We start from the raw sequence: 72,089 nt of genomic DNA, 5'->3' as shown, positions 1-72,089 counted from the left end.
GCCTGCAGGCCCTGGATTTTCCCCAGTTCGCCCTTGAAGATGGTGGTGTACTTTCTAAGTAGCTCTGGTAGCCCACTTGCTCTCAACTGGAAAATTCCAGCCAATTCTAACCTCATCACCATTAACGACTTATGCCCCAGGATGCTGGGCCCTTCACCTGCTACCACCATCAAGGGTAGCTTTGCCGACTGGCTTCCATAATGGGCAGTTACTCTGCTTTTACCTTTTAGTTGAATGCCTTCACCTGTATATGTTTTTAGTTTGGCAGCTGTTTCTTCTAAACTTAATTGATGTTCACCATTTTGCTGAGGATAGTTTGTAGACCAGCAAGTAACAGTCAGAGGAGTTAAAGCACCAGGCAAAATGGTCTGCTATATCGAAAATTTAGCTGGTTTTCAGGCCAAACTGAAAGAGGCTGGAGACAAATTAGTTGCGATTGACTTCTTCGTGGACTGGTTTGGGCCTTGTAAAGTGATCGCACCAAAATTTGAAGCATGTTCAAATCAGTATACTAATGTTAAAAAATGAACATGGATGAGGCTGAGGATGTAGCTGTAGAATGTAAAGTCGAGGCCATGCCAACATTCCAGTTCTATAAGAATGGAAAGAAGGTAACTGAAATTATTGGAGTAAGTGAGAACAAGCTGAAGGAAAATATCGAAGCATTGCAGCGATCCTTTAATGTCCCAGCTTAAATGTCGCCAATCTTTTTCTGGAACACTGAACAGGAGTAAAATGCAAATTAAGTGATAATTCAATATTCGTCAAACCAAAAAAAAATATTCAAATACCTGAAGGTATGTTCCCCAATTACTATAGTGGAAGCTCCCATGTCCACTTCCATTCTAACAGGTTTGCCATTTACTTTCACTGTGATAAATATTGGTTCTGTCTTTCCAACTTTCAGATTAAACAACGAGTAAATGTCTGAATTTGTTGTTTCAGGCTCTTCTACATTGTAGATTTCATTGGGCTTCTTCTTTAGTTTACAAGTCTGCTTGAATCTTTCTTTGCACTGCCTCATTACATGTCCATTTCTGTGACAATAATAGCCTTCGATTTTTAAAAACTGCCAATTGCTAAAAGATTGATTGTTTCACCTCGATTAAAATTATTCTTCGATTTCGCTGCTAAGTTATTTTTCTTTCTTCCTGCTTCTTGGCAGAGTCTTGCATTTTTGGCTGGGGTTTCCCTCCTGATGTGGAGGACGGTGCCATTTTGTGCACCCTGTATTGCTTTTGAAGCTCTTACTGTGCTTTCCATGGCCAGCGCTATCTCTAGCACCTTCTTGAAATCCAGATTCACTTTGGATAATAATCTTTTCTGAAGTGTCCTCACTGACACCACACACTAAATGGGCATGTTGTTTAGAGTCGTACCAAACTCACAACGTTCCATTAGCTGCTTCAAATTTGCCACGTAGCGTGCAATTGTCTCACCCTGGGCTATATTACGCGAATTAAACCTGAACCTCCGCATCATGGCTGAGGGCTTTGGTTGAAAATGACCCTTCACGAGGTCCACCAATTCATTGAAAATTTTCAAATCTGGGGCATTGAGTGCTGTCAAACTTCGAATCAGACTGTACATTTTGCTCTCACAAGTACACAAGAAGACTGCTCGCCTCTTCCCTTCCCCTGTAGTCTCGCTCACTTGAAAAAAGAACATGAGGCATTCTATGTAATGAGGCCAATTGTCTGTGGCTAGTTCAAAAGGATCAATTCTCCCAAGTTGTGGCATTTTGAGAGGGGATAACTTCTTAGATTCTAATGCAGCTTGCTACTTACAATCACTGGGCGAGGTACAGGGGAGATTTCTTTCTAACTTGATTTCTTCTGTTCAATCCTGTTTTATCCTTGTTGCCAGTTTGTTATAAGGGTGGCCGAGTTATTACTATTGTTGACAGAGTTGATCTGCAGACACTTCTTGGGTGAAAACATTAAGTTTATTTACAATGTACTCAGCAGCAACTACACGTGTGCTTTCAACTCAAACTCTAACTCTATACTGACTGATGAGGTAGCTTGCACTACTCTCCTATTGGTTACTACAGATCACGTGATATTCCTTAACAACTATTATTCTTAAAGGTACATTACCCTAAATAAAGCCGCAATTGCTACAGCCCTCTTTTATGACAAGAATGGCACGCAACCTCTTTAAAATAGCAAGTTTCAGGAGCATGATTGCTTCCGTATCGGTAACAACTCATTTTCAGATTTGCTGCTGCATTGTTTACTGTATTTATTTTAAATTTTTGGGTAGCAGGGACTGTCTCCCGCTTTATGGTGGAGTCCCGGCTTTTCGCGCCACACCCACCTGTCCGTTCCCGTCCCAACTGACATCTTGTGCACCTTGTATAGACTGCACATTCCCTTCGGCGCTTTCCATCATGAACGCTAATTCCAATGCTTTTTTTAAAATCGAGGTTTACTTCAGCTAATAATCGTCATTGAATGGCATCATCTTGCACACCACAGACCCAACAATCACTGAGCATATCGCTTCGGGTCTCCCCGAAATCACAGTGTTCGGCCAGTTGTTTCAATTCTGCCATGTATGTAGCAATGGTCTCCCCCAGGGCTCTAGCCCTCAAATTAAACCTGAACTTATGTGTGGTGACTGAGGGTTTGGGTTGAAAGTATCCCTTAATGAAATCTACCAATCCACTGAAGGTCTCTGAATCAGGGTCCCTCAGGGCCGTCAAATGTCATATTAAATTATAGGTTTTACTCACGCAAATGCTTAAGAGAATTGCTCCCCTCTGCCCCCCACCACCCCCCCTCCCCGCCCCCCCATTATTTTGTTTACCTGGAAGTAGAACCCAGGGTGTTCCACAGATTGACACCAATCCTTCGTGGATGGTTTGAAGGGGTCAATCCTGCCAAAATTTGGCATATCTGGTGAGTATATCTTCCTTGTCCTCTATTTAGACAAGATACTCACAGCCGCCGTGAGATGGACAACGCCGGACCCGATTTATCCTCGTCACCAGTTTGTTATGGACTTGATTTTCCAGACAGGTTTCTCATTAGAAATATCAAACTTTATTTACAGGCTGCAGCAGCAGTTACATGCTTCCATCAAGCTCTGCAACTCCCACTCTCAGGTTCCCTGCACTTAGAGCTGATTCGTTCGCACTGTCATCTGATGCTATACAACACAATAGGTCTTAAAGCTACAGTCACTACATTCCTTAAAGCTACAATTACTGCAGTGGTCAACAGTGAATGAGCATCACTAGCTGTTCATTACACTTACAATTTTCCCATAGACTTCCTGTGGGCTTTCATACTGTAATTTGAAGTAATTGGGATAATGCATTATATGGGTTCCTCTGTAGAAATTGCACTTGACAGGCGGTCTGAAATCTGTATGAACAGAACAGGCAACAATGTGTCTCCTGAACTAATCAGATTGAGGAGCCCTTACTGGCACAAGCAGAGCTTAAATAAGTTGTGTTGGTTACAATATTTAACTCAATATCAAATCATGTACAGAGAGCAAAATAAAAGAAGTAAAGAAAGCTAGTATTAGTAAAGAGAACCAAGAGTGATAGAAGATAAAGATAATGGCTGGAATTTTCCATCCCCATTGGCATCGGGTGTAGGTGGACAATATGGCGGGAAGGCCAAAAATCAGTTTCACCACATTCTAAAACCAGTTTGTGATTGTCTGCTCTGCCCGTCAATGGTGGGCCGCTTATCCCACTGTCAGACATCGGGAACTTCATTTTAATTCATCTGCGTATCATTATAAGACCTGCTCTCTAGAATCATCCCCCTATGCTGGATCATCTGGGCACGTTGGCATGATTGCATGGCGATGCGTTTTACAACAGCATTTAAAAGGCATGCAGCTGGTGAGCTGAACTTCAAGGGGAGCTCCTGAGTGCACACTAACGTGGCGCAGCGATTATGAGGGTTGTCAGTTGGACTTCAAGGTTGAGGCGCCGCGCATTCAGGTGAGGGCACAGGCAAGTCGCTTTTTCCCAGCTGACTGAGAGTGTGGTGCCGGGACAAGGGCTACACATTAAGTACAAGTGATTAACACCCAGGCTGTGCAATTACATCTTCTTAACCTTCCTAACCCTGTTGCTACATCTTGGTGATCCTCCGACATCCACAGTGGAGATGGAGGCAGCCTGCTGACTGCTACACCCTGTGTCTGATGGACGTTCTCTGGAGGGCCGAGATCTGGAAGACCCTGGCCTGTTTTTGCAGCTCTGCTATGTTGCAGTGGCACTCTCCTCGGCCTGTGGATCTGGAGCTGTTGAGGTCATAGGAAGAGCGGATTCGGATGGGTCGGACACTCCTGGAGTCAGCTGGGTGGATGGCCATGGGGTGTGCACCTGCTGATCCTCCTCCCTATGGGCGACCAAGGGCTCCTGGCTGACTTCTTGAGGAGAAGGGGAAGCTGGAGTGAGATCGAGCTGCCCCGCACCTATCTCCCTTACACACTGTTGGAGGTCAACTATAGCATCAGCAATGGAGTTAAGGCCGTGCAGCAGTGTAGGACAAATGTCCTGGTCCAAGGACTCCATGGCAGCCACCAGTTGACCTCGGTGCGTTGGCATGCCGGCACTATCACCTCAGACTGAAGGCGGACAGACTCCTCCATTGTTCCTTGCAGTCTGAGGAGTGCAGTGGACATCCCTTCCTGATATTCCCGAGCTTGCCTTTGCAGCTCCAGCACCTGAGATATGACCGAGTCCAGAGGCTCATCATCTGACTTGTACTCAATAGATTTCTGGTCTTCAGCAGTCCTCTGGTGCAAATCTGGGGACGATTCCTCCCAATATTTTAACTTTAAGATTTTCAGTAACAACTAAAATCTGAAGGATTGAGACTCTGCACTTGTTAAGTTAATTTCCAGTGCCAGGTCGATTATTTGGAAGAAATTAGGACTCAATTGTGTTTAAAAATTAACATACAGTTGACAGGATAAGTTCTACTGGCATGTTTACTGGGTAGTAAATTGTTAAATACCTGAACTTCACTCCATTGCATGAATGTGAATGCAAGTTTTTCATTAAGATGCTGGTGTCTCGAAGCCCATGGGGGAGCAGGGCAAATCAGACAGCAACTTCCTGATTTCCACGTTTAATTGTACATGTGTGGTTGCTAGATGTTGCTGTCCAATTTACTCCTTTATATTCTTGAGTGTTGATAGATTTACTATTATTCTTAATGCAAATTTCAGGCCATATTTACAAGATGGGTTTCATCTCAGTCTGCTGATGCCCAAAGGAAAACATATTGCTGCGTTTGGGAGAGGATCATAGATTGAAATAGCATAGAAGAAGACCATTTGATGTTGTGTGTACCTGTGCTGGCTTTTTGGTAGAGATTTCTGATTGGTTCTAGATCAGAACAACTTGCTGCATAATTTTGGCTCTCCTCATGTAGTCTCTGATTCTTTTGCCAATCAGCTTAAATCTGTGTCCTCTGGTTAGTGACCGTTCTGCCACAGGAATGAGTTTCTCCTATTTACTCTATGCCATGAAGCTATTAATGTCTGTAATATTTTGGAAAATATTTTTCTATAAAATAGATGTTTAGTCTGTGGGTGTGTCATAATTGGATTAAAGCCAGTGAGTCTGTATACTTTGATATGTACTAGTTTTGATATGTGAGAGAGATAGCATTTGCATTTTTTGAATAGACCATTCAAGAAGTAGGGTGAAAACAGACACCTATCTAACAGATACCAAGCAATATGTTCATATTACTATTAAAATTGGTACTATGAAAGAGGTTTTATTGTTAGAGAGGTTTAGTTCAGAGGTTGTTGATACAATGGGCAGAATCTTCTGGCTGGCGTGTGGGTGGCGGAGCCTGCACGCCAGCGCTTAAAATGTTGCGCGCTGACGTCACACGAGCGTCCCGACGTCAGCGCGCGGCATCGCGATATTTCGGTCGGCGGGTGCGCTATGCAGTGGGACGCACGCCTGCCATTAATTAATTGTTAAGGCCATTAACTCTCCAATCAACCAGGGTTTTGAGGGGCCCGTGTGAACTTCGGGTCAGCGCACGGGCCCAACAGGCAGGCGGGTAGGTGATTTTTTTACAAACCTCATCCAGTGGCGGGATGAGGTTTGATATCGGAATTAAAAAATTGTTATATTTTGTTTATTTCATTATCATGTCCCATCTTGTGTGACATTTTCACATGAGGGGGACATGTTAATGGTTTTTTCATTTTTCTGTTTTTAAAGTTTCACTGGTTTTCAGCGATCTCCCTGAGGCAGCACTTAGCCTCAGGGAAATGTGCGCTCTATCATGCGCATGCGGGAAAGAGCGCACTCTCGCAGTTGGGGAATTCCCCCCACCCGCCCGCACAGGAAGTGCATAGCGCTTCCTGTCGGGCGACACGCTGGGTGGGCCTTAATTGGCCCGCCCACTTAAAATGGCGGTGGGGCCCGTTTCGGTGGCAGAGATTGGCTGCCCGCCCACCGCCGAGTTGGTCAGCCCCTCCCGCCCGTCAAGGGCAAAATTCTACCCAATGAGAATGAACACTCAGTGGGCAGTGGTATAACAAGACAACCATTTTGGGTGTGCAGAGCAGAGGCAATGTGAGATCAAAAGGCAGCTGTAAGCTCCCAACTCTGCCTAGGAACCAAAGTGAAAAGAATCTCATTTTCAATGCGTAAGCTGAAAATGCTTTGCCTGGTGTCTGGTTAAGTCTATGAATTGCTGTTGCCTTAATGGAGATTAGTTTGGGAATTTGTTAAAAGTTATGATAGTAGCAATTTGTAGCCAACCTGTGTAAATTAATAAAATGTTTCACTTAGTTTAATGTAAAACCTTGAGAATTGGAGATCTGATTCCTGAGTTTAGAGTCACATCTCAAGCATAACACTTAAAATTATAGGTTATGACAGTTGTTTAAAGTTTCCCTCTTGGATTTTTAAATAACTCCACTTTACCAATTGCATCAGTCATAACATCTATTAAAATCCTTCAAGATTTTGAATACCTCTATTAACTCTCCACTTAACTTTATTTACTCTAAGGAGAACAACTCTAGCTTCTCCAATTTTTCCACATAACTGAAGTCCCTCACCCCAGGTACCATTCTAGTAAATCTTTCTGCACCCCAACTAAAGCCTTGATAGCCTTCCAAAAGTCTGATGACCAGAATTGAATACAATACTACATCTGAGGCCTCAGCTGTGTTTTATAAAGGTTCGGTTTGCTTGCTTTTGTAGTCTGTGCCTCTGTTTATAAAGCCAAGGATCTTTATGTGTTTTTTTTAACAGCCTTCTCAACTTATCCCCCCACCTTCAAAAATATGTGTACATACACCCTTGGGTGTCCCTGTACCCCTTTAAAATTCCAACATTTAGTTTATATTGAGAATAATTTTAAAATGAAGATGAACAATTGTGACAAATCATGCTTTGTTGCATGACAGAACATTTTGCAAAGCACTTATGTTGAAAGAAGTGTAGTCGAATCGATAAAACAGTGGTCTTTTGTGTGTGGCATCTTCCCACGTGCTTTTGGACAATTGTAGAGAGGTAATGGGAAGCACTTGGCTTTTGTGCCCTTTCGCTCATACTGACATGTGGATAGGGTTAGGGTTAGGGTTAGGGTTAGGGTTAGGGTTATTACCTCCTGGTGCCCAACACACTCTCTGGAACTCTGCATTTGTGGTTTTAATACCATCCTCAGTCACACCAGTTAAACAACATCTCCTCCGCTTCATCCTTAAAGGTCACAATGGCTTACTGTATTTCTGAGCCTGATATCAAAAGAGAAGAACCATCCAGGGAATGCACAAATTATGCTTGATTCTTGTTGTAAGTACCATGTAAACCAAATAATTATATTATGATAAGATCTTGCAGTCAGTTACAAAAGAATAGTTTTGTGTTGATCATATTTAAAAGTCACTGATCAGAGGCCAGAACTTGCTTTGAAAAACTTACACATGCCATATTGTAGAGTATAATGTGTGCAGCCCAGTGCATATTTATGCTGACATATTTTGAAAAATATGAAGCATAATTGCCGAATGTGCTTTATTTTAAATCTCTGCTTTGCCCTGGATTTTAATTTCTCTTCCATGCCAGTCTTGCAATTGAATACACATGATGAATGCCCATGGTGAGGTGAGAGTGACTGCCATTGACACTATTTGACCGAGTGTGGCATCAAGGGGCCCTAGCAAAATTGGAGTTAACGAGAATCAGGGGGAAAACTCTCCGCTAGTCTGAGTCATGCCTTGCACAAAGGCAGATGGTTGTGGTTGTTGGAGGTCAGTCATTTCAGCTCCAGGACATCACTGCAGGAGTTCCTCAGGGTAGTGTCCTAAGCCCAACCATCTTCAGCTGCTTCATCAATGACCTTCCTTCCATCATAAGGTCAGAAGTGGGGATGTTGGCTGATGATTGTACAGTGTTCAGCACCATTCGCAACTCAGATACTGCAGCACCCCATGTCCAAATGCAGCAAGACCCGGACAAAATCTAGGCTTGGGCTGACGAGTGGCAAGTAACATTCAAATCACACAAGTGCCAGGCAATGACTATCTTCAATGAGAGAGAATCTAACCATCGCCCCTTGACATTCTATGGCATTACCATCACTGAATCCCCACTATCAATATCCTGTGGGAGTTACCATTGACCAGAAACTGAGCTGACTAGCTATATAAATACTGTGGTTACAAAAGCAGGTCAGAGACTAGGAATTCTATAGCAAGTAACTCACCTCCTGACTCCCCAAAGCCTGTCCACAATCTACAAGGCACAAGTCAGCAGTGTGATGGAATATTCCCCACTTGCCTGGATGGGTGCAGCTCCAAAAACAACCAAGAAGCTTGACACCATCCAGGACAAAGCATCTCCATTGATTGGCACCACATCCACAAATATTCATTCTCTCCACCATCGACGCACAGTAGCAGCAGTATTTACCATCTACAAGATGCACTGCAGGAATTCACCAAGCCTCCTTTGACAGCACCTTCCAAACACAGAACCACTACCATCTAAAAGGACAAGGGCAGCAGATAGATGGGAACACCACCACCTGGAAGTTCCCCCCAAGTCACTCACCATCCTGACTTGGAAATATATCACCGTTCCTTCACTGTCGCTGGGTCAAAATCCTGAAACTCCCTCCCTAACAGCACTGTGGGTGTACTTACACCACATGTACTTCAGCGGTTCAAGAAGGCAGCTCACCACCACCTTCTCAAGGGCAATTAGGTTTGGGCAATAAATAGCCAGCGACGCTCGAATCCCATGAATTAATATTTAAAAATGATAACTCACTTCATTGAGCTTACTTCAAGGGTGCGTCTTCCTTTACCAAGATGCCTGGCTCACAGCTTTTGGAGAATTGAACAGAACTGGATGTGTTTTCATCCAGTGAATCCTCCTGGGGCCCTGGTTTCATAAATGTATTTATGTAGACCATGGGTGGAATCTTCCGGTCCCACCAGCAGTGGGAAGCTTGGCGGGCGGGGAAACTTAATTTGGTGTGAGGCCAAAAATCAGCTCCCCGATGGCCGAATGAACTTTAGTAATTCTGTTCTCAGGGCTTTAAAGGTGGAGTAAAGGCAGGCCGAGCTTTCCGATGAACAATGTCGGGAAGCCCTCTTACATGTATTAGCATGTCATGCATGCTCATTAAAAGACCGCTTCACCGAAATTAAGCTCCCCCTCCAAATTAAGATGCTGCTTTGGCCTCCTTGAGCACCACTTACAAATCTTGACTCTGCTAGGACAAGCTGCATGAAGCAAGGGTGGAAGGTGGGGTAGGGTGGAAGGGCAGGATGGAGTCTGGACATGGGAGGCAGGCTAAGGGTGGAGGGGGACACGGGGGCGGTGGATGCTGTCTGGGGAAGGAACACAGACTGTCTGGAGTGGGGAGGGAGGCAGCATGAGAATGTGAGTGTGCAGTGAAATGGGAAGGAGGGTAGGGCTTTTCTCGTTGGGTTTGGGGGGCCTGTGGTTGGGTGGGGAGGGGCTTTATGAGCAGGGTTGGTGGTAGAGAGATGGTCTTAGAGGGCAGGGTCAATGTGGTCCTGGGGATGAACTGAGGGTACTAGGCAACTGAAGGAACAGCCACAGTGAGAGTTGGGAGTGGGTGGCAAGTCTAGGGTGATAGTTGAGTAGGTGGAGGTTTCATGGCTGGGGGGGAGGGGGGCTGGGGCTGGTCATGGAAATAGAAAAAACAGGTGGTTTGGAGAATGGAAGGGGTTAGGATCAGGGTGGGCATGGGGACAATAACAAGTGTAGGGTCAGTGGGAGGAAAGGCATGCGGAGGGTGATGGTAATACATGCAAGGATAATGGGGAGAAATTCAAGGGTGACAGATGGGAGAGGAATGGTTTCTTGGGTGGGCCAAGGGTAATGGGGGAAGTTGGTGGGTGACGGGGGAGGGTGGAAGGCAGTGGAGCGAGTCTCAAATGTAATGCGCACCATTTTGGGAGTCTCACCTATGCAACGCAGTCGCTGTAAAATTGTGATACCTCAAAGTGGGAGGGGGGTCATTTCGGGTGGGTGGAGTTCAAGGTGGGCACAGTTGGCTGACTAAAGGGATACCTGAATAATCATGAGGAAACTTATTAACAACCATGCTCAGTTGTGTTCTCCTCTTGATGGTGAAGCATACATGGCAGCAGATGTGTTCCCAATTCATGGGTTTCATAACATCAAGGTCCTAGCAATATGTGGAGCTGCCGTTCATTCTCTGCCATTTGCCATCGGCTGCTGTCAGAGGCAGGGATGAAGGGACGGAGGTGGATGCTTCCAAGGGGCACAGTTGGCAGCAAACTCCCAATTCCAAATCTCAATTCTCCCTGCTGGATGGTCATGGCCGACAAGGGCTCAAGTGGTTAATCTTTCTATGCTGCCAAGGCAATGGTCTCTCTATAGAGCCTCGAGGATAGTGGAGGCAAGCTGAATAGTGTCAGAGGGGGGGTTCTCGCATATGACTCTCAAAGAGCAATGTCTCTATGTGCAGTCATGTACAAATGGGAGGAACACCCATCTCTGGTCCTCCAGGACGTCCTTTAACTGGAAGGGGTTGGGGTGGGGATGCCATGTCTAGATAGAAGCCAGGCACAGGGCTTAGCACTGGCTTGGTAGCTCTGAGATGAAGGCAAACTTATAAAGAATATGCTAGATGATGCAGTCTCCAGGAAACCTGCCTTTCTACTGGCTCTCATCCAGATGAGAAGGAGGAGGGTCTGGCGCAAGTTAGCACAGAGTGAGGAAGAGCCTCAGCCTGAGCAGCAAGAGGCAGCGGGGCCTCAAGAAGGTCAGGATGCTGGTGGGCAAGGTCCACTGCAACGGTGAGCATTGGCCCAACCACAGGTATATCACAGGTGGTACAGCTATCTACAAATGAGCAAAAGGAAATGCCGGAGGAGCCTTTGAATGTCCTGGGATGTGGTTGCACACATCTGTCAGCTTCTCCACGATGACCTGCAGCTACATGGACTTGAAGGCAATCCCATGCTGGTGACATTATAAGTCACTGTAGCCTTAAACTTCTTTGCCAGTGGCTCCTTCCAGGGCTCTTTGAACATGCAGCTAACATGTGATCACAGAAGGCAAACCCTGCATTTTGTGCTCATTTCCCAGGGAGATCTCACGACGCCTACATTCTGATCCACTCCCAGGTGCCACAGGTTTTTGAAGGACGTTGACGATTGCAGGGCTGGCTCCTTGGCAACAAGGGATACCCCTGGAAGACCTGGCTGATGACACCAGTTTGCCATGCGCAGAGTGCAGGTGAGGAGAGCTACAGTGTCACACCTGCCTCCACCAGGCCCACGATTGAGATTGAACCTAAAGATGAGGTTCGGATGCTTGGACCATTAATGCAGGGCTCTCCAATACTCCCCACTGAGTGTGTCCCTGATCATTGTTATCTGCTGCACCCGACACAACCTCGCACTACAAAGTGGGGAATGTCTTGGCTGGGGGAGACATGGAGGACCAAGATGTCTCCTCCAGCGATGAGGATGGTGAAGGGGATGGAGCTGACATGGGCCAAGGTGTCCCCGAGCCACATGCAGAGGCCATAGCAGGGTACGAAGCAACAGACAGGCCCGTGCAAATCTGAGAGCTAACAGATTCCAGGCAGAATAAGCTGTTGAGACATTTCTTAAACCTTTTGGTTTTCCTTCCTCTGCTGGCTGGTTACAGACATTGTACTTTGCTCTGATTTATGATACCTGAATTAAATTGCACTAATTAATGTCTGCCCTGCTGGTGGTTTGATCCTTTGCATGTACCAATTTGTGCTAACAATGGCACTAAATGCACATATTAGAAACTACACAGCACTCCCCACACCCAAGGTCTTGGGCACCTGTAAGTAGAATTGAGATTTTACTCATGCCCTCACAAAGTCCGCGTGCATGGCAATTTGGAAGCAGTATCAAAGCTAATCTGGGCAGGGGTGCACTCGTGTCACCCTCACATCCGCTCCCAAAGGGGAGAGACCCTGACAGAGAGCTCTTTCAGGCAGAATCAGATAGATGGGTCCACAGGAAGGAGCAGCATGAGAACACCATTTGGTCCCTCAAGATCGGCCCTCCACGCAGATTGATCAAGGAAGATCATGTCGCAGCCCCCAATCGCCACTCACCCATAGTAAACCCATATTCCTTGACATCTTTAACATGCCAAAAAGTTTTGAGGTTACTTTGGAGTCCACTCACTGACAGTGCCTTGCCTGCACTATGGGTTGCTGCATAGCAACCAATCTGGGTCCTCTTAATGGAATTCAACCTAACCTAATTGATCTAAAAATGCAAATTTTCCTTACACCTCACATTCTAAAACTTCAGCCATGTTTAAGTATTTAGCATTTCAAACCCAGCTTCTTTGTTGATAACTCAAAGCCTCCAGACCAGCTGTCTCTAATTCAATTAAATCCCACACACACAAACTATCCATACTCCACTATTAACCCACTTTTACAATAAATCACAATAATATTATGAGAATTATTATATTTTCATGACATATTCAACAATATGTCTGTGCAATTTTTGCATCAATGTCCAATAAAAACACTGTATATGAATGGGATAGACTGGAAATATGTTTGCTATAAATTTTGAATGGATTAGCAGTGTTGCTATGCCTCATTGGTAGCTTCATTTTAAACTATAATTCATGAGCACAGTTTACAGTTTTGCATAGAAAGTTCTTATACCTACACAAAAAGACCCGTGTTGAGTTAAGCTTAGTCAGCTCAGTTTAAGCCTTGGCCCGCTGCAATGTTCCAGTGAAGCTCAACGCAAACTGGAGGAACAGCACCTCATCTTCCGACTAGGCACTTTACAGCCTTCTGGACTGAATATTGAGCTCAACAACTTTAGATCATGAACTCTCTCCACCATCCCCACCCCCTTTCCGATTCCCCTTTTTTCCAATAATTTATTTTGATTTTTCTTTTCCCACCTATTTCCATTATTTTTAAATATATTCCCATCCATTGTTTTATCTCTACCTTTTAGCCTATTTCGATCCCTTCACCCCACCCCACCCCCACTAGGGCTATCTGTACCTTGCTCATCCTGCTTTCTACTCTTAATGTCACCTATTAGCACATTCCTTAGATAATATCACCACCATCGACACCTCTTTGTCCTTTTGTCTATGGCATCTTTTGGTTATCTCAACCTATCACTGGCCCTCTATCCAGCTCTACTTGTCCCACCCCCCCTTAAACCAGCTTATATTTCACCTCTCTTCTATTTTTTCTTAGTTCTGTCGAAGAGTCATTCGGACTCGAAACATTAACCGTGTTCCTCTCCGCAGATGCTGCCAGACCTGCTGAGTTTTTCCAGGTATTTTTATTTTTGTTTTTGTTTTGGATTTCCGGCATCCGCAGTTTTTTGCTTTTATATTATTTGAACCCAGTCAGGTGTAATTTATAGAGCTAATGGCTAATGGGCTCAGTTACAATAAAAACAATGGGGTCTATTGGTACACTCAGGGCCATCGGCAACCAGTGGGCACTGCAGGGAGTGGGGTGCAGCATCACCCCTGGTAGTGATGGTAATTTGGTTTAATTAGTCAAGTTTCCTTTAACATTTGGGTTTATTTACAGTGCCCCACCAGAGGCTGTCACACCCTCTCATTTACTGATTTTTATTTTACTTAAAAAATATATAAATAAGAGATCCCCACCAGGGGCTGTCATCTCTGTTTATTAGTTGAGCTTATTGACTTTTGGGTTCTTCAAAAGAGAATATAAAAAAATGGGGTCCACTGGTACATTTGATGTCTTCTGCAAACAGTGGCTGCCACAGGGGCTGGGGTGCATCATCACCCCTGGGAATGATATTTTCGTTCAATTAGTTAAGTTTCCTTTCATGGTTTTGTTCTAGTTACAGGGGCTGTCCCCCATCTCATTTATTGTTTTGAGTTTAATTTATTGATTTTTTTTTTGTTTTACTTAAAGAAAGTATAAAAAAGGGGGTCCCCAGTGGAGGGCTCTCTATATGGAAGTTCTCCCTTTTTCCATTGGGGACCTGACATGGAGGGTGTTGCATGCAGCAATGCCATGCAATCCTAGGTGAAGGTAGCTCATGTACTCACAGGCTGCATGTGTTTTCTGCAGCCAAGGGGAGTACGTATTCCACATGTACTGAGATTGCCAGAGGTTGCAGCCCCATTTTCATTATTTGACGGGGCTGCTCCTCAATTTTTGGCTGCACTTCAGCCCCACGCTCCTGATCTTTGGTCACCCAGTGCGGGAGGCGGGCAGGGAAGGGAGGAAGACCTCCTTGTAAGCCTGCTCCTGGGCCTGGCCAAGATGGCCATCAACGGGTCCAGGCAGCGGGCGTCGCCCGACCTGACTGCCAGCCCCTGTACCGTGGCTATGTTCACCACAGAGTGGCCCGGGAGAGGGAGCACGCAATGCCCATCAGTATGCCCCGAGACCTTCCGTGACCGGTGGGCACTGTGGGGGTTGGGGTGCATCGTCACCCCCAGGAACGATATTTTGATTTGATTTTGTAAGTTCCCTTTTGAAATGTTGATTTTTTTTGTTCCAATGCCCCACAAGGGTTTGCCACCCCCTCTTGTTATTTTAGTTTTGATTATTGGTTTTGTTTAAAAGACTATAAAAGAATGGGCGGAAATATTTGCTCGGCGGACGGGCACACAGCCGACCTGCTCGAGTGTGAAATGCCGTGCATTGGTTCAGTCAGGCGGGCGTTGCACCGGAGTTGGCAGCACCCCTGCTGGTAGTTAAAAGGCCTGTTAAGGCCATTAAATAATCAATTAAATTAAACTCTTCGCCGCCCGTCCAACCTAATGGTTGTCGGGCAGGCAAAAAGGGCAAGCGGCCTTTGCACTTCTTTGGAAACCTCATCCACGGGCTGAATGAGTTTTCCAAAAAACAAACAATAATAAAATAAAAGCTTTAACGTTTATATAATATGTCCCTGCTCATGTGACATGTTTTATGACATTTTTATTTACTTCATTTTCTTTTTACAGAACGCCTCCTCTCCCTGGGGCATCTCCGTGCCTCAGGGAGGTTATGAAGCGCCCACTCGCGTGCTAGCGTGAAGTTCGTGTTCAGCCCGCTTTCCGTCCTCCCCCTTGCCCGCACAGGTAGCGCTTAGCGCTGCCACTCGCATTTTGCGCTGGGCAGGCCTTAACTGGCCCGCCAGTGTGAAATCGCGGTGCGGTGCTGATCATGGGCGGGCGGTTGGCTTCCCGAATGCCCCTGCCCACCCCTGCCAAGCCTGCCCGCCAAGGACAAAATTCTGCCCAAAGGATGGTCAGTTTAACTGGATTCATCCTTTGATAGTTGTTCTCTTTTCAGACTATCCCCATAAGCACTTACCAGCAAGTAAAACTCATTTTGTACAATTGACTGGATCTTAACAGAACTTTTAAAAAAAACTAGTTTATGATTGACAGTAAGACACAATTAACATCCTTGACACTTAGAATGGGGCCATTTGAATCAAATTGTCACAGAGTGACAATATCCACGGTGTTAAGGTGATTATATTTTGCCACATTTCAAAGTCTAGCACTGACAGCTCTTGCCAGGGTTTCAATTAAAACTAAGTGACATTAGCATTCAGGGTTGGGAACACAAAAGGTTTTGTTCCTAAATGCAGCCTCCTGTATGGATACAAAATTCATCCGTCAGGTGTAATTTGTGGGGATTAATTAAAACCAAAATACAGAATATTCAACCAGATCTGATTGCTGTTTATTTTGTAAGTTGTATTTTTTTCCTCTTGGAAAGGTTGTTGAAGACTGATTACAGGGCATCCCTCAACTACTGAGCAATGCGATCAAAAAAACAGAGCCCTTGCTTCTGCATGTTGCATGAATTGAAATTGGAGACGTTTCTTCCATTTCCCAGGGAATGGGGACCAACTGGGACTTCATATGAGAAAGCTGTTGATTGGATGTCAAAAAATCCACTCATTCATTTAGAACTGTATGCCCAAAACATAAACACTTAGCTTTTCATTATTCCCTACACATAAGAAATTAGTTTAACCGCACAGCCCCACGACTATTGTTTATTTTATATGCATAATTCCATCATGTGTTGGAACATAGATTATTTAATGCATTCTTTGTTATTAATAGATCACTGATTTGCATGACTTGACTGTGGACACTGAGGTAACCCTTCAATATTCCTTTCTTTCCTTTTCACCTATTTCTCTCTCATTGTATACTTCTCTCTTTGAATGCCTCTCGGACATTTTTTGTTATTATCTCACTCTTTTTCTCCGTTCTTTTCCTCATTGTCTTCCTCAGTCTAGAACATTGGGTCACTAAGTGAGAGCCAGCACAGATTTTTTAATGACAATTCCTGGTTTACTACCTTGTGAGTTTTTTTGACAAAATAATGGAGAAGGTTGATGAAGATAGTATGCTTGACGTTGCATATAAGGACTTACAAAAGATGTTTGATAAAGTACTGCACACTAGACTTTTAGCAAAATCGAAGCCCTTGGAATTAAAGGGACAGTGGCAGATGAGAGACAAAATTAGCTAAGGAACAGAATGCAAAGAGTAGTGACAAATGATTGTTTTTCAGACTGGAGGGTAGTATACAATGGTGTTCCCAGGGGTTGGCGTTAGGATCACTCCTGTTTTTGGAATTAACTAGACTTGGGTATTCAGAACATAAATTCGACATTTCCAGATGACAAAAAAAATCTTGGAACTATGGAGGATAGTAACAAACTTCAGGAGGACTGGATTATTGTAATGTGTCTCTAAGGGATATCAGCATGACATCGCTAGAAGGAAAATGTGTCATGTGATCCAGTCTTAGTTTCACTTTTGCTTTAAGCATAGCGCACACACACGGCTCTGATGCACTTAAGTTTTACAGCTATGTATAACTGTTCTCATGTGCCTAGTTTTTATAAATGAACCCATAACATATTTACCCAATCCCTTATAAGTGATTGGTGCCTTGTATTTATAACAGTAAATAGGTTCAAGGCGTTATATCATTCTAATAACACAACGTGGTGATCAGTGGTGGTAAGACAGGTGGCAGCAAGATTGACTACAGGTACTTCATGGCGAACAGTCTTAGGTCATGCTGCATGGCATGAGAAGACTATTGGTATACTGGTCAGATCCCAATGAAATCGCATAGCGGAGACTGCTGAAAACACAGTGCAGTGACTGGGAAGAAAATCTTTGGAGACATGTGAATCCCTCGTGGTGAAATTGCAGCACATAGCCTGTCATTTCCGTGAGTGGGACAGTGCATCGTAAGGACCAACACCGGGTGAGCTCAGCTGGCAAAGGCGAGTGGCCAGGGAGTGGGCTGGATCAATAGCGAGCAAAGGAGAGTCAAACAAAAAGAAAACTAAGCAAAAAAAATCACAAAATCGGGCCAGAGAAGGTTGTGATTATGATGGGCTGCTTCTGGAGTTGCTGAACAATAAATTGCATAGAAAGTAAAGACAGCATTACTCCATAGCTCGTTCCCACCACACCTCGTCTTCGGTGCTTTGGAGCTTCAGAAAAGTACGCAAAAGCGGCTATTGCAGCATTCATTCCAGGTATGACAGAAGAAGGAGGGTCGAAGAGGTATTGTCAGAAAGTCCACAGAGTTCCCCCGTTTGAATTGGGATGGATCTGACCTATGACCTGAATTCAAAATCTTTAAACAATGTACAGAGCTATGGGGCTGAATTTTCTGGCTGACGTGCGGATGGCGGAGACCACACATCAGTGCTTAAAATGTCGCGCGCTGACATCGCGCGAGTGTCCCGATGTTGGCGCGCAGCATCGCGATATTTAGGTGGGCGGGTGCGCTATGCAGCGTGATGCATGCCCGCCATTAATTAAAGGCCTTGTTAAGGCCCTTAACTTGCCAATTGACGAGGATCTTGAGGGATCCATGCGAACTTCGGCTCAGTGCACGGGCCCAACGGGCAGGCGGGTAGGTGATTTTTTATTAAAACTCATGCACTGGCAGGATATGTGGGCTCAGAGGGGTTGTTCATGTTTTTCATGAAGTATTTAATGCAGAAGGTGTTTTAACCTTGCCTGTGTGATTTGCAGCAGTTCAGATCGATTTCCAGTAGCTTTCACTGTACTTTGAACCTTCAGGTCAGCACTCTGCAGACAGGAATCTTTATCGGGCCTGCAGCTTTCCAGAGGCCTCCCTTTAGCCTGGGTATGGATTCTGACATCTCCACTGGAGGCAGCTCCTCTGAGGAGGAAGGGAGGGATAGAATAGGGAGAAGGACAGGAGTGGACAATCAGCCTCCAGGGGAGCCACCTTTGGGAGGACAGGCGCAGGCACAAGGGGCGCAGGGCCAAGGGGTTGTCCAAGGTGGAATGGGCCGCAGAAGACGCCACTATCCTGCTGCCAGGGTTTACAGGCGGCGAAGCAGCTACCTCAATATTTCTGAGGGGCAGTGCCAAAGGAGGCTCTGTCTGTCAAGGGAGACAGTCAACTATATCTGTCAGATGATTGGCCCTGAGATCTCCCCTAACTGTGTGGGTGGACACCACATGCCAGCGGCTCTGAAGGTCACAGCTGCCCTCCACTTCTATGCCTCTGGCTCCTTCCAGGGCTCGGTGGGTGATCTTTGCGGTGTCTCCCAATCAGCTGTCCACACTTGTGTCAAGCAGGTTACAGACGCTCTGTTCAGATGGGCATAGACCTTTATCCACTTCCGCTGGGACCAGGCAAGTCAGACACAGTGAGCCAGAGGCTTCGAGGCCATTGCTGACTTCCCCCGTGTCCAGGGTGCTATAGACTGTACACATGTGGCCATCAAGGCACCAGCAGGTGAGCCCGGTGCCTTCGTCAACAGGAAGGGCTTCCACGTGCAGATAGTGTGTGATCACAGGATGCTGATTCTACAAGTCTGTGCAAGGTACCCAGGCAGCTCCCATGATGCCTACATCCTCAGACACTCCTAGGTGCCGGGGCTCTTCAGTGCTCCAGCCCGGCTGGATGGATGGCTGCTGGCTGACAAGGGCTATCCCCTCAGAAGGTGGCCCATGACGTCTCTCCACCATCCAAGAACAGAAGCTGAGCAGCGGTACAATAGGAGCCACAGCACCACAAGGGCTGTGGTGGAGAGAGCCATCGGTCTTCTCAAGACGCGCTTCCGTTGCCTGGACCACTCAGGGGGCGCACTCCAGTACCCCTCAGATTGTGTGTCTGTGATAGTGGTAGCATGCTGCACTCTCCACAATCTTGCACTGGAAAGGGGGGGATGCAGTGGACGATGAAGATCTTGACGCAGTGGATGAGGCTGCAGATGATAAATCCAGCAGTGGCTCAGAGGATGAGGAAGCACAGGGCGATGATGTGGGGCAGCACGCCGACCCGATACTACACCAAGGAGGCAGGGACACCCGGGACAATTTAATCCAAAGAACCTTCAGCGAGCTCCACACACATGGATCAGCAGGACCAGCATTGCCTGGAGCTTCCACACGTGGCATTTAGGTGACACATCTTCCACCTCATCAGCTGTAACTAAGGGCTTAGTACAGAAACATCAATGTCCACTCAAACACTCATGAGATGTCTGTGAAACATACAAATGCAGCACAAAGGAAACACCCTCAGCCATGGTCAGAAATGTGGACTTTATTCCGTCCAAAATAAAACACAAACATCGCTCAGACGTACATAACTATTTTCCCCCTAATCTCGGGCCAACACAAAATCACCAGTGACATACCCGTGGAGTGCCTAACGTGCCTTATGCTTACGTTGTCGGGTGCTACGTCTAGGTGCCGCCCCATCGCTCGGAGTGGTTTGTGAGCCAGCCTGCTGACTCTGCTGTCCTGTTGGCCTCGATGACCTTGGCGGGCGTCCTCTGGCCCGTGGAGCCTGTGATGGCCCCGCCTGGGAGGGAGTGGCCAGTTCCTGAACTGGCACCTCCCCAGTTGTCGCAGCCTCAACGGAGGCAACAGTCACTGACAGAGGGGCGGAGGAGCTGCTGCCCTCATCCGGAGCGCCCTGAGAGGTGCCCGCAGCGACGACAGGCAGCTGCTGCGCCGACGTGAGGTCACATTGGACCTCCCTGCTCACCGCAGATGGATGGGCACTGAACGGCGACGCTTGGTGCCCAGAACATCTCCCACATTGGGATTGACCACCTGTGGCCATTAGCGCTGTGAGTGCTTGCAGGTCAGAGCGTAACCCCATCAGAAGATTCTCCATCCAATCGAAGCCCCTCTCTATGAGAGTCGCCAATCTCTCAATGGAGGAAGCCTGAAGCTCTGCCCTGAGGTTCATGCCATCACTGACACTCTGCCTGGATTCCTCCACCACAGAGACTAACTGAAGCACACCCTCATGCAACCCTGCCAGATGTTCCCACGCACCCGGCTGCTTGTCCTGCAGCTGCTGCATTGGTGACATCTCCAGAGGCACATCATCACTGCTGGACTCAGCATGTGCCTGGTCCCCTGCAGTCCTCCGGCTGCTGGCACCATCGGCACTCTCTGTCCGTGCCATCTCCTCCAGCGATTGTGAAGTGCCCTCTCCACTGTGCCCCGGGACACTAGCCGACGTTAAATTCCCGACCGAAGTGTTTGTGTCTGCACTGGTGCCTGGCTGGCTGAAATGATGTGATGCAAGTTGCACGTCTTGGACCTCAGGTGTGGAGGGGGCGCTCTGGACTTGTTGGGGGCGGCCATGCGGTGGTGATGCTGAAATTAACAAGGACAGTGCTTCAGTTAGCGTTCAGTCAGTAACACCTTTCATCCCTTCCCCCCCCCAGCATCATAAGTCGCTCAACCTTCAAGACCCTAAGGAGATGAACATTGGTGGGGTGGTAAATAGTCAAGAGGAGGCCCAAACATTACACGCACATACAGACAGGCTGGTCAGATGGCCCAAGGAATGTCACATGGAATGTTATGTGGCATTGAAGTGGGGAGAGTGCAGAGGTCCCTGACCTGGATGCATGCTGGCCTGGAGAGTTGGAGTGATGAGGAAACATTGCAAACACTTGTGACATTTGCCGTGGATCACAGGAGATCGACAGGTCACATTATTGACCTTCATACCATTATGAGGGGCATAGAACGGGTGGACAGAAGGCAACATTTCCCCTTGGCTTAGGGATGACTAACGTTGTGGCATTTATTTCAGTTGAGTGCCATGAAGTTGACAGGTGAGGTGCTGAGGACCTTTTGGACAGAGTAATGTGGGACGCTCTGGCTGAAAGGGTGGTGGAGGTACAAACCCTCCTAAGATGCAATAAGTCTTTGGCTGTGCAGCAGCGATGCCATGGCATGTTAGGCCATGGGGATAGTGGTCACAAATGGGATAAGGTGGCTTTGGAAGGTGCTGGAGATGCGCATCCTCAAGGGGCTGAGGGACCTTTGTGTATGACCCACACGTCTGACTGTATCAGTCTGTGAATGAGCAGTGTTGCTGCATTAACAATTGTAGCAACCATCAGTGCTTTGGATGGTGGGGAGACAGAGTGGATGGGACTGTGGCCCTCAAATACCTGGCCGCTGCACCCCAGCCTGACCGACACCTGCCTCCCTGGCCACTTGCCTCCTCCCCAGCTCCATGGGCTGCTCCTCGTAGGTGGTGAGGTGCTGGAGCACGGCGTGCCCACCACCAGTCCGCTGGCGCTCCCTCATATTGTGCTCTGTTTTTGCCTGCAGAACAGAGAAGAGGATTTATTGGGGCTGATCGCTCATGTACTCTGCACGCGCACGCCGCACCCCAACCACAGTGGCCCATCTGAGGCCTCCAGCGGCTCCTGTCCACACTACTAGTGATCAGTCCCCAGAAGATAGTACGGCTGCTCCCAACCCCCTCCCCCAATGGACACCTTGGACACATTCGGCGTCCATCACTTTGAATAACACACGGGTCTTAGCGCCCATGGCAAGGAGGTGCAACTAGGTGCGGCGCTGAGGCCAGCAGATGGCTCTTGGCCATGACACCTTGAGGCTCCCCTTCCACCATCTCATCACCATCAATAAGACATGTGTTGGAGTTCTGAGTATGTGTCTAGCTGCCTCCCCTGCAGGTTACCCCCAGACTACTCAAATGCGACCAACACCAACATATGCTGCAGGGAGAATCCATCTTCTCATCAGCCACTAAGGCTGATGTAAGCATGGTCACTATCTGTCTGCCCACCCAGCGTGCGCCAAATACCCAATGCAGTAACATGGTGCTCACCCTTCCAGAGCACAGCAAATCATTGAAGCGCTTGCAGAACTGTGTGCCTGTGCGCCGCACATTGTCATGGGTGCTTACAGCATCATCCACCTCCTCCCACACCTGCCTGGTGACAAGGGGGGCCCTCTTCCTCCCATCCTCCGGATAGAAAATATCCCGATGGTTGGATACCTCTTGGAGGAGGATAGCAAGACAGGCATCAGAGAACCCAGGGGCACAGTGGCCCAGCCGCTGGCCTCTCCTGCAGCCTGCCCCCCTCCTCCTGCTCAGGCTCCTGTCCTGTGAGAGCTGCCTCTCTCTCTCTCTTCGAGTGCCCACGGTGAACTGCCGTAAGGAGGCTGCCTGGCCGCTCTTTATACAGACTGCTGGCTCCCCATTGGAACCGGCGGTGTGAGCACTCCCGCCCCCGCGACAATTTTCCTGTTCTACACGGGAGTCACTCACCCACTGGGTGGTCCTTAATTGGCCCGCCCGCGCAAAATAGTGGTGGGGCCCGTTTTGGCGGCAGCAATCGGCTGCCTGCCCGCCGCTGAGTCAGTCGGGCCCACCCGCCCATCAAGGGCAAAATTCTGCCCATAGTTTCTTCATTCAGGTGTGTCTGACCCCGACAAAAAAGCCATAAAAATTTGCTTAGCAATTGGGAATAAAGGTCTTTACAGGCTGAACATGTCAGAATTAACAGAAGAAGGGGTAAAGGATCCCAAAAGATATCGACAACATTGAGAAACCAGTTCAGAATCAGGTTAAACTTCTATATCCATCGACTAGGGTTTATGTCATTAAACAACAGTTAATAGAATGCATAGACCACTTCATCAGCAGATGCAGAGAAAAGGGTGGTACGTCCTGTGACTTTTTAAATGCAGAACTAGCAGACAGAATTGTTGAGTGCATGATCACATCCACTCCCATGGAAGCATTCCAGGAAGATCTGCCCAAAACGTGTATCTTCAAAGAGCTAGTCAAGGATGAACATAAGTACAAAGTGATACTCGCGGGTCAACAAAACTTACAGGTCCAAAGTACAACCCCAATTGTGTATGCACTTACTAGAACACCCAAACCTAGCAAGACATGTGGAAGCTGCAGACTTCTTCATGCACCAAGGAAATGCCCAACTTTTCATCAATTCTGTAAGGCATATGGCAGAAAGGGCTATTCGCAGCTGCAGTGCACTAAAGAAAAGGCTGATGCAGTTACAAGCAGCCGTGTACTGATCCAAACAGACCATATACAACAGGTACCAATAAGAATGACCATCCAGTGTCCTGTCAGAAACATATACATGAGGTGATTGACAAATCAGAAAATGACAATGAGGTGAATGATAAGACGAAGAGCGGTGAGCATGTTTCACACTGTCAGTCTCATGGAGAACATAGATATCATCACACCACCCGAAATGTTTGCCAAGATTCAAATTATCTGCCTGAAGAAAGTTGATAACTATTTGTCGTTGGCCAAGATTGACACAGGGAAAAGTGCTAACATACTATCTCTGTTTCTAAAAGACAAAAATCCACATACATGGAAAGGCATGGCAAAACCTACTATCATGAAACTTTCAGCAAACAATGGTTCAATAACTCCATGTGCAGGATCCACAGTCTTGGAGTTCAAGTACGATCAATCCTCCTGGGTGTAAAAATGCTTTATGTTGAGGAAGCTAAAGGCTTCACAGATCACAGGCTTACCGGCATGTTGTGATATCACACTAGTAACAATTCATGGAATCAGTGAGACATTACAAGGCAAATCAACCTCAGAAAGTACTTCTGTCACCTCAGTTCAAGACCTAACATTGAAATATTCAGAATGTTTCAACGAAATTGGCAATTTCAAAGGAGCTGCAGCATTACACTTGCAGGAGAATGCATATCAGTCAGTTGATCCACCACTTAAGTGCAGCATCTTACAAGGCAAATTGAAGTTCGAACTAGACAAAACAGAGAAAGACGGAATCATTAGAAAAATACAAGAGCACAGAGAATGGTGCAGCCCAATCACAAGTGTCATAAAGAAGGACAGAACATTGAGAGTATGTCGCGATTCAAGGTGTTTAAACTCAGCTTTTAAACGTTGTCCTCACAAAATACCCACATTAGAGCTAAATTCGAGATTTGCAGGTGCAAAACTTTTCTCAAAGCTTGACGCCAATTATGGTTACTGGTCAGTACATCTTACAGAGAAGTCGTTTCATACCCTATTCAGATGATATTGTTTTCAATGACTTCCTTTCAGGTTATCTGTTAGCCAGGATTTCTTTAAAGCTCACATGAATAGTATTACATGCACTGTGCCAGGATGCATCTGTATCGCAGATGAGATGGCTGTTGTGGGAAGAACAAAGCAAGACCATGACCATAATCTGCACTTACTGTAATGCAGGATTGGTGTTCAACAGCCTGAAACGTGCCATCAACATCTAGAAGATCAATTTCTTTGGTTCTATTTATTCCAGTGCTGGCTTATGACCTGATCCAAGTAAAATAGGGGACATTAAGATCATGCCAACTCCTCAAGATAAGGGCAATTTTCGAAGATGTCTAGGACTCATTCATTTCTTGCCTCCATACATCCCTAATTTCATTCAAAAATCTTCATCGCTAAGGAAATTGTTGAGAAAGGATGTGCCTTTCCAGCAGTACAAAGACGTCCAATTCCTCTTTGAAACCCTGAAGCAGTCATTATCAGAAGCATCGACATTGCAATTTTATGATCCTAGGGAGGCACTTATCCTGGCGATAGATGCCTTACAGAAAGGTCTAGGAGCATGCATACCACAAAATGGCAAACTGATTGCACTTGCTTCAAAATCTCTGTCCGTAACCCAATTCAACTTCTGCAACATTGAACGGGAAACATTAGCTTAGTAGGCATTTTCTTACCAATCTATTTGGCAAAAGATTTGTGGTAGAGACCGACCACAAGCTACTGGAGATGATTTGGTCAGTGCGCTGCAAAGATTGCAACATCTCTTGATAAAAGTTCAAGGTTATGACTGTGAGATTATATACAAGCCAGGTAACTTGATGGTCACATTGGATACACTGAGCAGATCGCCTAACCCAGTGAAAACAGAAGCTATATCCTTAGATCTACAAGTTAAGTTCATTGACATTGAACTTGAAGCTGTTCTCCAAATTGACCTGGTACACTTTGTGCAATGCAAATGCCGACAGCTACAAGCTACAAGAAGAAATGGCAAAAGATTCAATGCTGCAGAAACTGTGGAAAACCATCAGTGAAGGATGGCCTGATTTAAATCAGTACAAACACATGAGACCATTTTGTCTTATCGGGATCTCCTGGGGAGTCATTTTTAAAGGCAGGCAAGTCATTATACCAGAATCCTTGAGACCTGATATTGTCCAACAGCTTCATCGCTCACACATGGGCACAGGTCAGACAAGAAGACTTGCAAGAGAGATAGTCTTTTGACCAGGTATAAACAATGACATTGAAGTCATTGTCAAGACTCGCGAGGCATGTCAAGAGCGTATGCCAAGGCAGCACAAGGCACCAATGATTCCACATGAAGTTCCTACCCATCCTTGGTCCAAAATTGCATCTGACTTCTTTCATATCCATGGCACTGACTTCATCATTGACTACTTTACCAAGTACTCTGTTATTCGACAATTGCGCAATACACATCAAGCACATCTGTCCCGCACACTTTAAGTGCCATTTTCAGTTTATCTGGTGTGCCTACAGAGATCATTACGGATAATGGTCCACGATTTATTGGCATGCCATTTCAGGATATTTGTGAGAAGTGGAATATCACACTATTTCTTCTCCTCATTAACCTAGATCTAACAGCCTAGCTGAACAAATGATTTGCACAATGAAATCCCTAATTCTCAGATGTGGACAGACCAAGCAAGATCTACACATTGCAATGTTACATCTGAGAGTGACACCTTTAAGTGCAACTATTCCATCAACAGCAAAGCACACATTTCGCAGACCAGTGCATACCAATTTACCTAATCTCTCAGAAACTAGAAAGCAACTTTTAAAACTACAAGAGAAGATGACCAACGTGCACAATAAAAATGCAGGTACAGAATTGCCAAGTTTACAGTTGGAACAACAAGTTCATATCCAGGATCCCACAGAAGTTACGTGGCAAACAGCCGAGGTGGCAAGGATTTGTTCAGTACCAAGGTCCTATGAAGTCATTACATGAAAAGGCACAAAGGTGAGGAGTAACCAAGGACAAATCAGATCCATTCCAGCTCCTCAACCACCATACAGTCCTATTGCATCTAGGACAAGATTTTGTTTTTAATTCATTCATGGGATGTGGGCTTCGCTGGCTGGGCCAGCATTTATTGCCCATCGCTAGTTGCCCTTGAGAAGGTGGTGGGGAGCTGCCATCTTGAACCGCTGCAGTCCATGTGGTGTAGGTACAGCCACAGTGCTGTTAGGAAGGCAGTTCCAGGATTTTGACCTAGCAACAGTGAAGGAATGGCGATATATTTCCAAGTCAGGGTGGTGAGTGACTTGGAGGGGAACTTCCAGGTGGTGGTGTTCCCATCTATCTGCTGCCCCTGTCCTTCTAGGTGGTAGTGGTCGTGGGTTTGGATGGTGCAGTCTAAGGAGCCTTGGTGAATTCCTGCAATGCATCTTGTGGATGGTACACACTGCTGCTACTGTGGAAGGAGTGAATGTTTGTGGATGTCGTGCCAGTCAAGCGGGGCTGCTTTTTCCTGGACGGTGTCCAGCTTCGTCAGTGTTGTGGGAGCTACACTCATCCAGGCAAGTGGGGAGTATTCCAGCACACTCCTGACTTGTGCTTTGTAGATGGTGGACAGGCTTTGGGGAGTCAGGAGGCAAGTTACTCGTTGCACAATTCTTAGCCTCTGACCTGCTCTTGTAGCCACAGTATTTATATGGCTAGTCCAGTTCAGTTTCTGATTAATGGTAACCCGCAGGATGTTGATAATGGGGGATTCAGTGATGGTAATGCCATTGAATATCAAGAGGCGATAGTTGGATTCTCTCTTGTTGGAGATGGTCATTGCCTGGCACTTGTGTGGCGCGAATGTTACTTGCCACTTGTCAGCCCAAGCCTGGATATTGTCCAGGTCTTGCTGCATTTGGACATGGACTGCTCCAGTATCTGAGGAGCCGCAAATGGTGCTGAATATTGTGCAATCATCAGCGAACATCCCCACTTCTGACCTTATGATGGAAGGAAGGTCATTGATGAAGCAGCTGAAGATGGTTGGGCCTAGGACACGAACCTGAGAAAATCCTGCAGTGATGTCCTTGAGCTGAGATTACTGACCCCCAACGACCACAACCATCTTCCTTTGTGCTAGGTATGACTCTAACCAGCGGAGGGTTTTCCTCTGATTCCCATTGACTCCAGTTTTGCTCAGGTTCCTTGATGCCACACTCAGTCAAATGCTGCCTTGGCAGTCACTCTCACCTCACCTTGGGTGTTCAGCTCTTTTGTTCATGTTTGAACCAAGGCCATAATGAGGTCAGGAGCTGAGTGGCCCTGGCGGAACCCAAACTGGATATCAGTGAGCAGGTTATTGCTAAGCAAGTGACGCTTGATAGCACTGTTGATGACCCCTTCCATTACTTTACTGATGATTGAGAGTAGACTGATGGGGAGGTAATTGGCTGGGTTGGATTTGTGTACAAGACATACCTGGGCAATTTTCCACATAGCTGGGTAGATGCCAGTGTTGTAGCTGTACTGGAACAGCTTGGCTAGGGCCGCAGCAAGTTCTGGAACACAAGTCTTCAGTAATATTGCCAGAATTTTGTCAGCCTTTGCAGTATCCAGTGCCTTCAGCCGTTTCTTGATATTACGTGGAGTGAATCCAATTTACATATGTAAAAAGTAAGAGGGTAGCCAGGGAAAGGGTAGGCCCACTCAGGGACAGAAGTGGGAATCTGTGTGTGTAGCCAGAATAAATGGGAGAGATACTAAATGAATACTTCTCATCAGTATTCACCAAAGAGAAGGACTTAGCGGTTGACTTGTCTAGGGAAGAGTGTGTAGACAGCCTGGATCATGTTGAGATCAAAAAAGAGGAGGTTTTAGGCGTCTTGAAGAATAATAAGGTGGATAAGTCCCCAGGGCCAGATGGGATCTACCCCAGAGTACTGAGGGAGGCAAGGGAGGAGATTGCTGGGGCCTTGACAGAAATCTTTGTACCCTCACTGGCTACGGCTGAGGTCCCAGAGGACTGGAGAATGGCCAATGTTGTTCCATTGTTTAAGAAGGGTAGCAGGGATAATCCAGGAAATTACAGGCCGGTGAGCCTTACGTCAGTGGTAGGGAAATTATTGGAGAAGATTCTTTGCGACAGGATTTACTACCATTTGGAAGCAAATGGGCGTATTAGTGAGAGGCAGTATGGTTTTATGAAGGGGAGGTCGTGTCTCACTAACTTGATCGAGTTTTTCGAGGAAGTGACAAAGATGATCGACGATGGAAGGGCAGTGGATGTTATATACATGAATTTCAGTAGGGCCTTTGACAAGGTCCCTCATGGCAGACTGGTACAGAAGGTAAAGTCGCACGGGATCAGAGGTGAGCTGGCAGGATGGATACAGAATTGGCTTGGTCATAGAAGACAGAGTGTAGCAGTGGAAGGGTGCTTTTCTGAATGGAGAGCTGTGACTAGTGGAGTTCCGCAGGGATCAGTGCTGGGACCTTTGCTGTTTGTAGTATACATAAATGATTTGGAGGAAAATGTAACTGGGCTAATTAGTAAGTTTGCAGACGACACTAAGGTTGGAGGAGTTGCAGATAGTGAAGAGGATTGTCGAAGGATACAACGGTATATAGATCGGTTGGAGACTTGGGCGGAGAAATGGCAGATGGAGTTTAATCCGGACAAATGCGAGGTAATGCATTTTGGAAGGTCTAATACAGGCAGGAATTATACAGTAAATGGCAGAACCCTTAAGTGCATCAACGGGCAGAGGGATCTGGGTGTACAGGTCCACAGGTCACTGAAAGTGGCAACGCAGGTGGATAAGGTAGTCAGGAAGGCATATGGCATGCTTGCCTTCATTGGCAGGGGTATTGAGTATAAAAGCTGGGAAGTCATGCTGCAGCTGTATAGAACCTTGGTTAGGCCACACTTGGAATATTGCGTGCAATTCTGGTCACCACATTACCAGAAGGATATGGAGGCGTTGGAGAGGGTGCAGATGAGGTTTACCAGGATACTGCCTGGTCTGGAGGTTATTAGCTATGAGGAGAGGTTGGAGAAACTTGGATTGTTCTCACTAGAGCGACGGAGATTGAGGGGCGACTTGATAGAAATTTACAAAATTATGAGTGGCATGGACAGAGTAGATAGTGAGAAGCTTTTTCCCAGGGTGGAAGAGTTAATTACTAGGGAACATAGATTTAAGGCGAGAGGAGAAAACTATAAAGGAGATGTGTGGGGCAAGTTTTTTATGCAGAGCGTAGTGAGTGTTGGGAATTCGCTGCCAGAGGAGGTGGTGGAAGCAGGTACGATAGTGGTGTTTAAGAGGCAGCTTGACAAATACATGAATAGGATGGGAATAGAGGGATACGGACCCCGGAAGTGCAAATTGTTTTAGTTGACAGGCAATATGATTGGCGCAGGCTTGGAAGGCCGAAGGGCCTGTTCCTGTGCTGTACTTTTCTTTGCTCTTTGTTCTTTGACTGAAGACTGGCGTCTTTGATGCTGGGGACCTCTGGAGGAGACCGAGATGGATCAACCACCCGGCACTTCTGACTGAAGATTGTTGCGAATGCTTCAGCCTTATCTTTTGCACTGACGTGCTGGGCTCCTCCATCATTGAGGATGGGGATATTTGTGCAGCCTCCTCCTCCAGTGAATTGTTTAATTGTCCACCACCATTCACGACTGTGGAACTTAGATCTGATCCACTGGTTGTGGGATCGCTTAGCTCTGTCTATCACTTGCTGCTTATGCTGTTTGACACACAAGTAGTCCTGTTTTATAGTTTCACCAGGTTGACACCTCATTTTTAGGTATGCCTGGTGCTGCTCCTGGCATGCCTTCTTGCACTCTTCATTGAACCAGAGTTGATCCCCTGGCTTGATGGTAATGGTAGAGTGGGGGATATGCTGGGCCATGAGGTTACAGATTGTGTTCAAGTATGATTCTGCTGCTGCTGATGGCCCACAGCGCCTCAAGGAGTTGCTAGATCTATTTGAAACGTATCCCATTTAGCACGGTGGTCGTGCCACACAACATGATGGAGGGTATCCTCAACGTGAAAACGGGACTCCGTCTCCACCAGGACTGTGCGGTGGTCACTCCTACCGATACTGTCATGGGCAGATGCATTTGTGGCAGCAAGGTTGGTGAGGATGAGGTCAAGTATGTTTTTCCCTCGCCACCTGCCACAGACCCAGCCTAGCAGCTATGTCCTTTAGGACTTGGCCAGTAGTGGTGCTACCGAGCCACTACTTGGTGATGGACATTGAAGCCCCCCACCCAGAGTACATTCTGCTCCCTTGCCACCCTCAGTGCTTCCTCCAAGTGGTGTTCAACATGGAGGAGCACTGATTCATCAGCTGAGGGAGGGCGTTACGTGGTAATCAGCAGAAAGTTTCCTTGCCCATGTTTGACCTGATGCCATGAGACTTCATGGGGTCTGGAGTCGATGTTGAGGACTCCCAGGGCAACTCCCTCCTGCCTGTATACCACTGTGCCACCACCTCTGCTGTGATAGTGATGGTGGAGTCTGGGACATTATCAGCGAGATATGATTCCGTGAGGATGACAATGTCAAGCTGTTGCTTGACTAGTCTGTGAGACAGCTCTCCCAATTTTGGCACTAGCTCCCAGATGTTAGTGAGGAGGGCTTTGCAGGGTCGATAAGGATGCAATTGCTGTTGTCGTTCCCGGTGCCTAGGTCAATGCTGGATGATCCATCTGGTTTCATTCCTTTTTTTGGGTCTTTGTAGTGATTTGTTACAACTGTGTCTTTCAAGGCCATTTAAGAGTCAATTACATTGCTGTAGGCCAGACCAGGTGTGGATGACAGATTTCCTTTCCTATAAGGGATTAGTGAACCAGATGGGTTTTTACAACAATCAACAGTGCTTGCATAGTCATCATCAGACTTTCAGATTTTTTAAAATTCAAATTCCTCGGTGGGATTTGAACCCCAGTCCCTGGTGCATTACCGATCCAGCGACAATCCCACTATGCCATCGCCTCCCTCGCGATGAGGGAGCCAAAGGTAACCAGGAACAAAATCCAAGAATGACAATGAAAGAAACCTCCAGACAAGATCTGGGCGTACCAGCAGATTGTCCTTATGCTTTAGAGACTCACAGATTCATCAGTTCTTTATATATTATATCTTTATATTCATCAGCATTTATATAATGGCAACTAAACATGAACATGTATGTAAATGGGTATATTTCTTTGGGGGGGGGAACATATCTTTGAAAAGAAAGGGGATGTTATACGCTTTTAAGGGATATCAGCATGACTAGCAGTCACGTCATGTGATCCGGTCTTAGTTTCACTTTTGCTTTGAGCAGAGCACACACACACAGCTCTGATGTCTTTAAGCCATATAGCTATGTAGAGCTGTTCCCATGTGCCTGATCTTAATAAATGAACCCGCAACATTTTTACACAATCCCTTATGAGTGATTGGTGCCTTGTGTCTTGTACAGTAAGTAAGCCCAAAGTATTATATCAATATAACAATATGACATGGATGACCTCAGGAATTTTTAACAATGAGTAAGGGCTGGGGAGGTTGGGTTTGTTTTCCTTGAAACAGAAGGGATTGAGGGGTGGCTTACTTGAGGTGTATAAAATTATGTGTAGCTTTGATAGAATAATAGGGATGACCTGTTTACCTTAGCAGAGAGGTCAAAATCCAGGGGGGGCATAGATTTAAAGTAATTGGCAGGATTATAGGGGATATGAGGAAGCATTTTTCACCCAGAGGGTGTTAGGGACCTGGTACTCACTGCTTAAAAGGATGATAGAGGCAGAAACTCTCATCACATTTAAAAGTACTTGGGTATCCTCTTAAAGAGCGGTGACCTGCAGGCCTTTGGGCCCAGTGCTGGAAGGTGTGATTAGGTTGGGTAGCTCTTTATAGATTCACACGGACACAGTGGACTGAATGGTCTTCTTCTGTGTCATAAATTTTCTATCATTTCATGACATAGACTGATGAAATAGGCAGACATGAGCAGGATGCAATTTAATGCAGAGAATTGAGAAGTATTATGACCAGGATGGGAAGAGTACACAGTTGATCTAGCCCCACTACTCTGCAGTTAGTGTAAATGTTCAACTCACTCACCAAAATGGCCAATTATTTACCTTCACTAAAGTTAGACCCAGAATAAAAGAGACTTTAACCAGGTTTCTTTCAATAAACTCAGAATGATTGATTTATTATAAAACGAAAAAACTTTTTACAAACAAGTTGCAAGAACTGTTTAGCACACAATTTGTAACCTGTATGTATAACTATCTATCCCTTTTAAAATACCCCAGCGCACACATGCATGCAAGCTCACAATAAACAAAAAAGGTCTCTGCAGAGATGGGTGATTGAAGAAAAAACTTTATAAAAAAAAAGGATAAAGTTCGCAGGGTTTTTACACTGTCTATTTGGTGCTCCCTTGTGGGGAGATGGATCGCTAGTCCCAGTAGATGCTTGGAGGTTCTCACCAGCGGAGATTTGGCATGGAGGAGAATAGAGCTGGATCAATCCTTCTTGCCCCAGCCTTTTAGGTTTCCAAAAAAAGACACATTCCACTGAGTTGAGGATTCCTAGCTGGATACTGATAACCACACTGTTTCAGGCAAGGTGAGGAGAGTGCAAGTTGGGCGGCTTTCCTCCTTAGTTTATTTTGAGGTGAGTTAAAAAAATACAAGTTCAAAAGTTAAAGCTCATCTTCCTCTGGTGACTTCCATAAAATCACCAGGCCTTTGCCTTTAAAAGTTTTTTTTTCAGCATTTAAAGTAATTACTATTCAAATAAGCAAACAGCTCTCCTTCTCAAGTACCATGCCGGTCAGGTGATTTCTTGGAAAAGACATGCTTGCTCCCGAAAAAAAATCCAAGTGTCCAAATAATGCAATGTCCTGCCAAATTTTAAGAGAAAAATACAGTTCTTGAAGATATGGTTCTAACAGTAATGAAAAATGTTGATAGGACGAATGAAGGGAGGTAATATAAAGCAAATGGTGCAAACCTAAGGGGTGGAGGAACAGAAAGACCTGGTGGTATAGGCACACAAATCTTTGGAAGTGGCAGGACAAATTGAGAAGTATTTAAAAAGCATATAGAATCCTTGATTTTATAAAAACGACACAGGGCTGAATTTTAATGTTAAAAAAAGGGTGGGTTTCGTTAGGTGGTAGTTTAAAGTCAGGCAAATTTTTTCAACACACAAACCCTCCTCCAACCCATTTATTTCTTTCTGTAATCGAAGGTTTGCAGTTGGGTGGGTGACTAACCAGTTCCAAGGATGCAGGTTGAAAATTTAGACATGATAATGATGGTGCAAACTCCATTGCCATGCACACTTTAAACTGCTGTTGGCTGGATTTCCCAAGTGTTGGAAAACGAGGCAGCTTCATCAAGGCAAGACCTCAGTGGATTCAGAAAGTGAGTTACCTTCACACCTAACTCTGGGATCCAGGTTCCTGACTGAGGACCCTCCGCATTCAATCTTTCCTCTGATGCTCCCAACCTGCTCCATAAGGCCTCTGAACTCTAAATATCCTCCTGCGCAGTTGCTCAAAGCCCCCACCCTCCTGAGCTATCTGCCCCCACCAACTGAGCTGTGTGAGTTTCTGCCCCCTCTGTAGCCCCGCCCACCCCAACACCCCAACCCAGGCCTCCAATTTCCCAATGAGTTTGGCAGTTCACCCAATCAAGCAATCTGGCAACAAAGATGACAGTCGGAGCAAAGAAACCAAAGGCTACTTTCTCGAACCAAGCCTGCATGGTCTCACAATGGGGATAACAGCCAATTGGGTGGGCTGTTAGAGAGCAAGAGAAATTGTCAGCATGACAGAAAAGTGCCATTCTCAACTCCGAGTCAGAAGGTCGCGGGTTCAAGTCCCACTCTAGAGACTTGAACCCAAGGTCTAGGTTGATGCCCGTGCGCAGTGCTGTTGGATTTCTGTATTGTTGGAGGCGCTGTCTTTTGGATGAGGTTTTCAATCGAGGATGAAATACACTTGCACTTCAAAGAGGAGCAGGGTGTTCTAGTCATCATCCCATTACGTGTGGGAACTTGCTGTGCACAGAATGTTGGCGTATTTCCTGTATTTCAACATTGCTTCAAAAAAGTACAGCATTGGCTGTAAAGTGCTTTTGGGCATCCTGCAGTCATGAAAGGTGCTATATTAGTGCAAGGCTTTCTTTCAACTGATGTGAGGATGCACTGTGAGGTGATTTTGCTATTTTCTTACGCATTCGCAAACAAATGGAGAAAAGAAGCTTGCTAGGCAATTGTCATGAAAGCAGTGATACTCAAAGCAAGATCTCCAATATCTCTTTTCAGTGCGTAATTTCAGGTTTGCTGACTGACAGAAGACCACGGCCACTACTGCAAGTTGCTTGCCGGACTGTTAAATTGTTACAAATCTAGTAACACTGCTTCCCCTCATTCAGCTGACTGTCTCTTTCATTTGATTAGGGACAGGTTTCCATGTAAATATTGTTGCAGATGAGATTCATTTTTCCAAATGCCAGTTGTAAAATACTGGCACGCTCCCCCACTCTATTCAAGCATAGACAATGATATGTGATCCTGTACTTTAAGTATGTTTCACCAGGGGCTATTTGTATCATGCAACCCAGTGACAGGGAATTTTCAAGCAAAAAGATAAAATGTCACCATTCTTATGAAAATAAAATGCAATCAAGAGGCATTAGGTTATCTCCACAAAGCAGCCGCATAGTTCAGAACATGTGACAATCTTCAAGAGTAAACTCTTAACATCTGTCATTTTAAAAAGGAAACGGAGATTGCATTTACATTAAAATGGCAATGTGGAAGAACAGGAGCATGTTCAGCCTGTGTTCAGTTATACAGGATCCTGCTGTTTATAATGTATCCTTTGGTTAGACTTGTGCCTTTATGGGAATTTATTTTTTAATATTACTAAACTTCTTTAACAGCCTTGAAATGTACCATTCTCAAACATTCAGATAATTGTTATTTATTCTATTGACTGCGGTGGTTCAAGAAGGCAGCTCACCACCAGCTTCTCAAGGGCAATTAGGGATGGGCAATAAATGCTGGCCCAGCCAGCGACACCCACATCTCATGAATTAGTAAAAAAAAAGTATAAATGGGAAAATGTACAGATCAACAAATCACTCCTTTTTTTCTTAAAATGGGAAAATGTGGGCAGCCTTGGTATAGTCATTTTGCTCCAATACAAAGATTATTTGATAATTCAGAGAGTTAACTGTTGGCAGCTGCTGTTGCAGAGTTTTGGGTGACACCAAGTTTACGGAGGGTCGAGTGTGGGAGACTGGCTGGTTAGGACTGCATTGGAACAGTCAAATCTAGGGGTAACAAAGATATCGATGATGGTATCAGCAGCAGCTGAGCAGAAACAGGGGCAGAGTCGGCTGCTGTTATGGAGGTGAAAATTGTCAGCCTTAGCGATGGGGCGAATATGTGGTCAGCTATAGCTGAAGCCACATTGCTTCCTAACATTTGTTCACTTGTATTCATACAATCATAGATTCGTACAGCACAGAAGGCCATTCAGCCCATTTTGCCTTTGCCGTCCCTTTGAAAGTGCTATCCAATTAGTCCCATTCCCTTTCCCCATTACACTGCAAAATCTTTCCCTTTCATGTCTATATCCAATTCCCTTTGAAAGTTAATATTGAATCTAATTCACCATCCTCTCAGACAGTGAATTCCAGAACTCAATACACAAAAAAAAAATCTCTGCATCTCCCCTCTTGGTCCTTTAACAATTGCCTTAAATCTACAGCCTCTGGTTACTAAACGTCCAAACAGCGGAAACAATTTTTCCCTTTTTACTCTATCAAGGCCCTCATAATGTTGATCACCTCCATTAAATGTCCTCTTAACGCTCTAAGGCAATCAATCCCGGTATTGGATAGAAAAATACAAGTACATAAAAAACAGAAGGGACTACAAACAAGGAAGACACTATTGCATTCCACTGCCTGAGAATATTGAGAATTCTCACAGTTTAGTCAGAAATTTTAGTTGGAGCATTTTCACTTTCTCTCGTTAGTGGAAATTAAAGCTAATGGAAGTCCACCTGCCTCTTTTTCCTGCTCCAACACTACCCAGCAGCGATTTTAACTAGACATCACTTTGATCCATTAATGCATGCTACTCAGGTCCCATCAATTACTCAGTATCCTGAGGCAATTTTAATGGGCTACATTCTGGATCGCCTATCACAGTTACTCTGACCAGTGAAACCTGCCGGACACCTAGGGGAGAACCCAAAAACTTTAGGAGAAAGGTTTTGGTTTGTGGAGGCTTGGAGGAGCATGAGTGCTTTTTCTGGGGCCCCGCAAAGAAGGCCTGGGTTTCTGCTCACCCCAGGATGCCAGTCCCCTCCACATCTGTTAGAACCAGCCAAACCAACCGCACCTGCATGAAACCATCAGGTTTTCCAGGGAATGACAGCTGGCCAGCTGCCTTTTACAGGTGAGCCGCTGGCTGGCAAGATGTTAGTGAGATTCACCTAATAAATGAGCTGGGCCATCCATGAGGCCCTCTCCCCTCCCTGGCTTTTTGCCCTGGAGTTAAAATCCATGCTTTATTTGTTGCGGTGTTAAATTGAAAAGGGACATTTCCTTGACTTTTTTTTTGAAAATACTCTCCTAAAAACCTTAGTCAACGGAGTGCCTCCTGCCAACCATGTGGGAGCGTCTTCCGAGCATGCGTTTCGTGAGCTTGCACTTATGTAGTTCTGTTTACACTCGGTGACGTCACCAGGCTTGCACGTGCACAAATCAGCCAGCTTTCCTGCAAAAGCGCAGTTCCAACCTGAGGCGGTAACATCATTGTGGGCATTCCTACCTTCCCTTGCAAAATGGCATCCTCAAACAGGTACATACATTCCTCCATTTACTGTGATCTTTAAACGCTTCAAGTTTCATTCTCCACTGAGAGAGCCCTTGAAACTGGGAAAATGTGTAAAATCGTTATAAATGTGAGCACTTGAGCATTGTCTGCCTTTTATTGCGCTTATTTACCCACCCTGTATTGTATTTATTTTCAGAGTATCCAATGGTTATTCGTGGGAGGCTTCACTGCGCTGGGGTTGATGTGTTCCTTTGCTGTACAGGTGAATCTTTGGCCATCAGTCGGCATTCTTTGTCCTTTCTCTCCCACTCTCCTCTCTTCCACCGTCAACATTCCTCTGTCTCTAACGATGGCCATAGTTTTGCCTAACTCCAATTTCAAGTTTAACGTTACTTGTGCCTCCCCTGACCATGTTCAAATCTTTGTTCAAAGCAAAATACTGCTGAGGCTGGAAACCTCGAGTAAAAACAAAAAAAGTGCTTGAAATACTCAGCAGGTCTGACAGCATCTGTGGTGAGAGAAACAAAAAGGGCGGGATTTTCCCATCCTGCGCGGGGCTGGTTTCGTGGCAGGAGGGAGCGGAGCATCTAGCGGGAGTCAAAAAAATTGGAATCCCACCAGCATGAAAACAGTTCGCCATTCTCCCGATGGTGGGGTCAGATATCCCATTGGCTAGTGGCGTGAATGCCATTTGCGTTCAATAATATCCCATGAATGCTTATTAAATCTGCTGTTTGCCGGAATCGTGTGCCGCCTTCCAACCTTGCCCGCAGGAAATCACGTCGGTCTGAATCACGTTTGAAAAAGGGTGGCGGGCAGCAGTCTGACCTCACTTCGCTTGCAACTTCGAGTTGAGCGCTACGTCCATAGCCTACCTGCCACAGCGCTGTACTGGTCTCGTTGCGATGTCAGCCACAGTACTGGGGGTGTAGGGTTGGTCTGCTCCTGGTGGCTGCCTCCTTAGTGCAGAAGGGCAACACTGCAGCGGTACTCAGGCAGGACTGAGAATTCACACAGAGACCAGCATTTCGACCTGGGTGGGTGGTGGGAGGAAAAAGATAATAGACACACTGGGAGCAAAAGAGGCAGGAAGGTATTGAAAGGGGTTGGGAGCGGAGGGAGAAATGATGGAAGGCAGAGGGGAAGGAAGGCCACGAAAGGGGGTGGAGGAGGAAGGGGAGCGATGGCAGGCAGAGGGGAGACTGAGGTGTGGGAAACTGGAGCCAAACAAGGGAAACTGAGACTCTGGCAAACAAATGGTTGAATGGGGTGCTACAAGTATGAATGGAAGGGGATGCATGCAGACTCTGGAACAGGAAATGATGGGGGGCTGTTAGTGTGGTACACGAGGGATGGGTCACACTGAGATTCCTGAAAGGGTGTTGTTGGGAAAGGAGACGGTGTAGTGTTCAGTCACGAGGACAATGGTGAACTCATTGAAAGTCAAAGTCCTTGGTCTGAGGCCAGCAGGTTAGAGTCAGAGAATAGAGGCACTCTTTGGACTCACAGTCAGGTGGGAGATAGTACAGACTGTCCTTGGGCTCTGTGAACCTCACAGTCATGAGTGATAGAGAAGAGCCAGTCCTTGGGTGCAGTGGGCCATGCTACAGGGCTAAGCATTGCATGCATATTGTACTCCCGTTCCAGTGAAGTGCAAGGTCTGTGTGCTCATCTGGGATAATGCACAGCTTGGTGTGCAGTGCGTTTTCACAGTCCATGTCCATTGGCTTGTCTTGCTCTATTGGTCTGCAGATGGGATGGTAATGGTTATGGGAGGCATCTGCAGCCTATATTTGGGAAAACATGAGAAACAAGCAGCTTTCTTGTGAGGGGTGGGGGGGTCTCTTCTGTGGGTGACCATGCACACAGCGTCTCGATGGGGAGGGGAGAGGTCCACATGGGGCATGGGCACATCAACAGTGATGGGCTCAGGGTGGGAGTATATTGACTACAACAACAATGGAATCCAGTATTACTAGGGGAGGCTGCAGAATAACCAGAGGGAGCTCCACCTGCACATTGTGAGGTTCCAGAAAAATATCTGGGATGTGGACCGTGAGGGAGGGAGCGTAGAAGCTGGTCTTCAAGCAAGAGTGGAGAACACCATCTTGCACTCTCAAACTAATGGCACAGCTACAAATCGAAAGTGGAAGCAAATCTGCACAGGAGGCATCTGAGACAGTGTGGGAGGAGTGCACTGCTGGACTAAAGGACCCTTTCTGGGGGTGCCCTCTAACTTCTGGTGCCACAACTTTCAAATGGAGTTAGAACTTTGAGAAGCTACCCATTGTAATCCATGCTATACAGTCGCTCCATTTCAACATTAACAGACAGGAATGTGAAATTTGGGAATGCAAGCACAGTTAAGCAGGCACAGGTGCTACACATATGGCATCTCATCAATGAAAGACTTTCATGTGCTTTCCAGAATTGGCATTCACAATGGGCCAAAAGGCATCCAGTCATTAATCTTGAGCAACTTATTGTCAATGAGTATTCCAGATCTGAGACTGGAGCACTGAGCTAGGTCAGGTCATGCACGACATCCAAACCTCCTTCTACCACTGTGGGATTCAGATGTAATGTCTCAGGGATAGCATCTTGGTCACCTTGATGTGTATGTGAGCGCCACAGATACAAGGCAGCGTCAGCAACAAGGCTGGCAGGGTAGAAGCCACTATTGACCATTCTAGTTGCTTTTGATTCAAGATTGTGAGCTTTACTGTTTTCAAATATTATGCATTAACCTATTCAACCTATCATTTCAGAGAGAAGGACAAACTGTTATGGATCCAGGGCTCAATGCTGCCCTTTTGAGGGATATAATACAATGGAGGAAGAGGAGAAAGGACAGGTGATGCTGGGCGCAGCTTCGGGAGGAGGTCCTGCCTGAGGCCCAGGGTGCAGGGGAGCCATAGAAAGAACATGAGGATCAGGAGGATAGGCCCAGGCCAAGGAGGCGACTTGCTAGGCCAAGGGACTACCGAAGAAGACTATCCTATTTTGAAATGAGTGAGAAACAATAGCGTGCACATCTGCACTTATCACGGGTTCTGGTGGATCATATCTGCCACATTCTTCGGAAGGCCTACTGCCCATGGAATCGGAGGCTATCCCCTGCCAATGGCCTTTAAGGTCACCGCCGCACTCAATTTCTTTGCCTGCAGATCATTCCAGGTATCCACAGGGGACCTGTGCAGCATCTCGCAGTCAGCCACACATAGATGCATCAAGGAGGTCATAGATGCTCTCTACATCATTATGTGAGGTTTGCACTTGATGAAGATAGCGAGGCTGCAAGAGTCAACAGGTTTGCAGTTATCCCAGGCTTCCCAAGAGCGCAGGGTGAAATAGACTGTACCCATGTGGCTTTAAGGGCTCCAGGGCATCAGTGCCTAATGTTTATGAATGATAAAGGCTTTCATTCCACTCAACTGGTGTGCAATCATTGGAAGCACATAAGGCACATTTGTGCACAGTACCCTGGGTGTTCCCAGAACTCCTGAGGCACCCCAGATCCCTCAGATATTCGAAGGACCTGGGCGCCTTGGGGATGTGGGGGTACCCAATGAAATGCTTGCTCATGTCACATGTGCGTTGGCCTCAGAGTGCTTAGGGGAAGAGGTACAATGCAGCTCACAGCTCCACCTGGTCCCTAACTGAGCAGTCCATTGGCATTCTGAAGATACAGATTCTAACGTTTAGGCCACTCAGGTGAGGCTCTCCAGTGCGCTCCAGATAGGGTATCCTGTGTTTTGCTCTTCACCACCTGGCACTGCAAAGGGGTGATCCCATGCCTGAGCGAGAAATGGAGGTGGATGTGCGCTCCTGCTCCTAGGAGGATGAAGAGCAGGAGGGCCAGGAAACTGAAGAGGGTGATGAGGGTCATCTCCCAATGAACAACATCATTGAGGAAACACGACCTGGAAGACGTTCTTGTGCCACTTCAGTTGCTACCAGGTTCCAGGAGGAATAAAGTGAAGGCAACAGGAGATGGCCACATCTCTCCTGTCCCTTAATGCCATTCCATTGCAATGAAAGGGATGTCCAAGCAGTCACATCGAGAGCAAGTTCAGCATCAGACTTGCACCTTCCAGCCTCATGATTGACTAGGCCATGATCTCTAAGAAGGTCAGTGGCGCACCCTGTACACACTCACTCTGGGAAGTGAAAGTCGACATAACAGCGAGAAGGCTGCGGCAACTTATTTGATATGCTGTCATTGCTAAATTAATGAGAAACTATAGTGGCCAATGAGATGAGGACGTGGTTGGGCATATCATCCTCCCATCCAGGCACTACCACTGAGGAGACACAACTGCGCTAATCCCTCACGGCTGCTGAGCTGCCCTCACACAATGGCGTGTCATGAGGAGAAAGGGTTACAAGTGCATACATCACACACTTCCAATAAAGATTGTAACACATCTCCCTGACATTATATAAGGGTGCAGAAGTTATCTTCAGTGAGGCTGACATCACATGAATGTGAATCTCAAAAGGGAGACTATCACTGAGTGGATTAATCGTTAGATATCGAAATAAGAGGATTCGTATGTATATAATCATAATGCCTTCAGTTGACCAAACCATTGAAAAACATGAAATGTATTAACAAAAGTGCAATATTTATACAATGGTTGCACACTCATGACCCAAAAGTGATTTCAATATTTCTTAATTTTCCTAACCCTACCACTAGGCCTGGGTGCAGCCCAGACATCTGCAGTAGAGGTGGAGGCAGCCTGCTGACTGTCTGTAATGGTTGGTGGCTACCCTCTGGTGGTCCGAGGCCTGGAAAGCCCCAGCCTGATAAGGGCAGATGCACCCTCCTCGGCCTGAGCAGCTGGAGTGGATCGGGGTCACAGGCAGAAGGGATTTGGAGCAGCTGGACAGCCTTGAAATCCTCCCTGTGTGTGCCCTGGGGCCTCTCCCTGGCTCCTTAAGGAGAAGGGGCACCTGGATGGATGTCAAGGGGCCTTGTCCCCGCCTCACCTGGACGTTGATGGTACCCACCAGTGTGTGTGGCAGTGAGGAGGATGAGCGTCAGATGGACATGCCAGGGGCCTCCACTCAGGACACTCCAAGGGTGTGCAGCTGCTCCAAATCCCCTCTGCCTGTGACCCCATCCAGTCCAGCTGGAGTTCAGGGCCAAGTGCAAATCCAGCAAAATCTGCTGGACCAAGGTCTCCATTTTGGTTGCCAGCCCTCCCATGATGACCTTAAGGAGCCACAACATCAGGCAGAATGCAGACTGACTCCGCCATCATTTGCTGTCGTCTGCTGAGTGACTGCCACATCTCTGCCTTCTGTTCCACCACCTGTTGTTGCACCTCCAGCATTGTGTTGGTGGCTGCTCACAGGGGCTCATCATCCAACTCAGACCAAGCGGGTGGTTGGTCTCCAGCAGCCCTCTGAGTACCAGAGACCTGGGCTGTTCCTGCCTCTGACTGCAAGGATGTGTCAGTGAGGTGAGCTCGAGCCTAATCTAGAGTTATGCCCCACTGAGATGTGTGTCTCTGTGCTGGTGGAGAGTGCTGGTGAATGCAGTGACGGTTCTTCCTTGGTGGCTTCCACAGCTTCCTCATCCGGAGTGGCCTGGGGCTGGGGGTTTTGCTGGCTATCCTGGTCTCCCTGGACCTGCTGGTGCCTACAATAGAAAGAAGAGTTTTGGTTCATGAGCAGGAAGAATACAAGATTGCATGTCATTCATTGTGAATGTTAGGATGGGATGAATTCATGGAGGTGTCATCTGTACTAGGTTGCTGGGAGAGGTTGATCTCCCCTTCCCCACAGGAGCAATCTCAGTCCTCCCCAGCCAGCTCCGCGGCATCCTCCTCGAACTGGATGAGGGGAACGATGTCGGCCGTCCCCCCTACCGGTCTGGGGTCTTTCCTGTCTGTCGTGGGCCAACTTGCCCCGAGTGAATACAAAAGGAAGGAATGTGATGAGAGGGGAAGGAGCAGAGGTTGGGTGAGATGCGTGTCCCCTGTGTGTGGTGAGCCCTCCCCCAGAAGGGGCTGAGGATGGAGTGTGGGCAACATGATAGATGGGATGGTGGCGATGTGAAAGTTTCTGTATCAGTAGTGATAAGCGTTCCCCACCAATAGCTGTGTGAGATCCCTGAAGAGAGCAGCTCTTTGAGTATATGAAGCCATGATGAGAGTTTGATTTTGGAGGGAGTTGAAGGCTGGTTTACCCTGGCAGCACGGATGAAATCACTCATCCTCTTCCTGCACTGGGTGGCGTTTCGGGTGCAATTGGCAGCCGTGCTGACGTCCTCTGCCATGGCCTCCCAGGCCAGAGAGGTGAGGCTGGTGGGCTTTCTGGAGCCATCCCTTGGGCACAGCATATCCCTATGCTGCCGCATTCTTCAGATCAAAGCCTTGAGGGCGTTGGGGGCAGAAGCAGGGTGTAGGCTTGCAGGCTTCTTCCTCTGGTTTCCACAGACATCTGTGTTTGTGTCCTGGAGGTAGCTGGGCTGGAGAGAGTGAGAGGTGTGTGCTCGGCTGGTGTTTAAATACGCCGCCTGGAGCTCCGAGGCTGCTAGGTAACGGTTCCCGGCACGCCTGGCGATTCGGAGAGCTACTTGCCTGCGCATTATGAATGAGCTTCCAAGCGCAGAATCGAGTGCGATTTGCCACCATTGCGACCAGCCGCGGAACCCGCCTGTCACAGCACTTAGTTTCAAACACGGAAAATTTCCACCAAAGATTAGCGGGGGGCTGAATTTTCCAGGTATTTTGCGGCTGGGCTGAGAGGCAGGAAGGCTGGCAAAATGTCAGGGAAAGGTGTCAGGACAGGAGCCCATCATCTCCCACCACCATCCACATTGCCAGTGGTGGGAATGATGGCAGATCGGATACCCACCAGGTGGTCAATTGAGCCACTTTAATGGGCCAATTACAGGCCACTTCCTGCCTGTTCTCCCTTGTGGGTCAGCTCAGTGAAGGCACTTGGGCTGAGATGACAGCAATTATAATGCCTCTGCCTCCATTACAGTGTTGTGCAAAGGTGTCAGCAGCCATTCCTTCAACAGATAACCCTTGTTCCCTAGCAGCCATCTATATAGGCAGGTAAGTAAGGTAGGGAGATTGGGTGGCTGTGGAGCCAACCCCTTGGAGCTGCAGACTCAGTAATGGACACCACTAGTAGCAATGCTGTGGCTGTGGAACTGCTGACCCTCTGGTTGGACTAGTAGCGCTTGGGGGTGGGAAGCTGTCCTTAATAGAATGGTGGCTCTGGCAAACACCTGATTGCTAGAAGGGAGGGACTATACCCCCAGTCTCCACAATTCCTCCCCCTTTAATCGTATTACAATTCCTAGTTGCAGGAAAACATTTGAGCATCTAACAGCTCATATACAATTTCAGGTGATTATAAATCAAGTCTCTGAGGTGCTCCTCTTATACGGCTAGAGCGGTGTGGCTCCACCACTGGAGGTTCCTGAACAGGATCGACAGGGTCTGGAACTGCAATATGCGACATCATTGGAACATGGCAGTTCAGGATTTGGCAAACGTTCAAAGACATTTGGCATGTCTATGTATGCCGATCAGACACCTCAGGAATTGACGGCTCAACATTAATTACAGGTGGATCAGTTGATTGTTAGAATGTCTCTCTGGCACGAATATGATCTACATGCTTTTGGAGTATTCTATCTCCCACTTGCGCTTGGTAAGATAGCGGACCAGTCTCTGAGACAATGGGTGCTGGAGCCCAACAGGGTCCACTGCCGAAATTCCACATGTACACCGTGTCACCTACACTGAAAGTATGAGCTATACAGTGTATGTCATGGTTAAACTTCTGATTACTCTGGTTGTGCACCACCTTCCCCTCTAAGTTTGGATATACGAGATGTAAACGTGTACGCCGATGGCATTTCATTAATAACTCCGACGGTATTGAATCCGTAGTCGAATGTAACATTGTACAATAACTGAAAAGAAACTGGGAAAGTCGAGATTCCAGAGTGCCTTCCGATAGCTTTCATACTAGACTTAAAGGTTTGTACTGCCCTCTCAGCTAGGCCATTCGATTAGGGATGCCAAGGGGCTGTTGTATGATGTCGGATTCCATTCAGATCTATAAATTTCTGAAACTCAATGCTGGTAAAAGCAGTGCCATTATTTGAAACGACAATTTCAGGTAGGCCACGTATGCTGAAACTGTGATGTAGCTTATTGATAGATGCGTTTGACGTTGGCAACTTGACTTCATATACATCCTTCCATTTGGAATGTACATCTACAATTAATAAGATCATGGTCCCCTAGAATGGTCCCATGTAATCGATATGTAATCAAACCCAGGGTCAACCAGGCCACTCCCACGGATGCAGGGGAGCTGGAACAGGGAACTTCTGTTTTTGCTGACAGTGGAGACAGTGCTTGTCCAAGTTTCCAATATCTCCATCACTGCCCGGCCACCATAAATAGCTTCGCGCAAGCATTTTTATTTTTGATCTGCCCAGATGAGCACTATGGAGTTCTGTCAAGAGTGGCTCTCTGCCTTGTGGTGGGACCACCACTCTTGACCCCCACAACAAAATCCCACCTTGGCAGCTCAATTCTGTCTGTCTGACATGGAATGGTCTCAATTCTTCAGACACTGACGAGTTTGGCCATCCTTTCAAGACAAAATCTCTGACTTTCGATAATGTTGGATCTCTGTTCATCCAATTTCTAATTTGTTTTGCTCACACAGGCAGGGAATCTAAGAAATTCAATAATAGAGCTAGTTCCTGTGGAATGGGAGTACGCACGATACTGTCTGGCAACTGGAGACAACTGAGTGCATCCACAATGCGTAGGCCAGGACGATACATAAAAGTATAGTCGTACTCAGATAATGTCAGAGTCGATCGTTGTATCCGCGCTGATGCTATTGGCGGGATGGCCTTGTCCTCACTAAATAAACCCATTAACGGTTATGGTCGGTCCGACAATGGTAAAGTGTCGACCATGCAGGTACTGGTGGAATATTTTAACCCGGATACCACCGATAAACCTTCCTTTTCTAGCTGGGAATAGCTTTTCTTGGCTGTGGAGAGGGTTCTTGAGACAAAGCCATTGGGCCTTTCAAACCAGTTTTCCATTTAAGGGATAACACAGTAGGGAGAGGCATCACATGTTAATACCAGCTTTTTCGACAGGTCGTAGTGTACCAATAGACATGACGACTGCAACAATTCCTTTGCTTTCACAAAGGCTTCTCCCTGTTGTAACCCCCAAGACCAATGGTGGTTATTTTTTGGTAACAAGTGTAATGGTACCAACACAGTTGATAGGTTTGCAGGAAGCAACTATAGTAGTTGATCATGCCCAGGAAGGACTTGAGTTCTGTTACATTGGATGGTGATGGCACATCTTTTATTGCCTGAACTTTATCTTCTATCGGGCGCAGCCCCATGGCATCCACCCTGGGCCTAGATAGGTCACTTCTGGTGCCTGAAATATGCACTTATCCTTCTTTAACCTTACGCCAGCTTCCATGAACCTCCTTAGCACCTCGTCAGGTTGATTAAGTGTTCAGTCTCGGTTGACCCTGTGATGAGAACATCATCCAAATATACTACCACTCATGAGAGTCCTTGAAAAAGACTCTCCATTGTTCTCTGGAAGATAGCGCACGCCAACAAGGCCCTGAAGGGTAGACCGGTGTACTGATAGAGACCCTTGTGTGTGCTAATGGTTACGTACTCCCTCGATGTGCTATCCAGCTCTAGTTGCTGCTAAACGTGGCTCATATCTAATTTTGTATAGGACTTGCTTCCAGCCAGTTTGGAATATAAGTCATCTATTATTGGGATAGGTACTTGTCTAGTTTTGCTGCCTTATTTACGGTCAATTCATAGTCTCCACAGATACATATGGTGTGGTCAGGCTTAACCACTGAAACTATGGGTACAGCCCATTCCGAGAATTGAACAGGTTGGATAATGCCCAGCTTTTCTAGCCAACACAGCTCCAAGTCAACCTTTTCTTTCAATGTATAAGGCACAGGTCTTGCCATAAAGAAGCGAGGTGTCGCCTGTGGCTCCACACGTTGCTCAGCCTGCATGCCCTTTACCTTCCCCTAGTTCATCCCCAAAAACCAAGTTGTATTTTCTTAGAAGCTCTGGAACTCCATCTGATTTTAGGTGAAGTATCTCAGACCAGTCGAGTTTGATTTTCAGTAGCCAGTCTCGGACTAAAAGACTGGGTCCTTCTTTCAGAATTATTACAGGCAGCTTGGCTGTCCATTGCTTGTAAGAGACTGGGACTGTGGTGATGCCCTTTATCTGAATGGATTCTCCCATGTATGTCTTTAATTTAGCGGTTGTCCACTCCAGGTTTATTAGCTGTCTTCCTTCATTCAGGTACCTGAAAGTGTGCTCTCCCACCACCGTGGTTAAAGCACCCGTGTCCACTTCCATTTTCATTACCGTAATAGGCTCATTCTTCACAGCAGTCACATTATATAAGGAGTCAGCCTTTGCTGTACCCATTACTTCTATCATGTTTGTTTGCTGTTTTGCAGACTGCTTTAACTGTGTTCAGCATTGCCTAACCACAAGACCTTTCTTATGACAATAATGGCATGCTGCCTCTTTGAATTTACAGGTACCTGCTCCATGGTCACCTCCACATCTATAGCAACTTTGTCTTGAGGTTGCTGCTGAAGGGTTTCTGCGAGGCTTTTTAATGTTTCTCAGTGGACATTGAATCGCGCTTGGATTATGCAGGTCTGGCTTTCGCTCCACGCTCGGCGGCAGTTTCCCGCCCAATATGAAGTACAGCGCCATTATCCATGTGTTGCAAAGCCTGCGAGTCTCACAGCAGTTTCCATAGTGAGGGAGATTTCTAGGGCGTGCTTAAAGTCGATGTCGACCTCAGCAAGTAAAGGGCGCCGTATGGCATTGTCCTGAACTCCACAGACCAATCGGTCCCACAGCATATCATTTGATGTGTCCCCCGAAGCCGCATTGTTCTGTTAACTGCTTGAGGTTCGTGACAGAGTGTCGTGATGGACTCCCCCGGGGCACTAATTCTGGAGTTGAATTTAAAACGCTGCATTATTACTGCTGGCTTTGGCTGGAAGTGTTTTCACGAGGTCCATTGGTTGATTATAGGACTTGGAATTGGGTGCGCTTGGGGCTGTCAGGCTACGAGTGAGGCTGTATCTTTTACTGCCACATACACTCAAAAGGATGGCTTTCTGCTTTTCCTCCAAGGTAATTCCATTTGCTACGAAGTAAAATCCGAGGCGCTCCGTGTATTGGCTCCGGTCTTCCATAGTCGCATCTTATGGATCAATTCCACTGAGGAGTGGCACGACTGGTGAGTAGTTTTATTTAAATATTCCACCTCCTCACAGTAACAGGGTGAGGCGCAGACTTGGAGTTGATTTTAGCCTCGTCGCCAATTGCAATGACTTGACAGAGCAGACTGGTTTCGTCAAGAAACAGTTTATTACAGAGAGATTTACAAGTGCTTTCACACTCGAACAGGACTCCCATCAGGAAGCTCTGCTCCCCCCAGATTGCCCGTGCCAAAAGCTCACTGGCTGGAGTCCCCGCAGCCCATCATGTGATCCCCGATTGATAGAAGGGACGACACCCCCAGGGCTATAGGACTTTTGCCATGAAAATATAATCACAATATTACTGTGATTTTCTGTATAAGGTAGGTTAATAGTGAGAGTGAGGTTTGGATAGTCTGTGTGTGTGTGTGTGTGGTATTTAATTGAATTGGAGACAGCGGGTCTGGAGGCTTTGAGTTATCAACAAGAAGCTAGGTTTGAAATGCTAAATGTGTAAACATGCCTGAAGTTTTAGAATGTGAGGTGTAAGGAATATTTGCATTTATAGATAAATTAGGTTAGTTTGAATTTCAAAGAGATGGGAAGATGTTACACCTGGCCATAAGAAGCTAAGTCAAACAGTGTGTTTATTTTTCCCAAAGGTTACTGATCGGTTTAAATCTATTTGTTTTCTCTACTGTCGCCTTAACGGAGGTGTAACTGGGAACCAGATTAATTAGGGGTTTTAGGAGTTATTATAGTAGTAATTTGTAGACCTATGTATGTGCTTGAAATCTTTTCTTTTGTTAATAAATGTTTAATTTAGTTTTGTAAAAAAATCTCTAATGGTGGACTTATTACTCCTGAATTCAAGGCCTGCATCTCGAAATAAAATCCTGATATGACACAGCAGTTGGTAAAGGCTGAGTTATTTAAAATCCCTGCCATAACCTATATTTTCAATTGGTATGTTTGAGATGCAACTCTGGATTCAGAAATAAAACTACCAAGCCTCAAGGGTTTTTTATTATATAAAGTAACTTAAACATTTATTGATTTAACAACTAATTAAATGCAAACACATGTCTACAAATTACTACCATGATAATTTTTAAACAAATCCCCAAATAAATCACTCCCAAGTAAATCTTCACCAAGGCAACAACTCATAGGCTTTAAACAGTCACCAGGCAAAGCATGGGTGGAACAAAATGATCCCGAATTTCAAGGCCTTCCTGAGGTCCAGCTGGGGCATCAACCCTTTGGTCAGGATGTCAGGGAAGCTCAGGTTGCACTGATCCAGGAATGATTCTCCCAAGGATGGCATATCCTGGATGGCATTTGGCACAGTACCATAACTTTCCCAAGAGGAGCATTTGCATCCAAAATGCCTGCCATGGAGACACACCTGCTGGAAGACACTTAACTGCTGCACCAAAGAATTTCAAGCCTAAATCAGCCTTCAACTAACTGCTTGAGACCCTGTCCTGTCGAGGAAAGGTAGGTGGAATGACAATGAAATGGCTGCTCTTTTTATATTTGTATTAAAATCATTCTGATAGCGTCCCTACATTTTATACATTCACCATTGAATTTCATTTTCCAGTGTGAAATTACCATAATACATCCGTAACTAAAAGATCCCTTAACTTTGAGAGCAAACCTGGCTATGATAAGCAAACCTGTCATCTTGCGTGAATTTTTGATATGCGAAACTTGCAGTGCATCAGGGCTTCACACTTTCATTTCTGCTAGGCGAAGGTCTAGTCGCCACTCTGCCATGTGTAATTTGCGATATTGTGGTTCATTGTTATTCAAACATGAAGGGCTTTTTAACATTTGCAAGCAAATTCTAATCTTTACCAACTGCCTCAAGTGACTGCAATTTATTATGTAGTTGATTCAACAGGGTAGCAACAAATCAGATGAAAAATAAAGTGTGAGCTATCCAACTGTTTACATGATTTAACTGGCACAAGCCAAATAAGATTTAACCAAAAGAAGCCATGAGAAAATGAGGAGCCTGAACAAGTGATGCTTAAGATATATGGAATAATAGATGGGCACTGGGATTCAGCTTCAAATCTGTCTTTTGTAGCACTGTTCACAGTCCAGATTGTTAAATTATGACCTCACTTGGCTCTAGCTGCTCTGTGTCTGACTCATTTCTCAGAAAAAAAGACCGACAGCGTGACAGGGTGCATAGCAGGAAACATTGGCCGCAAAATGAGTGATTTTCTTTCAATTAATTTTCCAAATGGAAAATTATGGGCTGCACAAGATTTCTTGATTTATGTTCCCTGTGGGTGAAACATAATAGGAAAATCCATCCTCCAAATCTTTTCTTTCTTTATGACTGTTTAAAAACACAACACATAAATTTACAACATATAAATGGTGTCTTAGCTTTTGGAAAATGTACATCAAAGTCTCCGATGTCAAGCACTGCCAGCAGCTCAGCACTAAAGTATCAGCTGTGGCTTAGTGGGTAGCTCTGAGTCAGAAGATGGTGGATTCAAGTGTCACTCCAAAGCCTTGAACACGTAATCTAGCTGGCCCTTTGTTGCAATGCTGAGAGAGTGCCTCACTGCCGGAAGTGCGTTTTTTTTTGGATGAGATGTAAAACCAAAGTACTTTCTGTCCTCTCAGCTGGGCCTAAGAGATTCCACTGCACTATCTGAATTACAACAGCGTTCTTCTGCCCAATGTGTATCCATCAAATAACATCACCAAGAACAGATTACATGGTCATTGTTTCACCGCTGTTTTTAGGATATGGTGATGTGCATATTGACAGCGACCTTTCTCTACGTTACAATCGTAGCTACACTTCCAAAGTCGGCTGTGAAACAATTAGTCATGCCCTGAGCTGGTGAAATGTATTGTGCAAAGCAAATTCTTCTTTTGTAATTGTGGCTTCTCTATTTTTACTGGTTGCTGATGCCTATTGTAAGATACTCCTGATTGTTTTGGTTTTATCCATTGTTTTACTCTATATTGCAAGCTTATTTTCTTCAGAGTTGTGTATGGGAGATGCCTCGTTGTTTTCAGTGTTTTTGTTTGTTCTCGTAAGGTCTGCCTTAATTTTGTATTTCTTATGTGAGGCCTGGTGCCTTTTTCCGTCTACAAGTGTTTCTCCTACTCTCTTACTGAGTTCCCTTTCTCTAATGGAGGTGAATGATGCAGCTTTCTGCCAATGCACCGTTTGACTTGCTGTTGACCAGCAAGCACAATTCCTCTCTTTCTAGGGTGACTATCCCATAATCAGGGCAGTTGTCCTGTGTCCCAGGCTGTTTGATGCCGGGAAGGTGTTATTCTCGTATTTGCGAGATTTGAACTTTGCGCATGCGCAGTACGCACCAGTGCGCTTCCCTCTTAACTTTGATCTGCTCTCCAGCGGCCTGAAAAACTCTGGCAACCCATCTTCTCACAGTCCTGGCAGAACCCAACTGCCCACCCGCCCCCCCCACCCCACCACCCCACTCTCAGAGCTCTTCCAAAACTGCCAACCCCTTGGCTTCAGGGCTGGCAGCAGCACATCTCACCCCACCCCACCTAATCTCACCCCACCTCACCCCGCCTCGCCCCGCCCCGCCTCGCCCCACTCCACCTCGCCCCACCCCACCTCGCCACACCCCACCTCACCTCACCCCACCTCACCTCACCCCACCCCTTGTGGATGGGATGGTTGTGGATTTTTAAATCTATCTCAGGAATTAGAAAGGATACCTGTCACGCCCCACACTGGAACAATAGTTAATTCTACACTATTAATCCAGATCTGGTTTCTCAGAGGGAGAAATTTACTCATGTAATGATGCTTCTACAGTGCTTCTGTGTCAATTCCCCAGGGGCACAGCCTCTGTGGTGTTCCTCACTCTGATATCATTAAGAATGTCACACGGGCTGGGCAGGTAAATGCCCTCAGCACTGCCGGGGGAGCCAACACAAGTCTGAATGGCACCACGAGAAGCTGTGTCAATGAATTTTGCCCCCTCAATTTCTTTATATCCATGTTCGGTTCTCAAACTCATCCCTAACCTCGTCTAAGGATACCTGTGAAAAGGGAGAACAGAATGAAATGCCATATTAATTTAACAGATCACTTTTGGCCTGAAAAGCCTACCCTCTGAATATTGATTTCCTCACGAATAGAGTTTCTATTTTATTGTGCATGCATTATGTTGTCCTCTCTCTCACTGCTTTCATTTTTCTTCTTGAGCTCATTGTCTTACTAATGCTCGCCAGCATTAGATCATCAGCCTTGCGTAAATTGCAATGTTTTATTTCAAAGCTTCCGTTTTTCAGTGGCAACATTATATGTCCTTAATTAAAGACTTAATTTTTTTGCCTGGGGCACATTTGCAAATTAAACAGAATGTGTCCTTATTTGTGTAAAATTTCAAAGGCTTTCAGGGATTCGAGTTCTCTCAGACCTTGGTTGTTGAAGGGGATTCAGCGTTTGGATGGAGTGCACACACCTATTACCTAAAGCCCAACTTGAATAGTTTTATGGTCAATAAAAATGGAGTTAAATCTAACTATTGACTGCTAGAATTTTTTTGAGGAAGAAGTGAAAGTTAAAACTGTTTTTTCTTCCAGTGGTAAGTTACCTTCTATTAAAAAACATTAAGAAAAATGAATATTCGATTGGCAGATGTTACGTCTGCTGACACCGAAACTGCAGGAGGTGAACATCTTGCTCGTGCTTTATTCCAGTTGTTTTTCTGTGATGTCATATGCAGCGGCTGCAACCTTTCCAGAAGCTTCTAAGCCCTGCAGCTGCCCAGCAGTTTGGAGATGGCAACGAAGTGGTTGTCCCGACCTCTTGTGCATTCCCCACCTTTAGCGCACAATTAACAGCCAGGTCTTCAGGCCTGCCTATATCTCCCCACTTTACTCCCCTCCTTTAAAACCACTCTCAAAATCTAACTTATAGCCACTTCTTTAGCTCTGTATCCATATGTGTCTCATTATAGCTTCTGTGAAGTATTTTCAGACATTTTTCTATATAAATGCAAGCTGTTGCTGTTCTAAACCTAGGCCTCACAATTCCTGGGACTGGAATCAAAATGGGATGGTGGAGTGTAGAATATTTTGTGTTAATAGTTTCCACTAGGAGTTAAAAAAGCAAAAAAAAAAGGAAAAACATTCTTCAGCATGGTTGGGCTCCAGTGAAGCCGAATGAAAATAATGAATTGGAACACCCTGGGCCTAACACACCTTTATATCCACTACTCATCCACCCAATCGTGGGGAATGGTAGCATAGTGGTAATTTTACTGGGTTTGTAGTCCAGGGGCCTGGGCTAATGTTTTAGAGACATGGGGCAGAATCTTGTTGAGGCTTCGGGGTTCTTGCCTGCCAGCTGGAGAGCAGGTAAGAGACCTGTGCTGCCTCTTTTCCAGGGGGCCTGCTAAACCCCAAGCCAATCAGGCACTGGGCAGTCTACTGGCAGGCCTTCCCCTAGAATCAAGACCCCCCCCCCAGCAGAAGTCTTGCCTACCGAGAACTGACAACCAATCAGAGGCAAGCCACTCTTGCGCTCAGCAGTGCCACTGGGGAGGCCGTGGCTGCTGCTGGAAGGACGGGCACCGAAGTGCCAGGATTGCAAAATGACCCAGACCACAGGCAAGTAATATGGGGGATAAGGGGGTGGTGTTGTGGGGAGAGGAGTGTCCTGATGTCCAGTCCCTCAATCGGGCATAATGTGCCTTTGATCAACGGAACCCTCTCCCCACCCCTGAGGTGATAAGCAGCCTGCACAGGTTTATTTGTCTTGCAAGCCGCATAGCGGCAGGCCCGTCTGGAGCTGGGTTAATACAAGCAGCCGTGGGATGAGGCCCTTAAGTAGTTTTAGCGGCTTAAGGGCCTCAATTAGCAGGGCGGGGGGGGGTAGGAAAGTCGACCGTGGGCCTTCCTGCCCAGAACGTAATTCGGACGGAGGCGGAAGGCAGCAGGGTTCTGGTCAGCCACCATCCTGCCTGAATATATGCTCTTCCCGTCTCTAAGCTCACCACCACAAGAGCACAAGATTCCAGCCATGAGTTCAAAATCTGGGAGGAAATTGAATGTTTGATTGACACTCCATCCACTACCTTAAACATTCATTCCCTCCACCACCAGTGTCCAATAGCAGCAGCATGTACATCTACAAGGTGCACCACTTCAACACACTAAACCTCCTTTGACAGCACCTTCCAATCCCCTGACCTTAGGAAAACAAGGGCAGCAGATGCATGGAAATGACGCCATCAACCTCCCAAGGGCAATTAGGAATGGGCAATAACTACTGGCCTTGACTGTGATGCCCACATCCCACAAACAATAAAATAAAACAGTTTCTTGGATCTTGGGACAAAGTTGGGGTTAGGGTGAACTGGGTTCCATTCTAGAGCTTTATTTAAAGAGTTTCATGACTTCAGGATCTCCAAAGCACTTTACAGACAATAACATGTAGAAATTCAGCAACAATTTACACACAGAAGGACGCAGTAGTGAAATAAATTACCAGCAATCTTCTTTAAGTGAAGTAGCTTGAGGGATAAATGATGACCAGGACATTGGGAGAACTCACTGCTCTTTTCGAATAGAACTATGGGATCTTTCATATCTATTTGAGAGTGTTCAGTTTAATGTCTCATATGAAAGATTGCACCTTTGACTGTTTTGTACTCTATCAATGCTAAAGTGCCAACCTAGACTATCTGCTCAAGTCTCTAGAGTTAGACCTGAGCCCACGATCTTTTGGCTCAGAGGCAAGTATCCCACCATGGACTGAAATTTGCATCCATTACAAATAACCCAGAAAAGCCTGAAGTAAATCTTGAAACTAAAACTGAGTGATAATGTATCTCTTTTCATTTACTTTCTTAATCACTTTCTATGAATGTACCTGTATAATTCATCTGCTGAATGAGTCTTCATGTTCAATTAAGAAAGCACTGCAGCTTTCCATTGCAACAGAATTTGTTTCTGTATGTTTTGATTTTTAATATTTGCATTTTTAAAACTGCCCCATTAAGGATTGTTTGTGGCTATAAGGTATGAGGCTTGTTCCTTGTGTGGGGTTTGTGAAGAATAAGAGGGATGTTATTATGCAGCAATGAACATCCTTCACCCTCCTGCATAGTAGTTAGACTTTCTAACTGGACATGGTCACTCCCTGGCACTTGTGTGCCTTTGACTGTAACTTAACACTTACCAACTCAATTGTGTATGTCCTCCAGGTCTTGTAAAAACTCTCTGAGGAATTACGAATGTGGCTATCACTTGTGCAAGCATTAGTGATCAGCACCTGATCTTGTGATAGAGAGAAAATCATTGAGGAAATAGCTGAAGATAGTTGGCCCTGGGATGCTGACCTGAGGAACCCCTGCAGTGATGTCTTTATGGCTAAGATGATTGCATCCAACGACCACAATCATCTTGCTTTGTGCTAGCCAGTGGAGATTTTTCTCCCCAATTACCATTGACTTCAGTTTTTCTAGGCTCCTTGAGGCGGCACTGGGTGAACATTTCCTTGATGATTTGGGGTGACACTCTTGCCCCAACTGTGGAATTCAGCCCATGTCCAGATTAAGGCTGTAATGAGGTCTGGAGTCAAAAAGTGCAGGCGGAAACCAAACACAACATCAGTGAGATTAATGCATTCTAAATGGTCACACCACCTTTATCCCAAGTAATTAAGAAAACTGAAGAGAGTAGCAAGCTCTGGGATGCATGGTAAAGAGCTGTAACCCCATATTAAAGGGGAATGTTTCTGCAAGGATAAAATGTGAACAAACAAAAGTATGCAATGGATATGGTACATGCTATTTATTTACCAGAAGCTAGTCCAAAAAAAGCTCTTTATTATTGCTGAGCAGGAATTTTACACATTTCCATCTAAACAGAAATATGTATCTCCCCACCATCACCTCGATATATGGTTAACTTTAAAGTAAAAAAAAATGAGGTAACTCAGCCATCCTAGAATCTAGATAAAAACATCAGTAACTGACGTCTGAGAATGGGTCATTTGCTTCTCTGTCAATAAGGGGCAGGCAACAAAAAGAAATCTGCTGAGGGTAATTACTTTAAGATAAATCAAGTCCACAATGTAATTAAAATATTACACTGCCGCTGAATAGTTAGTCTGAACTCTTGCCCAAATAGCAGCTTGACATCTTGACAATTGGTGATAATTTATAGTTTTTGAATCTGACTAAGTCAGGTATAATTACAGTAGTTCACAGAGTCCCTAAAAAAATTGTATTAGCTCTTTGGAGGGGGAAAAGGCTTTGAATCAGATGCTTCAAATAAAATAGAAATTAGTTGTGATGGGCACACATGGGAATACATTGTTCAAAAGAATGAAAGGCACAAAAGGTCTGCTATTCATGTGCAACATCTGTGATTTTACATGGACAGGCAACTATTCATGTCACATTAGCAGTGAGAATTGGACAGCATAGTTAAGTTGACAATATTATACATTGGAATACTTGGATTTGGTACCGCACTCAACAAGAAATGTTAATGCCACTGGGATTTTATTTTCAGGGGAACTCTTTCGAAAAAAAAACAGGAACACAGCTTTCAGACCACAGCTACGTCTTCATAAAACACTGCAGATTTAGTTATTATCTCACGAGTGCCAAAGTTAAGAACTGATCTGAGACAGAAAATGAGACCATAGCATTCTATCTGTGAAGCTTTATTAAACTGCAAATCTGTGCTAAACTTACATTTTTCTGCTTGTTTTACCAGCTGAAAGCACAAGTATGCAGCACCAAATAGCACAATATTTCTGACCAGTGAAACAAGGCAACTGCTCGGGTAACAGAATCCCAGTGAGGAAATGTCTATTTATTGGGATGGGCTACATATGCTGGCCTTGCTGGCAACACCCACATCCCCTGAAAGAATAAATAAAATCAAAGCATTCACAAGCCCTGAGGTGTGAGTGTGTGGTGCAGAATTTGGATAGCACCATAAGATCCAGAAACAGCAGGGAAATGGACGACAGTGCAGGAAAATCAATTTTGACCTGGAAATATACTCAACTGGTCAAGGCACCAGAACCTTCAGGAGTCTGATGGCCTGCTCAAAGTCTCTCTGGTGGCATGAACAGCTGCAGCACCTGCAATTGCCTCAGGATGAAGGTGTCATGGCAAGTGGCAAGAAACCCTGAACACACCTGCAGAAAATGCTTGTGGTGGTCACACAGCTGGACATTGAAGGAATGGAATCCATTTCTATTTATAAATGCCCCTGGCTGCTCCTGTTATGGCACAGCAGATGGTAAATGCTGATCTGCACAAATTCCAGAAGGAAACTTGAAACAGCTGCCACAACTGTTTTGCAATTTGTATTTTTATTTCGAGACGCAGCCTTGAATTTGGTAGTAATAAGTCCACAGAGTCTTAGACACTTTTTATAAAACTAAATTAAACATTTATTAATAGAAACGATTTTAAGCACATGCATAGGTCTACAGATTACTACTATAATAACTCCTAACTCCCCTAATTAATCTGGCTCCCAGTTGCATCTCTGCTCAGGCAACAGTAAAACAAGATAGATTTCAACAGACCCAAGCAAAACACACAATACCCTGGACAGGGATATTCACAATGAGTTTTCTTAGCTTTGGTTCCTGTAGACTGCAACTTGATGCATAGAAACTGAAGGCTTTTCACACTTGTTAGATCTTAAAATGCCTCCTCCTTACACATAACCTCAATTATTTTATGCTGGTCTCTCCCTTTTTGATGTAAATTGTATTGCCCCAATATGTTTTTGCACTTTACTTTTTCCATAAAATAAATCTTTCATAGTACTCATATTATCAGTAACCTTTGGGAAAAATAAACACACTGTTTGGCTTAACTTCTTATGGCTAGGTGTAACATCCCATCACCTCTTTGAAATTCATATTCGGGTATATCTAAAAATGCAAATGTTCCCCACACCTCACATCCTAAAGCTTCAGGCGTGTTTACATATTTAGCATTTCAAACCTAGCTTATCTTTTGATAACTCAAAAGCTCCAGACCAGCTGTCTGTAATTCAATTAAAACCCCCAAAAACACATCTGCAGAGGGAAACTAATCCAAACCTCGCTATTAACCTACTTTTACAATAAATCACAATAATATTATTAAAAAATATAATATTTTCATGACAGCTCTGCATGGTTGCAGTTGATCAAACCATGCAACTGAGAGAATCCTGTTATCAAGGTAAAGCCCTCAGCCCTCTGGGCCTGTACGTCTCCTGTTGTGTACTGAGTAAGACTAGCACACATGCAACTGCAGGCAGCCATTATTAACACCTCCCCAACAGGGAAGGGCAGTATAACAAAAGCTTGGCTATTAGAAATGATTACATTTCTTCCTCAATCTAAAGAATAGCTTATGCATTAAAATGTAAGATGGTACATGTATATAATTTCCCAGAATACCATATGGCAAAATCAGTATCAATAATATCTGAAATTTAATAGGTTGGGTTGCTTATTTGTTTTTACTGTAATCACAACCAAAACATATATGACCAATACTGCCAGAGTGACTTACATGTTAAAAAAAAAGTTTTACCTTAATATCAGTATGTGTGGAACACAAATATTATCATTTAACAACAAAAAATGGAAAGAACAATTTCATTCTTTTTCCCTCCTACATTCTTTCAATGAACCTACCTGGCCTCTTTTTATCTGGGTAGCTTTTATTTCCATGAGCTTGACTCTGCTCTCTCAACATCTCTGACTGTCAAATGTGAACTTTGATTTTGACCACCAACCCCACTTATTGGTTGGAACCGTGACAGCAACTGATTTGTTTTAATCAAAGACCCTGGCTCACTTTGCTCCACTTAAGTAATACCGGCAAATTTTCAGTTTCTTTTTGACTTTCACTTTGGACTGGAGGAGGAATTTGGACTAAAGGAAGTTCATCATGCTCCCCTTTTGTCCGATTTCCTCTTTCAAGCAAACGATCTATGTAATACTGATGGAGTCTCTCTCCAACCTTCACTAGGCATGTGAATGCATTACAACAACTCCATTCACATACTTCTCCTTATCACCTCAATGGTTTTTCACCATGACCTTCTGACCAGCACTGAACTGTCTAAGTTTTGTGCCTCGTGTATCATGACTCATTTTCACTGTCTTGCTTTTCTCTTACTTTGCTATTGATGCCAATGTGTTTAAACACTAACTCATAAGGAATTGCCTAGCCTGTGTTGAACAGAAACATGTAAATTACTGCCTAGCTTGTCACCCAGCAAATCCTCTGCAAAGGCCTCTTCAAAACTTGTGCACTTTGTTGATGCTGGGTGATACGATGGGATTAGAGTTTGTTTGGCTCCATTCTTACTCAGATATATTTCAAACTCTTCTGAGGTAAGCTGTGGATCATTATCTGACACCAACACCTCTGGCAACCCATAAATTGCAAACCAAATTTTCTAAACCTCAATAGTTTTGGCACCTGTGCTATTGGGCATAGGCTCAACATTTATCCACTTGCGATACCTATCGACCCTTCCACTTCAAAGAAATCAACATGCACTCGTTCCTATGGTCTCCTCATATTTGTACATGGAATTAAAAGAATGTTGGTTGGATCACTTCTCATTCTGAAACACACTCCACGACATTTTAATATCTATTTCTACCTTTGGATACCATAAATAGCTTCTTACTACCACTTTCACACAAACTATCCCTGTGTGCTCATGATGAAGTTCCTCTAACAATGTCTCTCTAAACCTTGGCAGATTAATGGCTCTAAAGCCTGACCTACACTCACTGCATTTCTGCATGTGAAATTATTCTGCAATTTCTCATCATAACACTCTTTAGGTAAGCCATTCATGCCATAATTGAGCACTTTACTGAGCACCATCTATTTGGACACACAGGTACATTATACTTGAGGCCATGAGGCAACATATGCTTTTTAGCTTTGATGCTACACCCTTGAAGTCGATGTAGAACTTTGTTCAAAATCACAGTGTACTGCTTCTCTGTCTTACTGCCAACTGGAAGCAGCGCACTCCTTTCATCCCACTTAGTACCTGATCCATGATGCTGTGGAACACTGGGAGCAGTGGATACTGGGGAACATCGGCTAGACCCCATCATGGTGAGGAAAACACTTACTTTATCCTCAGTTCCTATTTTAGTCACTTTCAATCAAATATGTTGCCTTTCTTTGCATTTACACCAGTCCTCTTTGTTAGGGTTGAATTCACCCATTGTCTCCAAATATGCCTTCAGTGCCATTTTTTTCACTCACGCTGCGCTGACTCACTGGCCTAGGCCTTTGCTCCCGAGATGGGCATGCAAAGTCGGGAAATTTCCCAGCTCATCACACCCGCCTGGGGAAAAAGTGCCCCAAATGACTGGATCTTCGTTCCGCGGGGCAGGCACGCCACCACCAGGCACACTTTGGAGGAGGCCACAGGGGCTGCCAAGTGCCAAATTGTGGCCCCCCCCCACCCCCCACTCATTCACATGGCCCCTTATAGCCCCTATGCCAACTTAGTGCCAACCCATGCCCCGTATCCACCACCCTTTTCCCTTATACCTCTCATGCCAACTCACCCAGTAGCTAGAATGGGCAGGTGCCAGGAACTATGATGAGGTTAAATAAAATAAAGTTTGATGTATCGATAACAGACTTCACCCTATACAACAAAACACTAATTGATAAAAGCCCATGCAATACATTTAAATTCCCTCAGGTACGTAAATACTTATAAAAATCATTTGCATTCAAAAGTCCACATCAAAGACAACGAATCCTTTAATAACCCATTGGAGCTGTCGAAATTGTGAATTTACAGCCACACTCCCACCCAGCCCCCACCACAACAACCACCACCACAAGCACTGTGATAATAACAGGCTGTGGAAGCAGTCAAACAGTAATAATAATGATAGCAGTTAGGTTTATGTCAATAAACAGCTACTGAAACTGCAAAAACTGACTTTTTCAACTCGGAGACACAGGCAGGCTGTTTCTCCCAAGATTTAAAGGGCAGTAATTTAAATAACTTGAAAGCTTAACAGTTCCACAGACCTTACCCACCCTTTACGAGCATTTATGTCTACTCTAAAGAATCATAACTCACACACTACAGGATTAGGCTTTCACTCCAGCGAAAAAGGGGCCTGGTTGAACTCAGCACAGAGTTCAAATGGCCCTGCTGCATTCAGGTTCCCACAGGTGTGAGCTAAATCCTGGCCCCATTCCCCTACAGGCGAAAATAGGATCTGTTGGAAATGGGAGCAGGACTTCTGAATCCGGGTTCCCAGCACCATTTCGGATAAGCTGTCGAGTGCCCACAGCTCCTCGAAAACCTGGACCACTGAATACCTGAACACAACGTGCACACGCGAATCAATCTCTCCAACTTCCTCAAAATCAACTTTAGAAGATCCAATATGTCACAATGGTCTCTTTGGTCCCTAATTTCTCAGATGAAGTGTTAAAAAGTAACTCCATCCCATTCTCGTCACCATGTTTTCTGATGTGTGTTGCACTGAGTAAGACTAACACATGTTCAACAGCAGACAGCCGTTCTTGAACTAACTTCATTTACACTTCCCCAACAGAGAGGGCAGTATCATAAAATGCTCAGCTATTACAGTTTATTACAGCCACCTCAGTCTGGAGGTCAATGTACTCCGATGCCCTCTCATATGGGGAACCCATCACCTGCCAGGTGCTATGATGGGCAGCCACTTACGGTGTGCCATATGTTTGCTGCCAGCCCTTGAAATGACCCAGAGGCAAAGGGGTTCAGTGCCACTGTCACTTTCATGGCTACTGGCAGGTTGTGCCTAAACAATTGGTGAAGTCTGGGGCCCTCCTCCACAAGAGTACGTAAGTCAGCAGCCAATTGTCTCGATAGTCATGCGGTGGCACTGCTGTCCAACATGACCAAGAAGCTAATATTTTGGTGGTACACCCTGCAGTGAGCATAGTGCATTCACGCATCCCCTTTCCCTCGGGCAGCATCTTTATGTCCCTCTGCACCAAGGGGCTGCATTCATTGTTGGAGCGGTTACTCCTAATCACTACTTGTTGCCACCTCAGAGTAGCAGAGCCCCATGTTCGGGGATGGCCTGACTTGTCACAGCTGCATGGACCTCCCCAGCCCCCACCACCGCTCGCCCTCTGTGCCTCACTGAGCCTTGCAGGTGCACTCCCCCATGAGTCCCCCACTGACTCCGCGTGAAACACCCTGAGGCCTCCGCTCACACAATGGCCAGTGTGTGCCAACGCATGAGCTCCTACCTTCTTCTTCCGCCATGTATGCAGCCTTAGAAATTGCTCCTACTTCTCTGGCTGGCTCCCCACTGAACAGTCGGTTCCTCTCCTTGGATAAGCTGTTGACCCAATGCCTCTCCCATGCATCACTTTGCCGTCTTGAAACGCGCTCTGAAGTGGTTAGATAACCACCTCAACTGATTACCCGTCACTTCTGCGTACGTTACCACGGCCCCTGAGAAGATGCTTCCACCAACATCATTGCAAGGTGGAGCTTCATCAAGAAACAGGCATATTTTTCAGCAGTGCAAATGTGCTGGAACACCCACCTCCAAAACTGCCTCTGGTGCGGGATTAAAATCCAGCTCAACGTTTCCAATCAATAACTTTTCATCAGAACTCAAAGATGTTATAGATTAACTGCTTTTAAGCAAGCAGGCAGCTTGGAAAGATTGGGGTGCTGGCGAATGTTGGGATTGGGAGGAGGAAGAGAACAAAGTGAAGGCACCTGGCATAGGGCAGGAATGACTAAAGGGCCAAAGTGATGATGGTGCAAGGCAAAAAGTGATAGTGCCAAACATAGAAACATAAGAAATAATAAACAGAAAATGCTTGAAGTACTCAGAAAATCTCCACAGGGAGAGAAGCAGGATTAACGTCTCAAACCAATGAACTCAAAAGATTATTCCGAAGTAGATGTAAACAGCAGAATTGCAGAGAGGGGATGGAAACATGTAAATTCTGGCAAAGAGGTAAAGACTTCCATGGCCCAGAGATGTGGAGAATCGAGGGGTGAGGACCACCACACCAGCCATGAACCTATAGTGAATCCCCACTCCAAACGCCAGCACACATCTCCTCCACTCCCCATGATTCTGCTGCAGTCAGCACCAGCTGTCCAAGAGACAATGGGAGCAGTGGTTAAGGTCTAATGTGTTAACATCAACATTAAGACAAAGCTAAGTGCCTAGTTGTCAGATGAGGTATTGTTCCTCAATCTTACGTTGAGCTTTATTGGAACTGTGTAAGAAACTAAGAGATCCTGGTGGAGTGAGATGAGTACTTGTTCACATTACGCTATATCAGCCATAGTTTTGCCATAATTTGTCTATGTCCCAATTTACAATGTCCTACGTTTTACAAGAGAAAATCTCAGCTCCTGTTGGGACATGCTTTTATCTTTGGGTGCAAAAAAAGTCACATGTGGCTTAGGAGGAATGCATTTCAATGTGATAATAAGACCAAGTCTCAAAAGTGTCTGCATTCCTTCCAGCTAATTGAGCTGCAGGGAAGTTTAAATTAGTCTTGTCCAACCAGCAGCCCGTGTGCCACATTGTAACCCGCCAAGCCTCTCTATGTAGCACCCCACCCCCCCCGAACCATTAATCAAAAGGCCGATAAAACCAGTCAGTGAAATTGACAACTGAGAATTTTTACAAGGGGCTGATCGTCCAATCAGAGCCTGTTTGATATGGGCTGTGATTGGAGGAGCAGCGAACACGGGTAGCTGTGAATATGTGGAGAGGGAGACTGTGGGGGGCACACAGGGCTACACTTTCCCCCCATGCTCTCCCCACAGTACCCCGCTTTCTGACCCACTTCCCCTAGCTTCTGCCACATTCCCCCCACTCTCTCCCTGCTACCCCCAGCTCCTGCCACATCTCACCCTCCCCCGCCCACCCCCCACTTCCCCCACTCTCTCCCTGCTTCCCCCAGCTCCCGCCACATCTCACCCTCACCCGCCCACCCCCCGCTTCCCCCACTCTTTCCCTGCTTCCCCCAGCTCCCGCCACATCTCACCCTCCCCCACCCACCCCCAGCTCCCGCCACATCTCACCCTCCCCTGCCCACCCCCCGCTTCCACCACTCTCTCCCTGCTTCCCCCAGCTCCCGCTACATCTCACCCTCCCCCACCCACCCCCCGCTTCCCCCGCTCTCTCCCTGCTTCCCCCACTCTCTCCCTGCTTCCCCCAGCTCCCGCTACATCTCACCCTCCCCCGCCCACCCCCAGCTTCCCCCACTCTCTCCCTGCTTCCCCCAGCTCCCACCACATCTCACCCTCCCCCGCCCACCCCCCTGCTTCCCCCACTCTCTCCCTGCTTCCCCCAGCTCCCGCTACATCTCACCCTCCCCCGCCCACCCCCAGCTTCCCCCACTCTCTCCCTGCTTCCCCCAGCTCCCACCACATCTCACCCTCCCCCGCCCACCCCCCTGCTTCCCCCACTCTCTCCCTGCTTCCCCTGGCTCGTGATGCATTTCCAAGGCTCCCAATGTTTTCTTACAGCCTTTGGAGTGAACCACGTTCAGGTGGTGCTAAGCCTCCGGTCCATGTCTCTCTTCCCCTCTCATTGCATCCCCTCCCTCGGCGATTTAGTGAGTGTGTGAGGGTGAGTGTAGGTGAGGATGTGGGTGGGTGTGGGTGAGGATGTGGGTGGGTGAGGGAGGGAGAGTGGGTGGGTAGGTGAGGGAGAGTGGGAGGGTGGTTCACACAAACAATGTTCCTCAAGCATGCAATGGATGGATTTTCAACGAAGAGTCTGTTACAACCACAATCCAATTTGTCTTAGCAAAACTGGATTGTTAAATAAGCAACCATATAGATTCCTGACATCACTTATACTATAAACATCCAGTCCAGATACCTGACTGATCTAATGTTTACTGTTATTTCCCATCCAAATACAGGACTGATCATTCTTATAGTGTTAATTATAAGTGCTTGTGAGAGGGGTGAGTGTGTGTGAGGGGGGTGAGTGTGTGTGAGAGGTCTGAACGTGTGTGAGAGGTGTGAGTGTGTGTGTGAGAGGGGTGAGTGTGTGTGTGAGAGGGATGAGCGTGTGTGAGAGGGGTGAATGCGAGTATGAGAGGTGTGAGTGTGTGTGTGAGAGGTGTGAGTGTGTGTGTGTGAGAGGAGTGAGTGTGTGTGTGAGAGGGGTGAGTATGTGTGTGAGAGGGATGAGCGTGTGTGAGAGGGGTGAATGCGAGTATGAGCGGTGTGAGTGTGTGTGTGAGAGGTGTGAGTGTGTGTGTGTGAGAGGAGTGAGTGTGTGTGTGAGAGGGGTGAGTGTGTGTGTAAGAGGTGTGAGTGTGTGTGTGAGAGGGGTGAGTGTGTGTGTGAGAGGGGTGAGTGTGTGTGTGAGAGGGGTGAGTGTGTGTGTGAGAGGGGTGAGTGTGTGTGTAAGAGGTGTGAGTGTGTGTGTGAGAGGGATGAGTGTGTGTGTGAGAGGGGTGAGCATGTGTGAGAGGTCTGAGTGTGTGAGAGGTGTGAGTGTGTGTGTGTGAGAGGAGTGAGTGTGTGTGTGAGAGGGGTGAGTGTGTGTGAGAGGTGTGAGTGTGTGTGTGAGAGGGGTGAGTGTGTGTGAGAGGGGTGAGTGTGTGTGTGAGAGGGGTGAGCATGTGTGAGAGGTCTGAGTGTGTGAGAGGAGTGAGTGTGTGTGTGAGAGGGGTGAGTGTGTGTGTGAGAGGGGTAAGTGTGTGTGTGAGAGGGGTGAGTGTGTGTGTGAGAGGGGTAAGTGTGTGTGTGAGAGGTCTGAGTGTGTGAGAGGAGTGAGTGTGTGTGTGAGAGGGGTGAGTGTGTGTGTGAGAGGGGTGAGTGTGTGTGTGTGAGAGGTGTGAGTGTGTGTGTGAGAGGGGTAAGTGTGTGTGTGAGAGGTCTGAGTGTGTCAGAGGAGTGAGTGTGTGTATGAGAGGGGTGAGTGTGTGTGTGAGAGGGGTGAGCATGTGTGAGAGGTCTGAGTGTGTGAGAGGTGTGAGTGTGTGTGTGTGAGAGGAGTGAGTGTGTGTGTGAGAGGGGTGAGTGTGTGTGAGAGGTGTGAGTGTGTGTGTGAGAGGGGTGAGTGTGTGTGAGAGGGGTGAGTGTGTGTGTGAGAGGGGTGAGTGTGTGTGTGAGAGGGGTGAGCATGTGTGAGAGGTCTGAGTGTGTGAGAGGAGTGAGTGTGTGTGTGAGGGGGGTGAGTGTGCACGTGTGAGAGTGGTAAGTGGGTGTGAGAGACCGGTGAGTGTGTGTAAGGGAGAGGTGAGTGCGAGGGGCGTGTGTGTGTGTGTGTGTGTGTGTGGGGTGAGAGGAAGGGAAGAGTGTGTGTCTGGCTCACTCCCAGCCTCAGGATTCTCATTCATCCTCACCCCCACACATCAGCACGCACTCTCACCCACTCCCATAGAGCACCCGAGACTGGGGGGTTTGCTGGGCACACTCTCACCCTTTCACACTCTAATGGTCATCTTTATTTCTTACTCATTTTTAAAAATGATCAATGTATTGTTTTGACATTTCTCTGCTTCATTTCACACGTCAGCTTTTTTTGAACTTCATGTTTAATATTGTGCCGAACATTATCTTTCTGAAATATGCTCATCAGCCCCTTGGTTTAGAAAGAAATGGAAACATAGCCCCCACCATGTGCAAAGGTTGGACAAGCCTGGTACAAATCCTTTCTTTCATTGACAGAAAGGAAGGGGTGCAGCTGAAATAGAGAAGCAAGTCACATGTAGCAGCTAGCTCTGCAACCCCACCTAGAAATCTGTGGTGAAGTCTATCAGAGAAAGACCACCCTGGTGTGAATGATACTATCATTTTTGTAAAATGTAGATAGATGCTCTGCTATCCCACATTCATTTGTATTTTACATGACACCCTCCTACCCTAGTCCCTGTGGAAACAATTTAAACACATGGAAACACAACATTTCTTGATAGGTCATAAGCACCTTGTCGAATGACATTTTGCTGTTTGATACCTTCACAATTCATTTCCCAATTTGTTAGCTCCCATTGATTTTCCTCCCTGGATTGACACCATACAAGATTAACTTGAAGGTTTCTGAACTGATGCTAGTTTCTAGAATTTATTATAATCCATAATTGTTATTTTTTACATGTGAGTAGGCAAAGTGTGGAGCCGTCCCTATTTTTATGTGCAAAAGATCTCAGATAACATGAGTAAATATATTTTATAAAGATTGTTTTTAATGGTCAGTTCCCTTGCATTTTGGAAAAAGACTGAATCTATTAACCCTTGCTAGCCTGCCAGTACACTCATGTTTCGTTAAATTTGCTAATATGTCAACCAACTTTCGCACTCTCAGTTGATTTTCTTTCTGCTCTTTAGCAAATCATTATTATTTGCTTTTATTAACCCCACTCCCCAAAATATATCTAATTGGCTAATGATATTTCACATGAGAAAAATAGACTTACCTGTCAAGTGTGGCTCAGTGGTAGCACTCCTGCCTCCAAGTCAGGCTGCTGTAGATCCATATCCACTCCTGAGACTTGAGCACAAAAACTCAGCCTTAAAAATATTCAATGACCCTACTTCCACTGTTCTCTGGGGAAGAGAATTCCACATACTAACGGACCTCTATTTGAGCTGTCAATTTATCGTTTTTGTTACGAATGTCACGCCCATTTTCAGATACAGAGCCTTTAGTTCTGTCTTTTTATTATTTTTGCCAACTCTGCCCTTACCTGCTGGCACACCCTTAACTTTGTATGCCCTGTCCGGTACGCTCTGATTATCATTATCCTTTTGCTACCTTGCTATATTGCCTTGACCTTTCCCTTTAATCTACCACGTCTTCACTCATGTGATCACACTGCCCCACTATTTAGTTTCCGGCCTTCTCAACTGCCCTAGTTATATGACTTGCCAGAACACTGGTCCCAGCACAGTTCAGCTCCCACTTTCCTCTGTACTGGTGCCAGTACCTCATGAATCAAAAACCATTTCACCCACATCAATCTTTGAGCTTTGCATTCAACTCCCTCATCTTATTTACCTTACACCAATTTGCTTGTGACCCTGGTAATAATTGTAAGGGTTTGGTTTTGGGGACCACAAATGCCTACGATAGGCAGTCAACTGTTTGTAAGCAATTTTAAGATAGTTTATTAAGTTGTTAAGAAGCAATGGTTTAGATATGATGCATTAATTAATTAGACAGAAAAAGTGTATGAACTATGACAGTTGAGAGTGTTTTACTGATCTCAGAGGACGAACTGTGTGTAGCGCACTGTGTGTTGATCTCAGTAGCTTGTGATAGCAACATTCTAGCCCTCTAGCCGAAGTGTTAGGGAACTTTTCCCTTGGCCTTCCTCCTCCTCTGGTCCATCTTCCACCTGAAGAAGATGGCTGCCTGACAGGCACTCATTAATATACTTCATTTCTGGGGGCTGACAGCTTACCCAAATTCAATTACCTGTTCAAACCCTTCTGACCAATGGATATAGGGCAGATAGGCAAGTCCCCTGTTCATTACCCTACCTCCTCTGTTTGTCACCCTGCTGGAGGTTAGCATTTTAGCTGACATCATGCCGAGGATCATTTCCTGGTCCTTTCTAAACAGTTGCGTAGATAAGGGGGTACACAAGAAGCCATCCTACCAACTTGGGAATGTCAACATGAAAGCATGAACCAAGTGACCCTGACATTTCCAGGGATTGTTTGGAATTGTTGCCTGTGTAGAAATTGCCTTTTTGGAGAGAGGGAGGGAGAGAGAGAGGGAGAGAAAATCAATGCTGCGTTAGCTAACCTCTTAAGAGTTCTTTACTATGCAAAAAATGCCAGTTTATTAAAGGCCCTAATTTCTTACAACTCCCCACTTTGAGAAGGAAATATCCTTATTGACTTCTCACAACTAAGTTTTAGCTAACATAGTTATTTCTAAAATACAAGCTGTTTCCCGGCTTTCTTGATTACATATCCTAGAATAATCTGATTACAATTAACTTGTTTTGGCGCTCCCCACCTGTAGATCACTCAAAGTGCATACAATTAAAGCAACAGATTATAAAGGGACTTAAAAGATTCTCCAGCTCTCCCTTCACCTTAAGTGCTGTAAGCTGCAGGGCTATGGGCCGGGTGCAGGAAGGTGGGATTAGAAAGGGCACCTGGGTGTCCTTGGGCTGGCATGGACAAGATGGGCCGAATGGCCTCCTTCTGTGCTGTAACTTTTCTATGGTTCTATGGTTCACCTGTATCCACCTTGTGGGTATTTCTTATCAAGCCTCCCTAGCCTTCAAGTGTCCCAACCCAAAATTTATTTTACCTTTACTTGAATGTTGCTCCTTCTGACCATGATCACCTTGATTGTCTTAAAGTCAATTTCTCTATGGAGTATGTTTCAGTGTCTTTATCGTTTAAAAATGTTTTCTTACTCTTCAAGCTATATAAACCATGTCATATCACGCTGTTAAGTAGCTGAGCAGGTCTGGGACCCATTCTCCAGTGCACCTTTGGAGGTGTCAGCTGTGGCTCAGTTCATAGCACCCTCGCCTTTGAATCAGAGGGTTGTGGGTTCATGTCCCACTCCCGGAAACCAAGAACTGTGATTGTACTCGAAAGAGTTGCAATCTGTGACTGTTGATAACTCGAAAGAGTTTCATCATGCACCCTCCCATGTCAGTTACTTCACCTGTAACAAATTACTTTTGCACACTCACTCTGGTGTCCCAATTCCTTCTATCATCCTCTGTTGGAATTTTACATTCGCAAGTCACCTTCACACATTTCCCTATCTGTTGAATGTGGTCTTCAGTGATTTTTTTCCCCCCCAACTTTTCTATTCAGGCAGTGTTCCTTCTGCTACACACCACTTCATCATGCTTGGGCTTTCTGCTCTTTCCCACAAACCCTTGTTTTGCATTTGTCAGGGGTTTATCAGGTCCATGTGGATTATGCTGTGTAGTCTGACAATCAACTTCATCATCCGGGATTTCACTGCACCATAATTCGATAATTCTTCCTGACTTTCAGGTAATGTTCTCAAAAGATCAAAGGCGATCTCTGTCTCAACATCTTTGCTTATCTCCCCATGTATGGTCCAATGTCTTGGATGGCGTCCAGGATATCAAATTCAGTGATCTTAAAAAGTTTGTAGCAAAGACACAAATATCTCCAAGAGAAAGCTGTCACCTAATTCATCTCATCTACACTTTCCCTTCACTAGAACATATATCAATACCAAGTTGAGATATTCTATTGAACGAAACCCAATTCCAATTCCTATTTGGTGTTGTGTCCTTTTTCCTTAACTCTATCACCTACCCTCAATCACTTTTTCATGCTTTTTTATACGTGCAATAGTTATCATCTTCTCTAGTTCATGAGCCCTGGGGAAACTTTACAGTCCAAATGTTTTCATAATATCTTTAAAACAGGAATTAAACATTCTCACGATTTCAGGAATTTAGGGGGAGGTGGTGGTATAGTGGTATTGTCACTGGGCTAGTAATGCAGAGGTGTAGGGTAATGCTCTGGGGACCTAGGTTCAAATCCCACCATGGCAGATAGTGGAATTTGAATTCAATGAAAAATCTGGAGTTAAAAAACTAATGGTGACCATGAAACCTTTGTCAATTGTTATAAAAGGTCATCTGGGGAAGGAAATCTGCCATCCTTACTTGGTCTGACCTACCCATGACTCTAAGCCCATAGTAATGTTGATGACTCTTAAACGCCCTCTGAATGGCCTAGCAAGACACTCAGTTGTATCAAACTGCTAAAGAAAATTGGATAAGGAATGAAACCAGACAGACCACCCAGCACTGACCTAGGCACTGGAAACGACAACGGCAAACTCAGCCCTGTTGATACTGCAAAATCCTCCTCACTAACATCTGGGGCCTTGTGTCAAAATTAGGAGAGCTGTCTCACACACTAGTCAAGCAACAGCCTGACATAGTCAGACATGGAATCATACCTTACTGACAAGGCATCACTATACTAGAGGTGGTGGCACAGTGGTATACAGTCAGGAGGGAGTTGCCCTGGGAATCCTCAACATTGAAATCTCATGAT

Source organism: Cetorhinus maximus, chromosome 16, assembly GCF_964194155.1.
Source record: "Cetorhinus maximus chromosome 16, sCetMax3.hap1.1, whole genome shotgun sequence".
NCBI classification, from domain to species: Eukaryota; Metazoa; Chordata; class Chondrichthyes; order Lamniformes; family Cetorhinidae; genus Cetorhinus; species Cetorhinus maximus.
Note: the sequence above shows the minus strand (reverse complement) of the source record.